We start from the raw sequence: 72,089 nt of genomic DNA, 5'->3' as shown, positions 1-72,089 counted from the left end.
TTCTTTCAGGTAAGAATTCTCTAAAATGGAAATTAACTCACTATATTTATACAGAGTTTTGCATAGAACTCTGAAAGCAAAAGAAAACAGAGTTTTGAAAGAAAACAATACTAATTCCAGAGGTTTGAGGACCTTTCCTTTACTCAGCTTCACCACTTGGGAAGCGACTTGAGTCCAAAGCTCAGAGAGAGAGAAAAACTTCCGGGCAAGACACCTTGCACAGAACCAAGCTTAAGGTTGTCAGGGAAGATACAGGGAAAACAGGCAGACTCTCTCTTCATTTCTCAATTTCATCCTCTGTTTCATGGACACATGATCCCCTGGCTTCAAGGAACTCAGTCTGGGGAGGAAAAATAATTTAAAATAATAATTAAAATAATCAAAATGTACTAAGTGCCGTCGCTGAGCACTATTGCCATGGAGAGGGGAAGCATTTCAGTAAATATTCATTGAGAAAATGAATGAATAAACTCTGTCAATGGAAGGTATATTCCTAGCATTTTTTTTTAAATGAGCAGGTCTTGCCTTGACTGGTGTGGCTCAGTGGGTGGGGCATCGTCCCAGAAACTGAAAGGTTGCCAGTTTGATGCCCAGTCAGGACACATGCCTGGGTTGGGGGCCAGGTCCCCAGCTGGGGTATGCAAGAGGCAACAGATCAATGTAGCTCTCATACAATGATGTTTATCTCCCTCTCTTTCTCCCTCCTTTCCTCTCTCTCTAATAGTAAATAAATAAAATGTTTTTAAAAAATAAAAATTAAAAAATGAGGTCTTCACCAAAAGAAGGGATGAAGGCCATTCCAGGCAGAGGAAATAACATAAAACTAGAAGAGATCTAGAATATACAGTCAGTCTAGAAATCACTAGCTCTCAAATTGGGCTGCATATTAGAATTGCCTAGGAATTTTTTTTGTTTTAAGTAAGGCTTGGGTCGGTTCCCCAGAAACTCTGACTGAACTGGTATAGGGCAAGGCCTGGTGCTTGAATTTTTTTAACTTGCCCAGGTGCTCCTAATATACAGCAAAGTTTAAGAACCACTACTGGACTATCCCACAAGCTTCCTTATTTCTTTTTTTTTCTTTCTTTGTTTTTAATTTTAATTTTTTATTGTTATTCAGTTACAGTTGTGTGCCTTTTCTCCCCATCCCTCCACCCCACCCCAGCCCAACCCCCTCCCTCCCCCACCTCCACCCTCCCCCTTGATTTTGTCCATGTGTCCTTTATAGTAGTTCCTGTAATCCCCTCTCCTCACTGTCCCCTCCCCACTCCCCCCTGCCCATTGTTAGATTGTTCTTAACTTCAATGTCTCTGGTTATATTTTGTTTCCTTTTTTCTTCTATTGATTATGTTCCAGTTAAAGGTGAGATCATATGGTATTTGTCCCTCACTGCCTGGCTTATTTCACTTAACATAATGCTCTCCAGTTCCATCCATGCTGTTGCAAAGGGTATAAGCTCCATCTTTCTCTCTGCTGCGTAGAATTCCATGGTGTAAATATACCATAGTTTTTGGATCCACTCATTTGCTGATGGACACTTAGGTTACTTCCAGTACTTGGCTATTGTAAATTGTGCTGCTATGAACATTGGGGTGCACAGGTTCTTTTGGATGGGTGTTTCAGGGTTCTTAGGGTATAATCCCAGCAGTGGAATTGCTGGGTCAAAAAGCAGTTCCATTTTTAGTTTTCTGAGGAAATTCCATACTGTTTTCCACAGTGGCCTCACCAGCCTGCATTCCCACCAACAGTGCACTAGGGTTCCCTTTTCTCTGCATCCTCTCCAACATTTGTTTGTGGATTTGTTTATGTTGGCCACTCTGACTGGTGTGAGATGGTACCTCATTGTGGTTTTAATTTGCATCTCTCTGATGGCTAGTGATGCTGAGCATCTTTTCATATGTCTCTGGGCCCTCTGTATGTCTTCCTTGGAGAAGTGTCTTGTTTCCCAAAAAATACTCACTAAATCCTCTAGTAACTCACAAAGATAGAGTATGACAAGTTTCAACAAATTCACTGGAGCGCCTTTTGTCCTGTGTTATCTATCCTCTCCTCAGCAAAAATTAGATGACCCCAAATTAGCCCCATAATGATGACAGGCAGCCATAGAAACGGAACAAAAGGGGCGATTGGGTGTTTTTAGACCAGTCCCATAACCTGCCATGTGCCGGAGGACCTTACAGGGGATTAAAAGCACAGGTCTCACCTTCTTTCTCTCACTTCCAGTCCATTCCCTCAGCTCCCGTATCTCTGAGGCTTTTATTGTAACAAGGAGTTATAAATTGTGTGGAGGGAGATCCTCCCCATTCGCCATGGAGCTTACAAAATGATTCCCCTGGAGACCATACCAAAGTTAATGTTACATCCAACTTCAGAATAGGAAGAACGAGGTTGCTTTGGGTTAGTTCAGAAATTAGCTGCAGCATCCACGTGAAGATCAGAATAGTGCTCTCAACACCACTTCTCCTGTGTGCCTTTGTGGACAGGTTAAAGAAGGAGGATGGTTTATGCCTGGCTCGAACTATTACAGCAGGAAACACTCACAGGAAAGAATTCTTCCTAATGGAGACTTAAGCAACTTTATTTCTGTTTCTAACACTTAGCATTCATTCATTCCTGTTTTAGAACATAGATTCTTTGTGTGTATGTCACTATGACATCCCAATAAAGGACAGGGGGAGGAGCATTATCTCATGTGACATTCAAAAACCCAACGTCTATCACCTGAAGGTCATTCTTCCCATGACTGGGAGTTAGCTGTGCAAGGCCAGGAGGCCCTGCACAGCAAGCGTGCAGCAAAGTCAGGGGCTGAGACCACCCTTCTGGCACACTCACTAAGTTTCTTTTTCCATTTGTTCATTCCATTACTGAGCACCTTCTCTGTAACCTGCATTTTGGAGGACACTGTAGAGCAATGCTTCCAAATCTGATGGTAAAATCTCCCAGCACTCTTTTGAAAACTATAGGTTCCCAGTCCTGGCTGGTGTGGCTCAGTGGACTGAACTTCGGCCTGAGAACCAAAGGGTTGTGGTTCAATTCCCAGTCAGGGCACATGCCTGGGTTGCAGGCCAGGTCCCCAGTAGGGGGGGTGTGAGAGGCAACCACACATAGATGTTTCTCTCCCTCTCTTTCTCCCTCCCGTCCCTTTTGTCTAAAAATAAATAAATGAAGTCTTAAAAAAGAGAAATACAGGCTCCTAGATCCCACTACAGTCTCTCTGAATCAGAATCTTCTGGGGAAGCTAATGGGAACCTGTACTTTTAACAAGTACCTTATCATATGAGCAGTTTGTTTGGAATGGTTGGTACCTCTGCCTTGTCCAACTCTTAGGCCTCATTGTCCTGTGAATTTAGTTCACGCCTGCCCCTTCCAGTTGGATTCCTAGATGAAACAATGTTATCACTATCGGCAATTTCCAGATCTCCACCTTCCTTGAAATGACAAGCCCACCCACAATTCCTTTAAAAGTCAGTTTGTAACAATGCATATTGAGCATTGAAGTCATCATCTTTCTTTGTTACACTATTTTCTTTACTCCATAACCAAATATCTCAGTGATGACAGTCCAACCATCTCATTAAATATGAGTAGCATTACAGTTTTTTTTAATGTAACCTTGTTTTTTTTTTAATAAGATACAACTTTGAACAGCAATCACATGGGTGAGGTCAGCGGGAGTCCCACGGAGTGAGATGGAATTCGGAAAGGGTTCAGAAGTTCTTAAACAACTGGAAACCTCCATTCTCTACATTAACTGGCCTTAGCTTCGGGGAAGCCTGAGTGGAACTCCTGTTTTCAGACCCACAGGCCACCTAATCTTGCTTGATGTGTCTACTACTCCCAGCCATAACAAATTCAGGATGCAAACCATTTGTGTCAATTGTCTTGGGTAGCAACAAATTATGACTTCCTTCAGCAAGTTGCTGTCTCTCAAAGGCTTCCTGCTGCGAGTGATAATCAAGTGCTAGCACCACGCAGGAGGGAAGGTGACCAAGGGAACGTGCTAGGAAAGCTTAGAATGCATCTCCTGAGTCTATTTGCCTCTCGTAAACTGTGGGCTTGGCAGCTGCAAGTGTTGTCATTTTTTTTCCCCCAAAGGCTGTTTTGTCTTTTCTGATGTTGAATCTCTGCCACAGAGTTTTGAACACCAGAGCATCAGAATGAGAAATCAGTTGGAAATTTGTTGGTGTCTCTTCCTCCGCTTGACATTTCCACACTGATAAGGTACGGCTAAGTATTGACTTTTTGGTTAAGTTCGGACTAGGTGTCTGGTCCATGAGCATGGATTGTGAACCATTATTTTTTTTCTCCTTTAGGGCACTGACTTCTCTCAAAAAAAAATAGAAAAGACAAAAGGCAAAAATCATTGCCTGAAGAGCTGTCATTAATTACCTGAAGGTCTTGCCTGAGCTGCAATAAAAATTGTCATTGAAATTTGAGATATGGAGGCATTTTTTTGAAGGTGGTGTTGGTGAACATTAGAACATATTAAAAATCTGATTTGTGCACTTATAAGTTATTCACATTAGTCCACTGAGGAAAACACCACCCTATCATCAATAGAAGTGTATAAACCAGATAACCGAATGACTTCAATTATTTATAAACTACATGTATATCACTGCCATACTAAAATCAATAGGTGAAGATCCCTGTGCTCAATTTAGCCAACACAGACCCAGCCTGGTGGATTGAGCGTCCTTTTACCATTCCACTTGGAATAGAGCAGTTAAGCGAATCTAAAACACATGATTTTTGCCTCACTAAATCTTCATGAGTGTCTGTATTGTCTCCCAAAGGAGACTGTAAATTCCTTGAAAGCAGGTTGATCCTTGATTGATTTCCCAACATGCAACATTCCTAGTCCTCTGAAAGTATTTCCTTGTTATTCCATCATCTTAAATTATTAAAAACTATTCAGAATGCTCTTCAAGTCAAATGCTCAGACAAATCAACAAATACTGTGTAGCCAGAGAGTTAAGGCATGGTGTCTGTTCCCAAGGAGTTTACACCTTATTTAGACAGAAGGTGATACAGAATTATTCACTGATATAATGTAGCAAAGGAAAAATCACTGTATTCAGAGGAAAATACCCTCGTTATGGGGTGCAACAGAGACTGCTACCTTAATGGGTAAATTAGCCCTGCACCCTGAAAGAATTTAGCTACCTGAAGGACAAAGGCATTCCAGGTTTTCTGTAAGATAGGACATTCTGATTGCTGTGTTTTGCCCATCTCAGCCCCCAAGATTAAAATATTTTATGTAGAGAAAATCTTGTTTTTTAAACAAAGAAAACTAGATGTTACAATCTTTGTTACTGCTTTGGTGAGGCTGCTGAAATCTGAAATATATATAAATATCTGCATGAACCATAAACATTGACTATATTTGTCTGTTTTTGACCTATAGAACCTGCAAGTACACATGAGCCAACCACACACACACACACGTGTGCATGAGCACACATTCAATGGAAAATTTCTCGTCTTTATTTGAGCAAAATTCCCTAACTGTGCTAATTTTTGGTAGTAGTAACTTTAACAGGCAAATAATAAATTCTCAATAAAACCACTTCTATCAACACTATGAATATATATTACAATAAAGTCTGCTCTCAGTATCTATATAATGAACCTGACTTGGCAAAAAGAATATTTGATGACTCAAGTTGTGAATGATGAAACAGAAAATTTTCTTCATACCCCGATGGGCAGTTGCATTAGTCCTTCACCCCCAGAACGCACACACAAATCTACCAGCAATTAAGAATAAAAGTAATCGGAGGTCTTGAGTCGTCTCTCCACTGAATATGTCAACCACATGACAAAAGCACAAACAAACAGGTATGAGAGCTTCAGCTAATGAACATAAATAAAATTTAAAAATAAAATAAAAAATAAAGCAGACCAATTTTACACATCTGTACCCTGGAGGGAAGAGAAAGACAAGAAAGTCTGGTAATGAGGAGAGCATCATAGCATGAAGGACAGCCCAGCAAATTTTGCCTGGTCTTCTCTATAACAAAGGGGAGCCCATTTTGAGCTTCACCAAGAGTACAATTCCAAACTAGGCAAACCAAGGGAAAAGACTCCAAAAATTTCTAATACAGGGATGGGCAAAAGCAGGTTTACAGTTGTGGGTATTCAAAAGGTAAAACCAAGCTGTGAATCTAGGCTGGCAGCTGCTAGTTCCTGACCTGGGGACACTTAGCAAGAGGTACAGGGTAAGAGTAAGTTTATTCTGGTATTATTATTTATTAATTATTGTATTATTTACTTGTATTACAACTATAAACCTACTTTTGTCTACTCCTGTACATGTGGCTCATCAGGGTAATTATACACCCTAAAAAAAATCAGGACTTCCAGTCAAGATGGCAGCACAGGTAAACACAGCTCACCTCCTTGCACAACCACATCAAAATTACAACTAAATTATAAAACAACCATTACTCAGAACAGTCAGAAATTGAATTGAATGGAAGTCTGACAACTACAGAATTAAAGAAACCACATCCATCCAGACAGTTGGAGGGGCAGAGACACAGAATGGACTGGTCAGACATCATTGTGTGGTATATAAAAATTCAGGAGGGATGATATCTCAGGAGCAATGAGTTCCAGCCCCACAACAGGCCCTCTACTCTAGGGTTTCAAAGCCAGGAAGATAAGTACCCACAAATTCTGACTGAAAAAAACAGCAGAAGAAATCAGTGGAAGAAATTTCTGGAGTCCCAAGCAGTTCCTCTTAAAGAACCCACACATGGATTTACTCAAACTCACTCCCTCTGAGCTCCAGCACCAAGGTAGAATCTTGAAAGGTACCAGTGGCATACAGGGAGAAACTGAAGTGTCTGGGATCAAGGTGAGAGCTGGGGCACAGCTTTCACCCAGACAGAGAGGTGGGCAGAGGCCACTGTCCCTTTTCCGAACACTCTCCCCACAGAGCCACAGAGCCAGCAGGCAAGTGCCACATATGAGAGTCCATCAGTCTGACTAACACTGTTCACTCCACCCTGGAGACCCACTGAGACTCTGTCCCACCAACTTACAGGCCCACCCAAGCTATTAACACAGAATTTTCCACATGAATGGCTGGTCTTGACTCATGCTTCACAACTTCCTAAATCCTCTCAAACAAGCAACAGTTGGCCTCAGTGAGTCCTCAGACCCCATACCTCTTGCTAAATGTCCCCAGGTTAGGAACTAGCAGCTGCCAGCCTAGATTCACAGCTTGGTTTTGCCTAGCCATCCATCTCCAAGCCCAGCACAAGTAGCAACAAGGGGCATAGCTAAACCTCCTCAGAGGGTAGATGTTGATGGTAAGTGGTCACAGCAAATTCTTGCAGCTGACTGGCCTGAGGAAATCACTCTCCACCTGCCAACAGAAATCAAGGCTCAACTACAGGAGAAGAATATACCCAGTGCACACGTTGGGCTCACCTCGATTACCCAGTTCGGGTGATAGGTGATGATGGGCCACTGGATCCTACAGTACACCTACTGCATTAGGCCATGATACCAAAACAGAGAGTCATAACAGCTCTACCTAATACATAGAAATAAACACAGGGAGGCTGCCAAAATGAGGAGATAAAGAAACATGGCCCAAATGAGAGAACAGATCAAAACTCCAGAAAAAAAACTAAACAAAAGGGAGATAAGCAATCTATCAGATGTAGAGTTCAAAACACTGGATATAAGGATGCTCAAGGAACTTAGTGAGAGCCTCAACAGCATGAAAAAGATCCAGTCAGAAATGAAGGATTCACTAATTGAAATAAAGAACAATTTACAGGGAAGCAACAGTAGAGTGGATGAAGCCAAGAATCAAATCAATGATTTGGAACATAGGAGAGAAAAGAACAAGCAATCAGAACAAGAGGAAGAAGAAAAGAGTCCAGAAAATTGAGGATAGTGCAAGCAGTCTCTGGGACAACTTTAAGTATTCCAAAAATTTGCACCATAAGGGTTACAGAATGGAAAGAGAAAGAGCAAGAAATTGGAAATCTATATGAAAAAATGATTGAAAATTTCCCTAATTTGGTGAAGGGAATAGACATGCAAGTCCAGGAAGCACAGAGAGTGCTAAACAAAATAGATGCAGAGGCGCACCCCAAGACACATCATAATTAAAATGCCAAAGTTTAAAGATAAAGAGAGAATCTTAAAAGCAGCAAGAGAAAAGAAGTTAGTTACCTACAGGGGAGTTCCCACAGGACTATCAGCTGATTTCTCAAAAGAAACTTTGCAGGCCTGAAGGGATTGGCAAGAAATATTCAAGGTCATGAAAAGCAGGGACCTATAGACAAGACTGTTCTATCCAGCAAAGCTATCATTTAGAATCAAAGGACAGATAAAGAGCTTCTCAGAGAAGAAAATACTAAGGGAGTTCATCACCACCAGACCATTATTATGTGAAATGTTAAAGGGACTTATTTAAGAAAAGGAAGATCTAAACCATGAACAATAAAATGGCAAAAATACATATCTATCAACAGTTGAATCTAAAAAACAAACTAAGCAAATAAGAACAGAGACAGAATCATGGGTATGGGGAGCATTTTGATGGTTGCCAGATGGGAGGGGAGTGTGGGGGAATGGGTGAAGAGGTGAGGGGATTAAGACGTACAAATAGGTAGTTAACAGAATAGCCATGGGGATGTAAAGTACAGTATAGGAAATGAAGTAGCCAAAGAACTTATACGCGTGACCCATGGACATGAACAAGGGTGTGGGGATTGCCTGAGGGTGTGGGGGTTGCTGAGTGAAGGGGGGCAAAGGGGAAATATTGGGACAATGGTAATAGCATAATCAATAAAATATAATTTTTTAAAAAAATCAGTGTATTTCATGTTAGTGTTCAATTTTAGAATAGAATTTCTCAAACTGGGGTTAGCTGACCCATTTGGGGTGATTTACATATTCTCGGTTGGGATATATTATTGAGAATTTGTTAACTTGGGGTATTCATTTCGCTGATAATGTAAAGTAAGCACATCCTGAATTATCTGGGTGACCACCTGAAAACCAAATGCCAGCCCCACAGTCCCTGTTTGTCTTTGTGTTTGTGATCACACTGGTGCCAAGTAGGTCCACTTTAACTGCCTCCAGCTAATTAGCAATGACCAGAGAGAGACTTCAGAGGTAAATGAAGCTTTTGCACCAAGTGTGGGCCAGATGACCTCACAGCATGCCGGAGGAACAAAGGTGCTTCAGTGCTTCGGAAAGAAGTGTGGTGAGAGAATTGTATCACCTGAGGGCACCCAGAGGGAGAGGCAGACCAAATCCAAGAGAACCTAAGCCACACTCACTAACGCCGTGTGCCACATTGAATTACTTATGTTAACTTAAAGCTGTTTGGCTTTGCAGAGGAGAGGATTGTAGGTAATTTGCACATTTGTTTGGATAATAACTACAAGCTGTAAGAGCTAAACATAAGTTTATACCTAGTGTTAGTTTGTACACATTTAAGGAGCATTTGAATGTAAAGGATTTAAATCAACAATGGGTAATACAGGAATATTTAAGGGGTGCATAAAATACAAACAGTTTTAAACACATGAAACGAGGCTCCTCATCACTCATAACACGAGATATGAAAATTAAAACCATAATGAGATAATCTTTGCTATCTTTTGGAAAGTTGCAAACCTCTTCACATGTATACTTCCTATCACCTGCTCTGCGTGTATTTCTCCAGAGCACTTGTCACTATCTAACACACTGTGTTTTGTTTACTTATTGTGTTCATTGTCTATCTTTTCTACCTCTTCACCCTCAGAATATAAGCTTCATGAAAACAAGAATTTTGACCAACTTATTCAAAGCAGCATCTTCAAGTACCTAGAATAATATGGGGCACATTATAAGCACTGGATTAGTTGCTGAATAAATCAATTAACTAATGAAGACCTATAACCCAGCAATTCGTCTCCTGAGCACACACCCTGGAGAAACTCTCCCCTTTGTGTACCAGAAGAATGAGCAAGGCAGCATTGTTTGCTATAGAAGGAAACTTGAAAAGACTTTAAATGTCCTCAGTAAAGGAAGGAAGTACATTGTGGTGTGATCATAAAAGGGAATTTAGCAATTAGCAAAAATTAAATCAATTTACATGGATAAAAATAAAAAACTTGGCTGAAAGAAAAAAAAAATGAATTGCAGACTGATGCATGCAGTAATATATAAATGCCCAGATAGAAAAGGAAATGCAAGGAATAGGAAGGTTAAAAGGGGAGCTTTGGTTATATCTATAACTGTTATTACTTAAAAATGTTTTACCTGAAGAAAATATGGCAAATACTAATACTTATGAAATTTGGGTAGTGGGCACATGGCTACATGTTATATTTTTCTCTATATTTCTTTGATGATTAAAAAATTTTTAATCTTTATCCTAGAATATATTTATTGATTTTAGAGAAAGAGGAAGAGAGAGAGAGAGGGACATAGATGTTAAAGAGGAACAATTGGGTTGCCTCCTGTAAACACCCCAACCAGGGACTGAAACCACACCCCAGGTATGTGCCTGAACAGAAATCAAACATGCAACCTTTTGGTGCACTGGAGGACGTTCCAACCAGCTGAGCCACCAGGCCAGGATTCAAATGTTTCATAATTTTTAAAGCATTTTAATACAAGTAAAAATAACTATTAATTTATTTTCCTGCATTACTAAGTAATTATAGCCTCCTTCTATGATAATGATGATAAGGATAATAGTTTTTTTCCTTTTCCTCTTTTCTTCTGTAAATCCTATCGTTATTAATAGTTACTCTTGTATTTCTCTTTCTATAATGCTTCTTTATAAAAATCATTTGATATAGCTTCCAACAAAAGATATGAGTAACAATTGAGCAGGGTTAAAAACATGTAAATAGGCTAACTATTAAAGTACATATTAATGCCATCAATGAGCTTCAGATTTGGCTCCAAGCTTCTCAGAAGCTGGAATGACAAGCGAGCACACCAAGCGATCACACAGGTCTCACTGTTGAAAAAGGTGCCTTGGGGAAGACAAAGCTTTTCTTGGGCTTGAAATGCTCATGTGTGACTTTATACAGTATTGGGCATACTAACCTGAACAATGTCCTCAAGAGCATTTTAACTATAAGAAAAAGTTTATTTAATATGCTTTTTCCTGCAACAACTTAAAAAAGTAGCTGAGGACATAATGTATTAGTACTGTTTATGGAAGGGTGTTCCTTCTTTAGAAGCTAAAGTCACATATGCCTTTAGTCATCTAACTAAATCTAAAGATAAAATACCCAAGTGGGTAAGCAGGGAGCAAGTCTCTTAGATAATTGTTCCTAAATATAATTTCTCTTAGACAAGCTACTGATAGATGGAAACCAAGCATCCATCAATTAACGATTATAGTCACAGACTGGACCTGTAGCTTAGTTACTGAGCAAAAGTGGGAAGCTTTATGAAGTACCACTTGGCTCCTTTTAGAAATAACTTGAAAAAGAAAATAATAAAATAAAAATTATTCACAGGCTCCAACTGAAAGGATTCTATTTTTTCTTTTAGATTCATCTATTCTTTAAGTCTAAAAGAAATGCTATTCAGAGTCCTAAGTCCAGATTTGGCAGACCAAGGGTTATGCATGCCAGGGATGCTGTGGTTTACTGATAGCATTTTTTTCTATCTTTTCTAATGCCTGTAGTGTAGAGATATATTGCAGGGATTTAGGTTTGGGTTAGTCCCAAGAAAAGACTGTAATTGAAGGCCTGCTTATCCATTCACTATTTCTGCTACCACCAGAAAAATAAGGGAAGACAACTAATATCCAACACCACTGAACTTAAAGTAAAAAAATCAACAAAAGTTATAAAGAGCTTGTAGTAATAATAATAATCACTTCCATTTGCATCTCCCTTTTATGCATGGTCTCATCTAATCCTCACAACTATGAGATGGTTAATAGTAAAAAAATATATATATTAACAGCTGTGGCTGGTGTGGCTCAGTGGATTGAGCACCGGCCTGTGAACCAAAGGGTTGCTGGTTCGATTCCCAGTCTAGGGCATATGCCTGGGTTGTGGGCCAGGTCCCCTAATAGTGGGTGCATAAGAGGCAACCACACATTGATGTTTCTCTCCCTCCTTTTCTCCCTCCCTTCTCCTCTGCCTAAAAATAAATAAATACAATCTTAAAAAATATATTAACAGTAATGACACTCACACTCAGGGCAACTTGGTGATTTGACCCAAGTCAGAGAGCTGGTCAACCGCACTGTCAGGATTGAATGAGTCCTGGCTGCCAACCCATCTGAGTCGCCGTAGTTCCAGTACAGCCATGCACTCTTTGGTAAGAGAACCACAGTGCAGGACTGCTTCCCCTTATTTTCCAAGGACAAGGCCTTGTGGTCTTCACGCCATCTGTCACATGATTGGGAGGATCATGCATGGACATCTCTCTGTAGATTTTCCCTACACCACCTCTCACTAACAGAATAATAAAGCTTTCCTCAGAATTACATCATCTCTTAAAGAAGGAGAGCAATTACAAAGGGGAAGTTTCTGTTGGGAAGATTTTTTAAGGTTAGTTGATGAATTGCAACTGCAATTAATAAAATCAGAAAAATGAGGTGCACATATAAAAGCTCCCAGGCAATCACATCCTGAATGATATGTGAAAGGGATGGTCTCCTTTCAGAAATGAGATTCACCGTTACAATGGGCTCGCAAGCAGATCCTTAAGGATTGCTTTCAAACAAAAGTTATGCTTTACTCTCAAGCTTGTTTCTCCTATACTTGGAGCTCAGTGTATGGGATAAAAGTAGTTTCTTCAAATATGGAATTTAGCTTTATGCTTATTTAATAATTAAGGGTAATCTAAAAATCAGAGAGCTTCTCCAGATCTGAGTCAATCATATTTTCAACCTCTCTAGTCTGAAGCTACTCTCAGCAGAAGGAAGGAGCCACAGGGAAGGCTGCCCTTGCTCAGCAAGGTGGGAAGACCCTGGGACACACTGCACAGTATAAGCAAGACATTCTTTTCCACGAGTGTCCAGATCGCTTACCTTCAAATACCAGGTCAACACAGAGAGGGGCTGGGGGAGCCTGGAGCCCAGAAACACATTAAGTAGCTTCCCTAATTTTAAACCAGTGTTGACTTCCATCTATCCAAATGCATAGGGCATACTATTTTTACACCCTTCAAAAAATTTACTTCGTTTTCTTTCATTCACTCAAACTGATTAACAAGTACCACACCTAACACTGACCAGATTTCAATAGTATCTAAATGTGTCCTGGGTGAATATATGCCTGTTATAAATCATCATAAGTATGACTCCTGAAGGTAATATTGGTCTAGAAAAAAAGAAGAAGAATGGCCCTGGCTGGTGTGGCTCACTGGATTGAGCGTGGGATTGCAAACCAAAGAGATGCCGGTTGGATTCCCAGTCAGGGCACATGCCTGGGTTACAGGTCAGATCCCCAGAAGGGGGAGCTCGAGAGGCAACCCCACATTGCTGTTTCTCTTCCTCTCTTTCTCCCTCCCTTCCCCTCTCTAAAAATAAATTTTAAAATTTAAAACAAAAAAGAATGCCCTGTAATTAGCAAAATACATGTTTACATGGGAATTAAAACAACTACCCAGCTGCAATCAGTTATACGGAGCCTTAAGTTATAAAAAAGCAAGGAGATTGAATTATGGAAATAACAGTCAAGTACCACATTAAATATATGTGAGGGCTCATCCAGAAGTGTCTGTGCTTGATGAGAATGACATGGCTGTGAGGTGTGAAAAGCTGCGGCACAATAGGAGGAAGACATCTCTGCTGGAAGAGCACGTCTCCGACCACAGCTCATAGCCCGAGGCTGATATTAGGAGAACTCATGAAAGAAACACCGTCTTTCTCAGTGATGATTTATATTCTCCATAGCAGGGGAACCAGTGCTAAAATCAATGGAACAACTTGCCTGAACCACCATAATAGACAGCTAATTTAGTGCTAACAATGAAGAGTAGCGACAACCAGAAAACTGTTATTTATCAAATTTAAAATTTAAGAGAGAAAGCATCACTTTATTCAATGTGTCATTTTATATTTGGCCTGTTAAAATATATAACAGGCCAAATAAAATAAAGTCCTGTATTGTAGCATTGGGTAGCATCAAATCAAGGAGTTGGGAGAGGAGTTGATGCCTTCATAGCAAAGAATCACAGTAAATGGAAGATGATCACGTGTTATTATCCCACAGCTCCAGTGACAAGGGAGGCAAACTAGATACCAGTTGGTTAGGACCTCTGGACTCCTCATGGCCCGTGTAAAGTAAGAATATGTGCCTAACTGTCTGTCTTGTAATAATAGTAGTTACAGTAGTAGCAGCAGCAGGTAATATTTGTCAGGTGCTCCCTATATGACAAGCACCATTTGAAAGATTTTACCTGTGTTAGTTCATCTAATCATCAGAATAACCCAGTGATGTAGGTTCAATTATTATCCCTGTTTTACAGATGAGGAAACTTAATTTGTGCAACAAATAAATGCTTTCTACTTCAATAATTTCTGCTCTTATCTGTATTATTTCCTTCCTTCTACATTTTGTGGATTAGGCTTGCTCTTCTTTTTCCTAGATCCCTGAGATGAGTGCTTATAAAATGGACTGTCAACTTTTCTACTTTCCTAACATAAGCATTAATATTACATTTTTTCCTGTAAGCACTATTTTAGTTTGAGTAGTTTTTATTATTATTTAGCTCAAAACGTTTTCTAGTACCCACTGCAATTTCTTTGTTGAGCCAAGATTTATTTTAAAATAACACTTATTATCCAAATATTTGAGTTTTCTAGTTATTTTCCATTACAATTCTATTTTAATTCTACTGCGGTGAGCCCTGACCAGCGTGGCTCAGTTGCTTGAGCATCATCCTGCAAAGCCAAAGGCCACTGGTTCAGTTCTGGTCAGGGCACACGATGGGGTTGCAGGTGCAGTCCCTGGGCGCGGCACATGCGAGAGACAGCCAATCAGTGTTTCACACATGGATGTTTCCCTCCCTCTGTTTCTCCCTCCCTTCCCCTGTCTCTAAAAATAAATTAACAAAGTCTTTTTTTTTTCATTCCACTGTGGTAAAAGAATATTCTGTCAGATTTCAGTCCTTCGAAATTGGTTGAGGCTTGTTTTTCATCCCAGCATATAGTCTCCTTTTGTACACACTCCATGGGCATTTGAAAGAAGAAGCATTCTACAGTGTTCTATGAATGTCAGTCAGGTCAAGTTTGTTAATGGCGTCGTTCAATTCTAATGTTTTTACTAGTTTCTTTTCTTTTTCTTTTTTTTTTTTTTTGTGGGGGAGAGATGTGAATGTACCAATCTGTTACTGGGAAAGAGAATTAAAATCTATTTGCCTATTTAATCTTGTCGACTTTTGCTTTATGCATTTTTAAATTATGTTATGTATGGTTGTTTTCTTCCTGTTAAATTGGCCTTTTCAGCATTAAGAAATGTGCATTTTTATTTGCAGTAATACTTTTTGCCTTACTGTCTACTTTGATAGTATAGCCACACTAGATAATTTGGTTAGTGTTTACATGGTCTGTCTTTTCCATTATTTTAACTTCAACCTTTCTGTGACCTTTTATTTAGTAAGTGGTTCCTATAAATAGGGCATATTTGGTTCTAGGACAATATTTGCCTTTTAGTTGGCATATTTAGTCCAATTATATTTAATATAATTATTGACATACTATAGGCTATCTTTTGATTTTTTTCTTCTTCTTCTTAAAGAAGCCCCTTTCACATTTCTTGTAATACTGGTTTGGTGGTGATGAACTCCTTTAGCTTCTCTTACTATCAATGATGATCTTTTGATATTTTTTTCCCTGTATTTGTCCCATCTGGGTTGGGGGTTTTGGGGGTTTTCTTGTTTGTTTGTTTGTTTGTTTTGGTTCTTTATTCTGCCTTTTCTGCCTTCTCTTGGTAATCAGGTATTTTTTTTATTATTCCATATTTAGCTCCATGATTGGCTTTATGTATTATTCTTTCGGTGGTGGCCCTAACGTTTGCAGTAGCTCTTCCCCGCTCTCTGTCGCAGTTCACGGCTGAGGCAGGGCAAAGCCCCGCATTGTTTCCCACCTCCGGTGTGTCAGGGCTGGAGTTGACGTCTTCCAGAACATCCTGTGGGGCTTTCATCAACATATAACAACTAAATGTATGTCTTCTTTTTTTTTTGTCTCTTAGTCTCATTTGTTCAGGAAACTCTATTAACTATAGATTTCGATAAGGTTTTTTTTAATCTTTTCCATCTTCTTCATGTAAGATAGACATTTTATTAACCAGGTCCTCTTGCTTATGTTGCGGGTATGGTGTGACATTTTCTGACACAAATACAATGTTTCCATCATGATTCACCACAAACAGAAAATCACCAAATGCCTGAAGTAAAAGTGTGGTAAGGAGTCTTTATCAAAAACTCCCTGTACTATAGAGGATACATTAGCTTTCTGAACATCATTTTCATAATTCATAATTTGTCATTTATAAATTATTGAGTTACCATACTTTATGATTTCCTTAAAAATGCACCAACCATAAAATATTATAGTTCCACTCCTTTTCTCCCTCCTGCCTTTTGTGCTACTCTTTCCATATGTTATAAAACCCAAGAGACATTTTATTATTGTTAAATAGTATTTTTATATTTATTCTAGTAATCTTCACTTCTTCCTATAATTGTGTGCTTCATCATGTATCATTTTCCTGCTATGTTTTTATTATATAGATACAAATTTCTGAGCTTGTTTTTCTTTTTGGAAAGTCTGTCTCACTACTACTCTCCAGTATAAAAAAAAAACAGGCAAATTTCATTGTGATTGTGGGTTTGGGTCAGACCAGCAAGGCTAGGCTGAAAGTAAGTACTTTATTGAATGGGTAATGAAAAGCCACTAAATTAAGTCATACAATGAGCTTTGTAGCAATGTACTAGACCATGTAGAGGGAAGAGAAACTTGAAGTAGAGAGACCAGTTAGAAGACCATTGAAAAATATAGTAAGAACTCAAATTTGGGGGGATCACAACAGGAATAGAACGAAAGAAACAACTTTTTTAAATGTCAATAAGTAAGAATAGATCTAATTGAAGAATGATGAGGATATAGATAAAAAAGAGAAAAGGGCCAGTGAAAATGGCTTCCAAACTTGAAGCCCAATTTAACTGTGCTACTATTCACATAGGTGGGAAGTTGAAAGGAAAATCTGTGGCTGAAAAAAGAAGTGAAATATTATACATATATCATGTCTCAGGAGCTTGGATATTTAAGTGGAAATGCCCAGAGGACAACAGGAAGTTTCAGAGAGATTGCAGATAAAAATGTCACTCACTAGAGGTACTAACGGGAGCAGGCTTGGGAAGGGAAAATGTAATAATTAAGTCTGTGATTTTAAGTAGAGAGTAAAGGAAGAAGATAACAGAAAGATGGGCAACCTAAGTATAAAGAGAGGAAAAAGCATATTCTATGTCTTCATGGCCACCCAATTGAGGTGGTCATATCCAGGTTAAAATATATATATAATGCAACATTCATAACTTGAGCTAAGTGAGAGATTGTCCATATATTTCAAGTAATTTTGTCTAATAGAAATCTAGTTACACACAAATCTTAGAGTGAGAGTTGTTTTTTTATTGTCGTTCAAGTACAATTGTCCCCATTTCCCCCCATTACTATCCCCTGCCCCACCCACCCCCACCTCATACATTCAACCCTCTCCACCCCATTGTCTTTGTCCATGGGTCCTTTATACATGTTCCTTGACGACCCTTTCCCTTCTTTTCCCCATTATCCCCCTCCAACCTCCCCTCTGGTTACTATCAGTCTGTTCTTTATTTTCATGTCTCTGGTTCTATTTTGCTCACTTGTTTGTTCTGTTGATTAGGTTCCACTTATAGGCAAGATCACATGGTATTTGTCTTTCACTGCCTGACTTACTTCACTTAGCGTAATACTCTCCAGTTCCATCCATGCTGTCCCAAAGGGTAGGAGCTCCTTCTTCCTCTCTGTTGCATAGTATTCCATTGTGTAAATGTACCACAGTTCTTTGATCCACTCATTTGCTGATGGGCACTTAGGTTGCTTCCAGCACTTGGCTATTGAAATTGTGCTGCTATGAACATTGGGGTTCATAGGTTCTTTTGAATTGGTGCTTCAGGATTTTTAGGGTACAATCCCAGCAGTGAAATTGCCAGGTCAAAAAGCAGTTCCATTTTCAGTTTTCTGAGGAAATTCCTTACTGTTTTCCATAACAGAAATTCCTTTACTGTTACTGTTCCCACCAACAGCGCACTAGGGTTTCTTTTTCTCCACAATCTCACCAGCACTTGTTTGTTGATTTGTTTATGATGGCCATTCTGACTGGTGTGAAGTATGTCTTATCATGGTTTTAATGTGCATCTCTCTGACGGCTAGTGAGCATACTTTTTATATTTTAAAGTCTACATAATAAAAATGCATTACATTTTCAATTAGAAAACCTACATTTTTTACTACTTCCATTCCCACTCTGAACCACCCTTCCAAAAAATGTTTTTAAAAAAACAATATTAGAACAGTCTGGTGTATGTCATTGTCTGAAACCAGGGTACCAGCAGGGAATTCAGCAATGAGAATAATAGTTCTGCTTAACACAATCCAGAAACAGAATAATCAGGAAAGTGGATAAAACATTATAGGGCTAGGGAGAACCTGAGTGTTATTGAGCGATAAAATAATATTTTGGTTAATTATGTTAACTTTTCTTATCTCTGAAGAACAGCTTCATGTATAATGTTAACATCATAGCACACGAAAGAATCTCTAGAGATCATCTGCTTTTAAGCAATTGAACATCTAAGTCAACTAGGACCAAAAGTTGTCCAAGCTCTTGAACTTCTCCACAACCTCCCTTGACAACCTATTCCCCTGTTCCAAGGTTATGACAGTGATGAATTATATATCACATATATGTTTTTTATTCTCACCCAAGGATATGTTTATTGATTTTAAAGAAAGAGGAAAGGAGAGAAAGAGAGACTAACATCGATGTGAGGAACATCAATTGGTTGCCTCCCATATGCACCCCTACCAGGGATCAAACCTGCAACCTAGGGATGTGCCCTGACTGAGTATCAAACCCACAACCTTTTGATGTATGGGACAATGTTGTAACCAACTGAGCCACCTAGCCAGGATGATTTTATATCATATATTTGATTGCAAAATAGATTGTCTAGGAGTAGGGAGAGGAGAAACACTTTAAGTCCAAAGTCCCACTTATGTCCCAGTGGTTGTCTTGATGAGAAGGTAAAACCATTTCCAAATAGCATCATGCACACCTAACTTCTGAGAAAGCTTGATTTAGAAGCAGAGTAGAATTTATCATTACAAGATTCCACCCGGAGGTGTCCAAATTCTCATAAAGAAGCAAAATGTAAAAATGAACAGTCCTTTGGGGTATCCAGTTATTGCTAATTTTCCACTTATTTGAGAGAAGGCCATTTGCTTTTTTACAACTAAACTGAAGTTACTCTCTCCTACGAATAGACCTAACTCCAAAGGGAAATTAATGTATCAAGTGAAATGCACAAGCTGCTTATCCTTCGCTTTCTCTTGTAAAATAAAATTATAAACCGTAAGGATATACTTGATGATCAAATCCCATTCCCATGAAGTAAAACCAAACTACTAATCTTACTATGTGAGTAGACATATCAGCCATCACTTGAAAACTTAAGAATAAAATTTGTAAAAATAAAACAAAACAAAACAAAATACCCTCCATCCAAAGTAGCACTGCCTAATGGGTATGTTTTCTCTTCCTTGGGAACTCAGAGTGTATCTCTGCTGCTGACAAAGCACAACAAATAATTGCATTAAATAATGAAGCCACATTTCAATGTCATTCATAATTTAAGGCTGGAAATTCTGCCTTTGTTTGTAAATTGCAGTTACCTAGCTATATCATAATAGTTGAATAAGAGCAAAACCATTTGACTGTTACCCTCTGATTATTAATTAAGAATTAAGATTACTTATGATATGTCAGTTTATGTTCTCCAATAGTTCTGATGAAATCACCATTGCTTTTATACAAGATATTAAATACATGACCAGTTCTTGGACTACTTTCTAAGTTTAGTTTATAACTGACACGTGGTTCTCTGGAGATTTGCCCTCTAAAATCTGATAACGAATCCTGTCCATGTAAGCATTTGCTTTTTTATGGGCATTAAGTAAATGTTCATCAATGCTAACAATTAATCTTATTTTTATCCTTTCTTAATAGTGCTATTGATTGCAGACTGGGAATGTCACAGATTCCATAATGGCTTACAGAGTAACACATCAACTTAAGAAGTTATGATTTCAATTACTTAGGTAACCATCTGGGAAACAGCAGAAAGATCTTCAGCTATTAGAAATGGTGGTTTAGTTCCCAATTGTATTTCCATAGCAAACATCTAGGTCCTTCATATTTTTTACATTAGCAAGTCGGAGGATACAGAGGTCCTCTTCAAAGTGTCTCCACATATCATTTTCATTTCTCATGGTGTTCAAACGGCCAGTTCTAAGGCTTTCTTCCCAAACTGTTGAGAGACTGGCTTATTTTCAATCCAAGTATGCACAATGATAGGAGTTACATGGAACTCCTTATCTAACATTCCTAATAATATACCACAAACAATTTAGCTAAGATTTGTTGACTTGTTCCCCTGACAAGTCGCCACAGCTCAAAGCCCAAGCCACCAAAACAGTACCAGGCATTCGATTCAGAGCAGGACTCAACACTCCCAGGTGTAATGTATGACTGGACTACTCCGTGTTTATTACAGTCTGACTAACCTCGTTTGTGGCTGCCAATCTGGAAGAGGCAGGCGGGAGCCTGTGAAGGATCTTAAGTGAACACTCAGCCCCACTCCCCATAAGTCTGCTCTTAGTTAGATAGCCTGCAGATGGACATATCACAAAATGTGTTCATGATATGAAAATGTGCCAAGAGGAACAAGCAAGTCCTAACTTCGGCTTAGAATCAAAGGTAGGAATGTGGATATGAGCCAGGGCAGTGCAGTGGTGAGCAGACTGAGTGGAGAGACATTTAATGATTCATCTGACTAGTGGGCTTTCAGAAGGGTTCTAAAGGCACCAGCCCTTGGCACACTTGAACGGTTTATTTTCTTCCTCCCACCTCTGCAGGCACTGAGAAAAAAAAGCATGGAGCACCAAGTGTGCTACTACTGTAAGCCAAGGGGATACTTGTGATGTTATTGGAGCACTACCTTATTCTGTTCCCCCGAGATCAGAGAAATTGTTACCTGGGACCACACGAACTCATCCCTTTAAATCATATCAAGGATAAGATACTGCATTCTTTCAGAGTCAAGTAAATTTCCTTTTCACAAATTTTCATGTCAGGACCTTCTAAAGTTCTATCCCAGCCTTCAATTCTAAAGCTGGGAAAAGGTATTTTGTATGAAAGTGCTTTTTAATAAATTATCTTCCAACACAAATGTGCATTTTTTTTCTGAGCACTTTACCACCAGTGGAAACACCAGGGAATAACTTGATGTCCAGTAGCCCCTCCCGAGTCATCCCAGGTAAACACACGCTCCCAGGTGAAAGCCACTGGGTTGGTTATGCCAATGCTACAGGAAATTCCCCTGTTCCTCCTTCTTTTTCTTCTTTCTCTCCTCTTTCATGCCCATCTTTCTGAAAACCTTTTCATTCCAAATAGAAAACTGTAACTAGTTTCCTTCAAAGTCTGTACTGTAAAGAGGCAGGCATCAATAGAGAAAGAAAACTTTTAGTTTAATTTGTTTAGTGGCCATATTTCTAAACTTCAGTTAACATCTACTATCCTTTCTCTTTTTTTCTTAGAATGTGACATAATACAATACAATAAGTACAATATAATACAATACAATGTTGTAATATAATACTCTATTTTTTTCATTTTTACTGCATTTTTTCCATTACCACTTAGCCTCCTTAGGTCCCCTCCCCCCTGTAATCAATATTTCCATTACTATTATAATATAATGTCACTCTAATATAATTATGACACTAATATTGCAATTAGTAGGTAGAGAACAAAAACATACTCACCAGTATCGGTCATCATGATTGGGCTAACCCTCAATCCTCCAAAGCCGAGACTCTAACTACCGCAGTAGCATCCCCTAGTCTGCATATGCTTCATATGTCATCTCCAATGAGTCACCTTGCCCCGTCCCATTATCCCAGCAGAACAAAGTTCCTCTGTGTCCCTATGGCACTTTATTTGTGCTAATAATATATCATTTTATATATTATGTTAGAGTTCATTATTAATTTGCCATGCCCCTCCTTAAATCACAAGCTGAGGGCAAAACCCATGATGTATTTATCATTATCTCATTACCTCTTCACACAAAGCTTAGCACATAGAAGCTACCAAAAATGTGTGTTGGATGAATGAATGTCACAAATGAAGACAACTTCTTGTAGAGGGAACCTCTACACCAAATTTGATGATCATGGCAACTGGTTGTCTTTTGCAAGAAGGTCAGGTATAATGGAGATCTGATTTAGCTGAAAAGAAAGTTGAGACACTATGAAGTCCAAAAAAACAAAAATGGAAAAACAAACTCCAATTTTTTTCTGAAATATCAGCTCTACAACTTAATGGAACTCATGTGTGTACACACGTGCAATATGTTTAAAAGTACCCATGATGAATGTGATAACTCTGAGAGTCCTGGCCTTCCAAGGTTTGAGCTTAGAGAAGTGGACAGAGATACTAACTTAAGCCAAGTAATGAACTAGAAGAATCCATAATAGTCTATCTGTCCTCTTGGTTTCGTGTGTAAATGGGCCCATTGAGAATAGGGAGGATCCACTGGTAGTTTTCTCCAGATAAGTCAGTCTCCCTGGTGAGAATTACCTGCTCCTACTTTGGCCTCTTTCTCCAGCCTCTAGCCTACGCATCCAAATGACCATTCACAAGACTAATAGTGACTTCACGGCAGGGAAGAAACAAGGTGTCACCAGTCTTGGGATCTGAAAGGCATTGGAATAACCTCATTTAGGTGAGTGTAAAAGGAGGGCCTGGACAAAGGGGTATTCTAAGAAGTCACCTTAATCTAAGAAATAGGGTTGATTATGACAACCAAGTCTAGACTTTAAAATATGTATTACCCAAACAACTCATAACCTTTTTATCTGTAAATTCAGACTGATTAGTGCTTTTGTTATTTGAGGATTGAATTCACCTGAAATTTGTATGCCTTAGTTCAAGTTGCTGTAACAAAATACCATAGACTAAGTGGCTTAAAAATAAGTACTTATTTCTTGTCGTTCTAGAAGCTGGGAAGTTCAAGATCAAGGTGCCAGTAGCTTCATTGTCTGTTGAGACTCCTCTTCCTGGTTTGCAGATGGATGTCTTCTTGCTGAATCCTCACATGGTGGGGAGAGAGCATCTCTCTGCTGTCTCTTCCCTTTTTTTTTTTTTTTTCTTATAAAGGCAATAATCTCACCATTGGGATTTACCCTCATGACCTAATTACCTATGAAAGCCCTACTTCCAAATAACATCATATTGAGTATTAGGGCTTCAAATTTGAATTCTGGGAAGACACATTCAGTCCATTGCAATGTGTAACTAAATTAAAGACTATTCCATACTTAGTTGTTAAGAGAGAAGGGCTTCAGAAAGGTTTCTATTGCTCAGAATTGGTCCTTCGGGATCTGAAAACCAGTTTCTTAGAAGAGAAAACCAAAGTCCCACTTTTGAAGCCAAAGGTGTAGAACATACCCCTCCCCCTGGTCCCTACCCAAGAGACCCCATCACAGTGATTCCAATGAGCTAATGCTCCCACTTTGGCCTCCAAAATTTGAATCCCAATAACCATTCATAAAACCAACAGAATCATAGGCGATTTGCCCACTCTGAACACAATGTCTTACCAAACGCAAGTCTCATCTCTCCAGGACAAGGCAGGAAACGTGTAGATTTCAACGTTTTCAATCTTTTGCTCCATCATGTTCAATGAATTCTCAAAGGGAACTAATCCAATGAGTAGTTTCAAGCCAAGAGCCTGACATAATGCTGTCAAGAATAATACCCATATCCCTGGCAGAGTAAAAACGTTAAGCTACTAAGACAGTGCTTAAGAAATAATTTTCTAAGAAACTGTAAAAGGGGAGATACAAGGTATATGGAAGTTTGAGCACATTTCCCTTTAACCCTTTCTCAGGAATAAGTTTATTGAAACAAATAACTTTTGAGGGCTTTACCTACAGTGAAAGATAACTAAACTCTACTCCTGAGAATTACCCTTAGTGGCAAAATTACTGTAGGGATTTGAGGAGCCAGACAAGTTTATTTTGCATCTTTTAAAGCCAGAAAACTGAACATGAACACTAAAGTGTGAAAGAAAATTCTTAAGCTGATTTCAAATCACAGGCATATGTTTGGCTTGAAAAAACATATTGAGGAACAAACACTTCAAAGGAAAATCCTTTAGAAATGGAATCACTGGCACCAGACCCACTGCCTATTAAACTGTTTGACCAAAAAGACTGCTTCAAGAATCCTCAGCTCTTTACCCTATAACCAAAGCAAGACTATTTGGAAGCAGTCCTGAAACCATAACTTCACTTGTGACACAATCCCTTTTCCATAACTCTGGCCAAACAGTCTAATTCTCTAAGGAACTAAGAGTCGAGCAATCTCTTGCTCTTGCTGTATCCCCCAAGTAAAAAGGACTTTCCAAAGGTGATTAACTGTGATACACACATACTGCAAAGCTACTCCACAGACACAACACTATTTGTGATAGTCATCATGTTATTGCTTCTGAGTTGCTCTTTCCTTGTAGGCTCATTTCCATCTCACCTTTCAAATTAGTGTGTGCTTGTACATTGTGTGTGTATACATACACCCACATAGAGTAGACCAAGAGAGCTTCGACTAAAGACTTAAATCAATGACAATTTTTAAACTGCTTGATGGAAAATTCGAGAGGACTTCTGTCTTTGATTTATTTTGTTCTACAAATCAAGTACATATTAAATTCTCTGTGTTTATTGTATACAATTAGATGGAAGAAGACAAATAGTAGAGGATGAAAATAAATCATCTGAAAATATTTTTAAGAATTTTCACACATATCAAATCACAAATAAGCCATCCAGACAAACACTCTTTGGTGGAATATAAATTACACATGTGAACATAAATTATACATAGACCATCATATACTTACATGCATATTTCTGGGTGTCTATGTCCCCCATATATATGAGGGGGCAATTACCTTCTCTCTAGGTGCCAGCAGCATTCAAATCATTTAGTAATAGATAAAGAATGTTTCAGGAGTTTTCCAGAACCAATCCTTTTCCTAGTATTCATGGATTAATTTTCACTTATCATTCAGTTATAAATTAGGAAACCTATACTCATACCAAGAAAAGTTCTCAGTGGTGCTATATGCACAAAAGCATGTAACATTTTCTGTTTTAATCTCCACCAGGTTGCGAGAGGCGGTTTTCCCCTTCTGAAGCCACATGAGTATTCACGCATCCAGGCTGCTCTGCGCCCTGCTCTGCTCTCTGGCAGGCCTCAGGCCTGAAGAATTTCAAGGCATCAAAAACTTTAGCAGAGAATCTCTAGGAGCCAAATAGTTTCATTCCTAGTGCTCAGAAGCTGCAAACGCCTTGGGTGCCAAAAGCAGCAGAGAAAGGGGGATGGCAGCAGCCATTGCATTATAAGCTGAAAGAGAAAAATCACTTCAAAAAAGGGCAACTATTTATATGAAGCTCAGTGAGAGTCCCCCACTGAGGGTGGTGACCACCATCACCTTCCAAACACTGTCTCGTGATATTTGCTTATTGCTCAAAAACGCAATCACTGTCCTGGGATTCATCATCCTTTTTCCTGCTTAGATAACTCCTAAGGGGACATCATGTCAGGAGCTCTTTCTGAATCCAGTTAGATAACATGGGGAGTTAGAGCTACATTTGCCAAGAGGAATGAGAAGCAAAGCCAACGGGGGATTATATAAAATGTTCCCAAGCCAGGCTTGCTCTGATGTGCCATTCTCATGATTGGACTACACTGCAGTGGGAAGTGATACACACTTACCCATTCTCGTTACACTCCCAGTGGTTACCTCCAAGTCACCTTCAGTTCCACGTCTCAGCAATTAGTTATAAAAATATAAATCTCTCTGACCTTTGGTTCTCAGGACTTTTGAAACTAAAAGGAAACTTAGTCTTGAAAGAACAAAGATATAGACCAATTGGCAAAAGAAGTGGGTCGTCTGGCAGACATCTTCAGATTAACACGCGCATCTTTGTTTGTGCTGGTTTGGAAAACCTCACAGAAGGTCTCACATGCCCCCCTTCCCTGCCCTACCCCTCTCCATCACTCCACCCCTCCCCTACGCTGGAATAAAACTCATCCTTCTTTATGTTTCCATTACATTTTGTTCAAATACTTATCAAATATCCTGCTATTGCTATATCATAATTCCATATATGTCTGGTGTCCCTCACTGGGTACAAGTTAGCTGACATCAGAAAATAGGTTTTGTTCTACCTTTTTCTCTCAAATATCCTGAAAACACTTGGGTCCTTACTGCCTGTATAGGATATTTATCACATAGTCTTTGAAGTTGAAAAATGTCCATTTGTAAAGCATATGTAGCAAAAAAGTGTGAGAGAGTGGCAAATGAACTTGGGGTATGACAGATTAGGAATTGTTGTTTTTTTTTTTAAATAAAGTCATAGTATCCAATTCAGAAGCTAAGATACGCCTCCTATTACCCATGTGAATGAGAACCTACTACAAGAGAATTGCATGGTAACCTTCTGAAGTAAAAGTATACAACTATAGAGGAGGAGTTTGAAGCAGTGGTTAAGAATGAGGTCTCTGAACTTAAAAAGTTTCCTAATGGCCAATTTGGGGCATATCTGAGCAACAAAAATAAATAATTATAGTAACAGATCATAAGCCATAGAATAAAATAATAATTCATGTCATTTCTTCCGGTATAAATAATGACAGCTCTTCCTAGCAGTGGAATTCCTGTAATAATTATAGAAGAAATGGTGAAAATAGAAAATCACTATGCAGCAAATATAACCATTATAACTGTTTTCAGGTAAAAATCATTAATAGATGCTAAAATTCAGGCAAAAAGTATGAAGAGAAACAGGAAATTGATACTGTCTCAAAACATCATCTGACAGACAATGAATGAGGCTTTTTTAACAAATAAAACTCTACACCCAGTGCGTGGTCCTGCAACACTGTTTTGAATGACTGTATATAATTACTCTTGTTCGGTACATTTTTTGAACTATGTTTTCAAATGTTAAAGGCAAAAATATTATATTTGCAGTACAGAAACCTGGCAGACACCACCTTAACCAAATAACAAAAGTTAACATCGCCAGTAATGAAGAAAATAAAAATTATGTGCCTCTGATATGATGCCAAAGGAGAATGCATCACATCTGTAGTATTTTGGCAAAGAAAAAAAATGAAAAACCTGAGTTGAATTATGCAGAAACATCAGACAAACCAAAACTTAAGGAAATGAACTAATTGGTCAATATTGATCAAATATTATATTATATTGATCAAATATTGACCAAATATTTGGTCATGATCATGAAAGACCAAAACTAAAAAAAAGAAAGAAAGAGAGAGAGAGAGAGAGAGAGAGAAAGAGGAACTTCCTAGCTTGGAAGAGACTGAGGAGACACCACAGGTAAATGCTTCTATGACTGTTAGATTCCTCAGAGAAGTGGCATCATGTAGTATTTATCCATGTCTGGCTTTCTTCACTTAGCATAATGTCATCCAGATACGTCTATGTAGGCAGACGGCAGGATTTCCTTCTCGCGTGTAGCTGAATAATACTCGTGTGGGTGCACGCACACACATTCACATCTCTGCGCATCACTGGACACGTAAGTTGCTTCCACGTGTTGGCCATTGTCAATAACGTGGCAATGGCCATGACAGTGCAGGTGTCACTTCAAGATTCAGATTGCAGCTCATTAAGATAAATATCCAGAAGTGGAATTGCTGGGTCATATGGTAATTCTATTTTTAATTTTTTTGAGGAGTCTCCATATGATTTTCCATAGTGGTTACACCAATTTACATTCCCACCAACAGTGTACAAGTATTCTCTTCACATCCTCACCAACCTTTACCTCTTGTCTTTTCGGTGATAGCCATTCTAACCAGTGTGGGTGATGTTTCACTGTGGTTTTGACTTGCATTTCCCTAATGATTAAATGACGTGTGCTTTTTCATGTACCTGTTGGCCATTTGTGTATCTTCTTTGGAAAAATGTCTCTTCAGTTCCTATGCCAAATTTTTAAATGGTTATTTAGAGTTATATGAGTTCCTTTAATTTTTTAGATATTAACCCCTGTCAGATAGATGGTTTGCAAATATTTCCTCCCATTCAGAGGGTCACCTTTTCACATTGTTCATTGTTTCCTTTGCTGTGTGGAACCTTTTTTGTTTGACCTGGTCCCACTTTATTTTTGCTTTTGTTGCTTGTGCTTTTGGTATCATAGCCAAGCAATTAGTGCCAAGACCAATGTCAAGAAACTTTCCCCCCATGCTTTCTTCTGGGAGTTTTACCATTTTAGGTGTTACATTTAAGTCTTTAATCCATTTTGAGTTAATTTTTGTGTATTGTATAAAATAAGGACCCAATTTTATTATTTTGCATGTGGATATATGGTTTTCCTAATACCATTTATTAAAGAACTACCCTTTCCCCATTGTGTATTCTTAGCCCTCTTGTCTAAATCTGTTGGCCATATCTGCATGGTTTGCATCTGGGCCCTCTATTCTTATCAATTTCATACTTTTCCAAAAATTCAGTCTCCCCCCTCAAAAGATATTTAAAGATACACTAAAATAAAAAAACATTACAAGGGGTTCCCAAAATACTTTAATATATGAATTGTTGAAATAAGTAGATAACTTCTCAGAATGCACTTTGGAAAACCAGCTATATTTTAAATAAATAGATTCTAAATTAAGTTTTTTTTTTAAATCATATAGCCAGCAAAGTTTATGAACCAGATGAATAGCAGTTTCAGCTTTACTGGACTTGCAACATACAATTGTTGCTCTTTATGTGATTGGAAGACACATACATAAAACCTACTCCTAGACATCTTCAAAGCAAATATTTCTTTTTATGTTTAAATATATTTTTTCTTTTCTTTTCTTTTTTCTTTTTAATTTTTATCATTATTCAATTACAGTTATCTGCATTTTCTCCCCATCCCTCCACCCCACCCCAGCCAAACGCACCTCCCTCCCCCACCTTCACCCTCCCCCTTGATTTTGTCCATGTGTCCTTTATTTAAATTGGTGCTTTGTTTTAGTTTTATTTCATTTTGTTTGTTTGTTTGTTTGGAGGGCTTGTTTTTGTTTTTGCTTTGTTTTGCCTCTAAAAGTGTGTGGTACCTTTTGGGCGCACCGACAGTACTCTGGGACTTCACGAAACCTGAGCTGGAAACTACAGCCCTGAACTAAGACTCCAGCAATACAGGATTATGCAAAGTCTAGTATTATTTCAAGTTAGAATTTTCTTCCATATCCAATTTCACCTGAAGTCAAGCATTAGTCAGCCTGGCCTCTCGCAGAGCAGAAAAGAGATTTGATTAATATGATTTCTTTGTAGAAAAATCTAAGAAGATTAAGACACAGTGATATAGGGAAAGCTTGCCCTTTCTCACGTGATATTCCTCAGCACTATACAGAGGTCTGAAGATCTTTCTAGTCATTACATTTTTCACACGAGCTGCAACAGAAAGGAAAAAAATCTATCATCAAGGAAAACTTTCATTTTTTTCACATTTTAGTTTCCATCTCACGAACAGGTCAACAAATCTGGAGGTCGGTATCGATTTCACTCTATAACTAGGCAGGAAAGGGCATTTTTCAAGCAAACATTTGCGGATTGTTTCCCCATCCACCCCCCCCCTCTTTGGAGGCTGCACTTGTAATGGTCTATAGGGAGGGGCAGCGGGGAACCTTCTAGATGACTTCTGTACTCCGTGAAGCACAATGCAAAATAAATCTAGTTGGGGTGCTTTCTGTTAACTATTTTCCATCTGTACATTCTGAAAATCTAATACTAACCAGGAGGCACGCTTTTCGATATGAGGAAATGAGTTCAATGCTAGTAAAATACATATATATGTATATATATATCAAATATCATCTGCCTCTTTCACTGTTACTTTATATATGTTTGTATGAAAAAAATATATATGTTGAGAAAAAAGAACAAAATCAAAATACCTTTCCCTGGGCCCTCTAAACTTTCAGCATATGGGTATTATACTCCCACTGCTTTGCTCAAATGTACACCATTTGAGAATGTGATAAATGAGAGAGTAAATTACTTTCAATAGACCGTTTTCAAGGTTGTTTTCTCCTTAGACTATCACATGTCCATTTGATGAATATGAATCAGAAGATTCAGTTACAGTACAAAAGGCTACGGGCTCAGAATTCACTGTGCAGCCTTATCTATACAGCCCGGCCGCCCAGTTAAGACACCTCAGTGCTCACAACTTAAAGAACCCCTCGTTTACCAGCCAGGGGCCTCTTGATCCCATGCTTCTCTTCAGAAATCTGACAATAGACACGAAGCTTCCTAAATAGATACAAAAACTACCCTAGTTCTGGAGGGAGTAGGGGGATGAAGCTAATAAGCCTGATTTTTTTTTAATTTTTATTTATTTATTTATTTTTATTCAATTACAATTGTCTGCATTTTCTCCCCTTCCCTCCACCCCACCCCAGCCAGTCCCACCTCCCTCCCCCACCTCTACCCTCCCCCTTGATTTTGTCCTTGTGTCCTTTATAGTAGCTCCTATAGACTCCTCTCCCCACTATCCCCTCCCCACTCCCCTGTGGCTATTGTTACAATGTTCTTAATTTCAATGTCTCTGGTTATATTTTGTTTGCTTTTTTCTTTTGTTGATTATGTTCCAGTTAAAGGTGAGATCATATGGTATTTGTCCCTCACCACCTTAATAAGCCTGATATTTAACATCCATATGCTCGAATACAATTTATTCTTTCAGGGGTGTCCGACCTTTTGGCCGTCTCTGGGCCACACTGGAAGAAGAAAAGTTGTCTTGGGCCACACACATTAAACACACTACAACACGCAATCATCATCAAAAAAATCTCATAATGTTTTAAGTGAGTTTATGATTTGGTGTTGGGCCACATTCACAGCCATCCCAAGCCGCCTGACACCCCTGCACACCATAGCACAAACACTTGAGTCCTGACTTTGAAAACAAGCAGATTTTTACTTGTTTTCATGATCTTTACAACCAAGTAGGACATAAAACCAGTATGGTAGTTAAGTAGTCAGTTACATTAAGAACTCCTAGTTTTGATACATGAATCCCAGCACATGTAAAACAGAAAGAAATAACTATAACATAACTCATCACAGAGAAAACAATAATAGTTATTCAAATAGAAGGAAATCACAAAAACTCAGGAGCTGTTCTTAAGTACAACCTTAAGTTTTTATTCATAACATCATAAAGAAAAGATATGCAAAACCAAGTGTTAGCATTCTTAATAGGCAAATAATAATGAGTCAAGGGTGCCATTACAACCCATTCCTAGCAGGCTAAGTCATATGAAAGTGTTACTTTTGAAGGCCAAAAGTGGTCAAATATCAACAATTCTATATGTTCCCATATAATACTTAAAACTGTACAAGGCACAAATCAGATCGAGAACCTACCCACTTCTCCCCATTTCCATCCCCAGCCCAGTTGAAGCCACTACATTTCATCTGGAAAACTTCAATAGCCTCCTAACTGGTCCCCCTTGCTTCCGCTCCCTTTTGCAGCCAGAGTGATCTTTCTTTTTTTAACTTTTAAGTTTAACATATATACATTCAAGTGCACAAATCTTGAATGTACAGCTTGAAAAATTTTCACAAACTGAACATACCAATGTAACCAGTGCCCAGGTCAAGAAGTGGAATATTCACATCAAGTACTCATACCATGTGTTCACCTTTGCATTTGGCTTTTTTCACTCAACATCACATTTAAGTTGGCATGTTGTTTCATGCTGTTGTGTGTAATAACAAATTGTTCATCCTCTTTGCTACAAACATTTCACTGCATGAATGTCACAACTAATTTATCTATTCCACTGTTGATGAGCCAGAGCGATTTTTTTTAATGTAAATAAGATCACGTAATTTCCCCAATTAAAACTCTTCATTTGCTCCCCTGGCATTTAAAAGATCCAAAGTCTTCACCATAGTGCTGGCCCACCTCTCCAAGCCTCCTTACCACACTCGCAGCACCCTCTCCCGGTCCCGTGCTCCACCCACACTGGCCTTTTATTTCATGCCGCTCTGGTTGTTTCACTGTGACTTTTCACTGCATTTCACCTTGACTTCTGACTTCAGCTCTGAGAGGAGAATATTAAGAATAAAATGCCTACATCATTAATAGCAGAGAGAAATACAATTCGGTCATTTTTAAAGCAGCATTCCACCCAAAGAGGGGTCAGAAGGAGGAGATTTGATATACAGGTTACAGTCAAACCTCAATTCATGAAATTAATTTAATCAATTTAATAGAAACATTCTTCTAGCTGCTTATGCAAAATAGAGTGGCTTTTAATGGTTAACAATTTTTTACTCTTCAATTTGTTGCTCTGACATCACACGCAGTCAGTATGAGAATTAAGGGCTCCAGTGGTCCACAGCAGAGAAATGTTGAGACCAAAGTCCTGCTGTTGCCGCCTCCAAATTCCTAACTAGGCTTCTGAGGCGCTCGGCAACACGCCTCGTGGGGCTGTTCCCTGCAGGCAAGTGGCAGCAGCTTCCCACAAACTATATACAGAGCTCCAACAACAAAACCACTTCATCTGGAGAAATGGAGGTTTTATATGGAAAGCATTTACAATGTTTTCTACGAAGGTACAAAATGTTTCTACAGAGAAAAATGAAGCAAAATTTTTATTCATCTTTTCAAAACTAAACCATAACTTTCAATCAACTAGAGAAAGTAAGCCAGCACATTTATGTAATTTGCAAGTCTTGGACATTTCTAATTAGCGCAAAAAAAAAAAAAGTGGTATGTTACCCCAAAAAAGATATTTTTAAAGGTTGGTAGGGAAATTAAATGTGTTCAGTTGGGTTTAACTTCTTCAGGAAAATAAGCTTCTTATTCTGGTAAGAAATGGGTCATAGCAATAAAAGTGTGCTGTAAATTCAACTTGACAAATGAGGAAGTGAATTCCTGAGGGTAAGGCCTATTAAAGGAATATTTTAATTTAATCATGCAATGAATATTTTTGAGAAGCTTCTATGTATGCAAGAAACTGCCTTACACATTTTAATGAGGTAAAACATAGTATTAGTTAATATGGTAGTACTTTATTCTATTACTAACTTCTCAGCCATATTATAAAAAAATCAAATTTAAGGAAAAAAGTTAACCCCCTATATGAAGATACCAGCTTCTGATATTTGCTTATAAACTTCAAAACTCAATAATGTGTTACACCCACAACTTAAAGACATGGGCACAGGATTGGTCATTTCAGTGAACAGAGAAGCAGCCTGCTTTCTCGGCATAAAATGTGATACGATGCCACCTTATGGTTAAAAACTAAACATGATGGTAATTATTTTCCGACATACCTGCTTAGATCCCTAAAGGGGAAAATGGTAAGTACTAATAAATCTGTAGAATTCACAAATCTAAATACACAGAATTAGCTTAATCCCGGGAAGAAAACATAACAATGCAAGTGTGCAACACACAGGGAGGGTACGTTTCGTCAAAGGGTCTGCCCATCTGCCTGCCCATTCCCGGTATTTATGTAGCAAATGCAAGCTGGTCTTCCTCATTCAAAGAGCTGTTCTTTACTTCCAAGTTAAAACGACAACAACGTGAAAATTTTTAGAATTAACAACATTTAGTTTACCAGGTGTTAGGCTGAATGATATGAAAGTGCCATTTTCATGGCACAATAATGGTCAAATATTGAAAATTTCATACGGTCCCTTCTACAGTAACCTTAAACATCAATGAAAATTTAACCAACTCAAATAATAAATAAGTATAACTTAGCATTAGTCCAATCTTAAGCGTCAATATCTCCTCACCGATTGATCGAAGAAGCCTGGCTGGGTCCTCCCAGCCACTGGCCATCAGCAGCACTTCTCTGTGGCACTCGATCTCCTGGGCCCCGTGCACCTGCGTGTCCTCCACCGACCTACAGTTCACTCAGTCTGCACTCACTCCAGGTTCCAACTTCACAGTCGAGTGTCACTGCCCACCAAACTTTTGTCGTCCTCATTCATGCTGCTTCTATCTACTAGTGAGCAAATCCAAGAACTTTGGAAAATGCAGGTCTCTTGCAATGTTTAGTCTACAAAATGCCATTTCCAAAATTCTCTGTCATCTCAGTATTGCTAGAAAGACTCAATGGTTCCTGAGGGAAAAAAAACTACCTTCTAGCCTGAGAGCTACCTAAAAAGACTCTCCCCTATTCAAAAGTTGTTTCTCTTGTCCACGATCAAATAATCATCTTCCTTCCCCTTTCTCCAGCAACGATAGCTGCGGTTACAACTCTCCAGTGACTTCATAACAGGAGTTTTCAGTGCTCAACTGTTGAATCCTAATCAGATATGTAAGTTATTCCATCTTAGCACTACATTTTTGGAAAATGTTATGGGAAAGTGATAGAAACAAACCCACCAATAGACAAGGTTCTTTTTAAGGAGCATTCATGCATATAAAATTACTGCAAAATTTAAGAAATAAAGTGTAAAATGTTAATATTAGGTGAAATTGGATAAAGATTATGTGGGAACTACCTATATTATCTTTGCAACTTTTCTGTACATTTTAAATTATTTGAAAACAGAAGTTTATTTTTTTTTTAAAAATCAGTTCGGGAAAGCAGAACCAAAGTCACAGGTCATGTGTCTCTGTTCTAAGAGGTTTGCCAGCCTGAGGTTCCCTCTCCTCCTTTGCACACGTGTTTATGTACTCCACACACGGAAGTTCCCTTAACGGCCTAAGAGATTTGGGGCTGTTGGCTTACTCCCGGGGAGAAAGGTCGGTTTAGCAGTCCTGGTTTGAAGGTCCCTGTTCAAACGCCGGTGTAGATAGGGGGATGCGATTGCTCTGTGAGCTCAGCCATTCCACTTCCCTCTCTGTGCTTTGCTTTTGTCTCATGCCTAAAGCGACAGACAGATAATTCTTTCCTCCCATCGCTACCAGAAAAGGACAAAAAGTTAAAACATTAATCTGCACATGTTTTGTAAAGAGGAAGAACGTGTTTCTAAGTGCCAGTTTCATATACAATACAGGAATTAACATCTACTCTTAGTCAGCCCTAGACAGTAAACTCCTCAGGGCAGATCATGTCCTGTGCGTCAGGACAGAGCTCTCGAGTGCGTCCTTTAACAAATAATGATGGCAATCCTTAACTCCAAGTTTTTAATACTGAAATTCAAGATTCATTCACAGTTTTTGAAGCTACCCGTGAGTACATTAATACTAACAATGCACACATTTTTGTCTCCCACATATTTGTTTTACTTCTAACAGTAAGAATCTGCCTTCATAACACTGTTTACATCCCAAGAAACAATTTGTGCAGGAATCACATAACAACACACACTCATCTACTCAAGGACCCACTTAGGCTCTCCCATTGGGCTGCCATTTGACCCCTGCCTCTCTGCCTGTTTAACCTTTCGCCTCCTCCAGAGCTGTTAGCAGAAGCCACAGTATGAGGAATGGGGGTTCTTAGAAGCCACTGAGATCAAAGGGTCCACCCTGCAAGAACAGCATTTCTCTCTTCCTGGGCAGCCTCTGCTACTGCTGTCTGGGGAGGAGTGGGGCTGGGAGGAGGGTAAAGGAGGAGAGAGAGAATATTTTTTGATTCCAAGCTGACAATTTCAGAGCAGGAATTTAGAAGTTTTACACTTAGAAGACATGCATAACTTAATGGTTAGGGATGACACATGTAGCCTTCTTTGTTATGGAGAAAGACAGAATCTAAAGTCTTCCCCCAAGTGCAACACCACCCAGACAGTGTATGAGCAAATCTGTTTAACAAATGTTAACTGCCTGCCCTCCTCTTTCTTTTGACGGCAGATTTGCTTTCATTAGGAAACTGGTAGACCTTTTCTTTCCTACGGCCCAGACTAAATATCCCTGAGCCCAGAGAAGTGAGAAGTCCCCGTTGTGTCCCCTTGTCGAGCCCCTCCAAATGCTTCTCAACTACAAGAGCCAAATCACTCGTGCTTCCCAGAAAAACACCCAAGGACATACATCAGCTCCTCCTCGGGGACTCGAGGAGCAGGGAGGGCCTCCTACCTTGTGTGCAAGAAAAAGTCTCCACCCAGCTCTTCGTCATCTTGCCCAAGGCTGGCTGTGCAACCTCATCAAAAACATAGTGGGAACCATCGGCGTAGGGAAGAAACTAAATACAACTAGATTTCAGGGGTCTGACAAGGAACAAACATATGTGAATTTAGAGCTGTGCTCTCTAATATGGTAACCATCGGCCACACGCAGCTATCTACATTTAAATCACTCTAAACTAAAAATAACTGAAAATTCCATTCGCCAATCACACTAGTCACTAGGGGTTACTGTGTTGCACAGCCCAAATACGCAGTATCTCCATCATTGCAGAAAGTTGTATTGGACAGCACTGATATAGATGGTACATGGAAGTACATTTGGACTCCTCAAACTGCTACCTCATCTTTAATGCCGTTCAATAAACATTCATTGAGCATTTATTTCATGTAAGACATCGGACATGGTATAGTGGACATGGTATACAAAGATGAATATAATGGTAAGTGGGGAATGGGAGTTTATATTTGAAATTTAGAGGCATATGTGTAAATAACTACCTGTATTATAGACGGAAATACGTACTATAACAGAGGAACCAGGAAACTGCTATACTTAGACAAGTAAAGAAGAATAAAGCCATGTTACACTTTATTTTTCTTTCTTTTTTTTTTTAATTCTTACCTGAGGACACGTTCATTGATTTTATTTTTTTCACATTCCCTTTTTTAATTAAATTTTATTGATTATGCTATTACAGTTGTCCCATTTTTTTCCCTTTAGCCCCTCTCCACCCAGCACCCCCCCACTCCCTCAGGCATTCCCTACACCATTGTTCATGTCCATGGATCATGCATATAGTTCTTTGGCTGCTCCATTTTGATCTCAGAGAGATAGAAAGTGGGCGTGGGAGGGCGAAAAACAACAATGTGAGAGAGAAACAAACCATTTGCCTCCTTTATACACCCCCAACCAAAGGTCGAGCTTACAACCTAGGTATGTATGTGCCCTGACTAGGAATCGGACTGGTGACACTTAGGTGTACAGGATGTCTGTCCAACCAACTGAGCCACCTGACCAGGACCCACTTGACACTTTTTTTTTTTCGGTCCGGGACTCCAAGATGGCAAAGACCGTCCTGAGTGAGAAGCTGCACACCCCGCACTGTCAGCCCCGCATGAACAGCACTGGAATGTGTGCCGCCAGGACTTTTTGGAAACGTGTCCAAAATAAAATTTTCTTTGGTGAGGAGAAGACATAAGAAACATAAGAAGTACCAGATGCTAATGGAAAGAACACAGGACTTGGCGTCAGAAAACCTTTTTGAGACAATTTTTAAGAGCTAGCCCTATTCTGTGTGACCTTGAGTAAACCATTAACATCTCCAAGCTTCAGGATCCTCATTTGCAAAGTGAAGAAAATAATCCCCACCCGTGTGCCCCATAAGCTAATACTGCAAGAATAAACATGATAATAAAAGCACCTCAGAAATAATAGAATGCTGCATTATTATTATTATCACTGAAAGTAACATGCAACTTTGGAAGACATATAAATTCATTTCTGACAAGTAAATGTTGGCCTGCGAGTGGAAGGTCCAAATTCTGCACAAGGAATAATATCAAATTTTCAATCTATAAATCTGTGTTTAGATTTAAAAATGAAAATACACACTCCCTGTCATCACCCCTATTTCTTCTACTGGCACCATGGCCAGGCCAAGTTCACTGCATCTCGATCCCAGAGGATCATTTGCCTCATGCCATCATGAAGGAGGCCATAGCACCGAGGGTGAACTTACCTTGAATGACAAATAATTAAAATTTTCCTGGCTAGGACAAGTCAACCAATGAATGGGAAAGTAGGATAGGTTGGTTTGTTACAGAGAATAGAATGGATCAGTAGGACCGTTGCTATAATGTATAAATGGAATGAAAGAAGGCCTTGGAACAATCACTAGATATGTATTACGTTGATTTCATGAGAAATTTTAATAAGAATTTCACACTTTGTAACCACAAGCTTTTGAACATGTCCATGAAAATGCTAAACACTTCTGTAAACACAAAATGACACCACTTCCCTGCAACTCCAGACAATAGCATGGGATGATTCCTTTTTCAGCGAAGAGTGTGACTGGATTGGGGTTTTTTCCAGATGTGTAGGGGATGGTTGCAATTACCTGGTGCCATGCCTTAATTGTTGAGCGCCCCCCCCAAATCTATTGGTTTGGCAGTTCCAGCAAAAGAGTGAAACCATGGAGGGGGCCGTCCAGCCATCTAAGCTATGGTTTCACCGTTCTCACCATGCAGCTGGCACAGACTCGCATACGATGGAACCGAAATGCTTGTCCTGGGATGCAAGGCACTGAACAGCACACATTTTCCACAAGGAGGTCTAAGGTTAAAACAATAAACTTCAAATGATGTATGCCACGTGTGACATTTTGGTTCCAGACGTAACAACCCAAACCATGGTCTTTTGCTTGACAATTCCAAAATAATATTGCTCTCCTAGGATTCTGATTTTGATTTTGCCTCAATTGCTCACAGATTACACTTTGGCAAACCTGGAGACAACACAGTACTGTTTAAAATGCACATGCTGGGAAGCCTACGTGATGATCTGCACTAAATCATCCCTGAATTCTTCATTCCTGCGGTCACTTAGCCATCGCCACAAATGTGGCATGGGCTTTTTCTCCTGGAGGAAAATTTGAAATAATCACTATAACTAAGTAGTAGGGTGAATTCTCCCCCTCCCAGAATAAAACAATAGACATTTGTTCTAATATAATTGGCCTTTTATCCCAGAGCTCAGCAATTTATAGCTCAAGTGTCTGAAACTAAAATCACAACACTTTAGTAGCAAATTATAGATTTATCAGCCATGGAAAAGTCCAGAAGTGGGCTCCTAAAAGTCCAAACTTTGGTATGCATTTCATAACCAGTTGAAAGGTCCAATATTCTTTGCATTTTTCCACTATTTTGAAATTCTGTATTAAAATTACTTTTAAAACTTTGAAACACATATTTTATCTTGCAAAGCTCCAACTTTAATGTCCTTACATTCAGAAGTGTAAAACAATCATGGGAATAACTATTATTTAGTTTTCTGTTCTATCACCAAGTCTTTGTGAAGACATAAGTTGTTAATAACCCTCCCTCACTACATTATAATAAGGCCAGTTTGAGACCCAAGATCACACATGTGATTAGTAATAAAGCCACACAATGGTGAGTATTTGGGAACTTGAAGGCTACCTTATTTGAGAATACAGTAATGGCTTTTTCTATACTTTAGTTGAACCACGTAAGTGTAGGTAAATATAAATAAAAGTACTATATACACAATAATAAAATATTAAAAGAACAAAGAGAAAGTCAAGTATACTGTTTCTAAATTACAGAGTTAATGTATTCTAGATGTCTCAGTTCGTTTTTTAAAAAAATCTCTTTAGAAAAAGTACTTAGAGGCAAAATACTATGTCATTAGGGCACAAGCAGACGTGGAGGAAAGCAAATCAAATATAATCTAGGTATACCCAGAAAAAAAAAGCTAAAGGAAGCACAGCGCTCTGGGAGAAACACCAAAGGGAATCAAATAACCATAAAATTTCTGAGCTGGAAGGGCCTGAGAGCTGACCTATTTTGCCCTAACACTTTAAAAAGAAGGAAAATGAGGCCCAGATGAGGAATTAGCCTACACTGAGGACAAGGTTGGAACCACATTTAAGTCCCCTCCCCCCATTCAACCAATGCTCATTCCACAAGACACTAGTCTTTAGTTCCACTTCTTTCTTTAAAACATTTTACTTTGAGGTAATTGCAGATTCACACACAATTGTAAGAAAAAATTCAGAGTCATCCCAGTACCCCTCAACCAGTTTCCCCTAACTGGAAACAAAACTATAGTACTATGTCACAAGGAGGAAATTAACACTGATGCTCTCCACTCTGTGATGAGAGTTTTACCGGTTTTACGCGTACGTATGCGTGGCTGTGTGTGTATGGAGTTCTATGGAATTTCATGACCCATGTAGGCTTGAGTATCTACCACCCGCGTCCAGACACAGAACAGTACCAGCACCGGGACATTTAGTTGTCCATGAGGGGCACTGGGCAAATCACAAAATTCTCCATACCTCAGACTTCTCCTCTGTAAAAGCAGGACGATATAAACAACTCCACTGTCTTTATAAGACGACTGTACTAAATTATTATATAGATAATTAGCATAATACAGTTACACTCTCAAAAGAATAAAAAGGATATATCAAAGAAGTTTGGGTTTTAAAGATAATTTAAAGTTACTAATGGATAGGAAATTCTCAAGGATCAAGGCCCTAAAGGAGGCTAGAGAGTCAATAAACCACAGACCAGTCATAAAACAAAGATGTTTATACTTTCAAATGCTTTTCCAAAGTCATGCTAGTCAAAAAGATCATGGAGAAAAAAAAATTAGGGCATCTGAATTAATAGGCATTAACACTTGAAACATGAAGCTTCAATAAATGTAAAAGTTTAAATTTGAGGGCTTTCTTTTTGTGTTCCCCTTGTAGTTATTCATGATACGGGCAATATCATTTACAAGCAAAGATAAACATTCTTCATTCATGCCAGCAAACATCCTTTGTAGCAAAAACTCACTAATGAACATATTCTCACCAGTGAATCCCTACCACATACCAAGAAGAAAAAAAAAAACTAGCCCTGACTGGTGTGGCTCAGTGGATTGAGCACTGGCCTGTGAACCAAAGGATTGCTGGTTCGATTCCCAGTCAGGGCACATGCCCGGGCTGCAGGCCAGGTCCCCAGTGTGGGGTATGTGAGAGGCAACCACAAATGGATGTTTCTCTCTCTCTCTTTTCCCTCCCTTCCCCTCTCTCTAAAAATAAATAAATAAAATCTTTTAAAAAAACAAACTAATTCTTTTCTTGAAATTTTTTCAATTTGTATTTTATTTTACATGTATATATTAAGCAAAAGGATAACTGAAAATCTCTGAACCCCTTAAATCATATTTTATTTCACTTTTCTTCACCTAGTCATTTTATGGGAAGAAAGAGCCCATTCTTTCTGGTATTTCTTTATAAAAGATAGCAATACATGATTAATTCTTACCTCATTATATTGAAGAATTGGCATAGAAATAGATTATTAGTTTATTTCATCATAATTAATGTGCTTATGATGACTAAAGAAAATACGGTTTCTGCATGACCTGTGCCTGGAAAGATTCTTTGCTCATAGGAAAGCCACATCCTTTTCTGATACATTCAGTTATTTCTAGCTTAAAAACCTGGAAATTAGTATAGATTCCAATGATTTCAATTATAATCAATGTAGCCAACAAATACCTGTTTAAAATCATTGTGTACAGGTAGATTAAAAATGAATTCAGAAATGAACCCATCGTGCTATCATTTGTGTGGTCCAGAATCTTTTTTTGACAGTTGATAATCAATATTATATTGTTTCACGTGTATGTTAGATATTTATGTAATTTCTGAAGTGATGTCCCTGATAAGTCTCGTACCCACCTGGCACCTGTATGGTCTAGAATCTTAAATACATCAAGCACAAAGCTACAAGTACTGTTGCAGTTACTGACGAGTTAATTTTGTTCTGATCCCTGATAAGAGACTGACTCTCTGATCTATACCAACCATCTGTCCTAGTCAGACCCTCAGTTATAAGAGAAACTTGGCAAGAGTGTGTGGTGTGAGAGTAAATCCCTCACCACTGCAATATTGGGAGGGGGATTCTTCAAGGGAGGGGCCCTATGGGAAAGTAATGAGGACTAAAAGTGGGAAAGGACTTCCACTTCTGGCCACAACAGAGAAACTTTCCTCTTGAACAACTATAAAAATTGACGAGACATATGAAATAACTGTTTCCAGATGTTGGACAACAGGCAAAACCTGATCCCTGAGAGAAGGGGTAAAAGTAAGCCTGGAAGTACTTTACAGATCTCTGCGTAGGGTGCTGAGGAAACATCAGACTTCAGGGCCACTGAGGCAGCTGGAACTCAAGGGGCGTGGTACTGGAGAGGGAGAGGCACTGTAATTTGTTTGTACAAAACATAATTTCATGTTGAGAAAGTGCTATCAAGGAGTAAATAGGAGTCCAGGAATCTGTAGAGGGGACCCCTTGGGTCTTCGGCTAGATCCTAGGCAATAGAGGCTCAAAACAAGACTCCACAAAGCCAGGGAAAGAGCTACAGAAGAACTATGGGCTGAACAACTATCAGCATTCCCATGGGATTTGGAAATGCCCAAGTTTCAACCTGCCGAAGTAGAGAGTCCTCACTACACAGCCTGAGCATTCAGCAGACCCTGGAAAGGCCATGCCTTAGGAGGAAGACTAATCTAGCCCTGGTAAAACCTGGGGCTAACAAAGCTGAAAAACAAGCCTTAAAAGAGCAAACTAATAGCTATTTTGCCAAGCCTACCATGTAAATGCCTTAGTACAGGGGTGTCAAACTCATTTTCTCTGGGGGCCACATCAGTCTTGCGGTTGCCTTCAAAGAGCCAAATGTAATTTTAGGACTGTATAAATGCAACTACTCCTTAATAGTTAAGCGAGAGCTCGGCACTGCCTCCAGGTAGAAACAAGGTTCAGGTCCAGAAAAAAACCAGGTGGCGGCTGGATTCGGCCTGCGGGCCTTGTGTTTGCCACCTGAGACTTAGTAATTCACAATGTTAACTATGCTGCTTTGTCATTAAAACATGGCCAGTGTGTGTTTATGCTTCATAAATTAGACAATCTTACTTCAGATCTACAGGCAAAATCCTAAGTGATCAAGAAGTAAACTATAAGAAAATTATTATATGTGGAGTCTCTTTATTTCTTATTTGGTATTTTTTAAAACTGAGGGAGAGGCACGGTTTGCAAAGTCAGCAAGGAGATGCTAAGTCATCAGTGGTATCATTGAGTAAACTTGAAACTAACTTATCTCAGTATTTTCACCAATCTCTCAGACACTCATCAATGGCACACCTGAACTCCTTTCTCCTAAAAACCATGACTAACACAAGTGTCTGCTGGTGTCAGGCAATGTGCTGAGCTCTTTGCATTCATCATCTTATCTCTGCAACCCGGTGACATGGGATTAATATTACAGGCACATCTCTTTTTATTGTGATTCACTTTACTGCACTTCAAAGGTGTTAAAAGCAAGACCCTCCACCAGCAAAAACTGCACAAATTGCCTTATTGCGATACTTGCTTTATTACAGTGGCCTGGAACTGAACCCGCAATATCTCTGAGGTGTGCCTGTATTCCTGTTTGCACATGAGAAAGGAGGCTTGGAGAAGTTTAGTATAAAGTGCTAAATGTCACACAGTTGGTAAAGGACAGAGGAAGGTCTCTAGCCCACATCTATAAGATTCCAAAGCCAGATACTTAATCATACACTCAACTGATTCCCTATGTTGAGAATAAACATATGGATCCTACTCTCAGACACTCAATTCCCACACAAAAATTCCACAAAAACATAGCAATCAGGTAAGTAAATAAAACCCAGACTTTCCTTTACGCTTCTTGCCTGATTCCTTTCTATCCCAGGCAGCTGGAACAAACTAAATTATATGAATTTTTGTTTTGATCTGTGCATGGATGAAGGGGGAAGGAGGTGGTAGCATTTTTAAATTATAGGGTCTGAATTACTTTGTCTCTGTTGTGGTATTTTTATCAAAAATGGCAATTTCCAAAGAAGTCCAAATTCCTTGATATAGTCTGCTCTAAACTCCCGTCTACAATGTTACTGTAAACATAACTTTCCCTATTGGTTTGGCTGATCATTTAAAGATGCTATAGACATTCTTAAATGGGTAGACTTTCATAAAAAAACTGATGGTTATAAAAACTCACAGTATAACCCTAGATAAGTCAGTGAATTTTCCTGGGTAACAATCTCCTTGTTTAAAAAATTGAGGACCTTGAACTACACTGGTATTCACCAAATTATGTATCTTAGAACACTAGTCCCAAGAGATATTATCCTCAAGAAAGAAGTTCCAGCCCTGGCCAGTGTGGCTCAATTGGTTGGAGTGTCATCCCACAACTGAAGGGTTGTGGGTTCGATCCCCAGTCCAGGCACATACAGAAGGCAACCAATTGATATTTCTCTCTCTCTAAAAAGCAATGAAAAAGTCTCTTCAGGTGAGGATTTTTTTTAAAGGAAGAAAAAGGAGAAGGAGAAGAAGAAGAAGAAGTTGTTCCAGGTAAAATGAGCAGGAGAAAAGCTACAAGCAACGGTCCCATGTACAGACTCATGACGTCGTCGCTCTGTATAATAGATTACCAAATTAAAGCTCAGAAAAGTCCTGCAGTAAAGAACTCTGTTTAACTTTCATTTCAAACTTCCAAAACTTATTTCTCCATAAACTCATTTCCCTGGCAAAATGTTTACAAACATCCCATGGGAGAAGTATGCAGTCATTAACTCAAAAAAACTATTTATTGAGCATCTGCGATATGCCAGGCAGTACACTGGGTACTGCAGATAGAAGAAGGATAAACATCATACCTGTTCTCCACAGCCTAGAGTTTTAGTTGGGAAGGCAGACACTAAATAAGCAACAAATAAACAAATGTATGAATCCAAGTTGATAAAAGTGCTATAAAGAAAATAAGTTTTTAAATATAAAATAATGACAAGAAGAGCATATTTAGATAGGATAGTAAGAAAAAATCTATCTAGTATCATAAAATATCAAGATATTATAGTATCTTAAATGATTCTAATACAATTTATAAGATATTGATATAATTACTATCGTTTAAGATGATATTCAAAGAATGAGAAGGGGACCGCCTGTAAAGAGCAGAGGAACTCATTCCGAGCAAAATGCCAGCCAGCATCTGTGAAAACCCCAGGATGTGAAACTTCCTAACAAGTTGAGAGAACTGAAAGGCCAATGAGGTGGGAAAGGAGTGACTTCAGAAGGAACTGGAGAGATTGGCAGGGGCCAGATCATGCAGGGCTCTGGGCCTCAGAAAAAGAGCTTGGGCTTCACAGTAAGTATAATGGAAAGGAATTTAAACTGGGAAATCACCTTGATAGAATTTTTTTAAAAGGTCATTCTGGCTGTCCTGTGAAGAACACTTTGGAGAGCCAAGAGAACACTTAGGAAAAACAGTAAGAAGCTGTACTAGTTTTTAATTGCTGCTGTAGCAAGTCACCACAACCTTAGTGGCTAAAAGAATGCATATGTATTATCATTCACCTCGGTAGGTCTGCTGTCCCTCAGGGGTCTCACTGAGCTAACATCAACAGGACTGTGGTCCTTTCTGGCAGCTCTAGGGGAGAATCCATTTCTTGTTTATTCTGCTTGTTGGAAGAATTCATTTACCTGTGGTTGTAGAGCTGAGGTTTTTGTTTTCTTGCTGGCTATAAATCTGAGCAGTGTGGCTCAGTTGGTTAGGCGTTGTCCCACAAAGCAAAAGGTTGCTGGTTTGATTCCTGGTCAGGGCACACCCCTGAGTTATGGGTTTGGCTCCCGGTCAGGGCGTGTTCAAGAAGCAACCGATTAATGTTTCTCTCTCATATTAAAGTTTCTCTCCTTCTCTTCCCCTCTCTCTAAAAATAAATAAAATCTTGCTGGCTATAAACTCAGGTTGTTCTTAGCTTCCAAAGACCAATTCATCTCTCTGACTGTCACACAATAGTCTTTGCTCTTAAGGACCCATGTGATTAGATTGGGCCCACCCAGATAATCCAGGGTAATCTCACCATCTGAAGGTCCATACCCTTAATCACATTGGCAAAGTCCGTTTTCACAGTCTGGGCACTAAAGTGTGTACATCTTTGGGGGGAATAGGAGGAGAAGCATTACTCTGCCTACTATAAAAAGCTGTGGTAGCAATTCCAAGTGAACAATGAGGCAAATTAGACCAGCGTAGTGTCGATAGAAAAAGGTAAACAGATTTAAGGCACATTGTGGAGGCAGAGTTGCCAGTCATAGGCTCGGTGATGTTTGATTGCACGGGTGGAGGGTGGGTACAAGAGGAGTGAATCAAGGGTGACTCCAAAATTTCTGGTCTTTCAGGCTTATCAGCTGAGTACCAGGGATGCCTCTTATAAAATAAAAAAGTCTGGGAATGAAACCAGTGTTAGAGGAAAATTCAAGAGTTCACAACCTTTTCTAACATAATCACAGAAATGACATTCCCCAACATTGCCATATCCTATTGGGTAGAAGCAAGTTACTTGAGGGCAGAGAATGACACAAGGCCACGAATACCTGGAGTCTAGAATCAGCAGGGGGCAGAAACTACAGAGACTACAGACCACAGCTGGGGACTGAAAAACCAAAGGAGAAAAACAGTAAAGGTGAAGGTAGAAAGAAAAAGTGAGAAACACAACCTTCATCTTCCCAACTTTCTTAGGACAGCAGACCTAAATAGTAACCCTCGGCCAGGAGATTGCTCCCAGGAGGGGTGATTAGAAAACTAGTTGTGAGGTAGAAAAGGACAACCCAAGAAGGATTGCAAGTCTGTTTTGCATTAACTTCCTAAAATTATAATGGGGGGGAAAGATTAGGTGATTTTTAAATATTTGGAAGTCAAAATTAATTTACTAATTAAGAAGACTTTTAGCAGAGCTGGAACAAAAAGTACAAGAAGAAAAAAACAATATTTTGGAAAACACATTAGTCAGCTCTCAGCAATAACAATGAAAAATATAGTAAGCAACTGTTAATGGAAATCTTGTTCGTGGAAAAATAGAATGCTTCCAAATTCTGCCACCATGGTACAGGGAGGGGCAACAGTAGCTTTACAGTTGTTTATATGGAAAATAATAGAATAATTAATAAATAATAATACAAGAATAAACTCTGTGTTTCACATACTCACAACTGTAAACCTACTTTTCCCCACCCTGTATATAACCCTGCATATTGATTTTTTAAAGCAGGTATAAGGGCAAGGACCTCTTTCCTGGCCTTCTCAAGAAGCACCTGTGACTATAATCATGGTCTTCCTTTTTTCCTTCTTCTTTTCATTTCTTTTTTACTTTAGGATTATTTGAAAGCTGCTTCATTGAACTAAAAGCCTAATAATTTTAAATTTTAAATATAAATAAAAGTAAACAAATTGAACAATAATATATCAGCATTGGTTCATTAGTTATAACAAATGTACCATGCTAATTAAGATGTTAATAATCATGCAAACTGGGTGTGGGATATATGGAACCTTCTGTGTAATTTTGTAATTACAGAAAAATCTTTGTAATTTTTCTGTAAATCTTAAATTGTTCTAAAAATAATGTTTATATTAAAAAGCACAAATCACAAAATAAACATGTTAATGAAAATGAAAAAAAGATAGACAACCCAGACTCTCTAATTTCCTTTCCTGACATTTATTGGCAAAGATTCTTTACTGCTTTGGAGAAGGTGCCCAGGCTGGGTTTGATTCCAGAGGGAATCGTGCTCTAGGACCTCGCCCGCAGCAGGACCCGTAGTGGAAAGAGTACAGACTGAGCTCCAACCATCCGGAACACACCCTGTGTTAACAGATCAGTTTAACTCCTCATTTCCTCAGGCCGGAGTCGGGAATGACACCACAGGGAAACCTTCCTAGCAAACATCCAAGGGATGGTAAAGGTGACATGCACAGACAGAGCTGTTGCTGCCTGTATTATGTACAACATTGGAAAAATGAGAAACCACAAGTGTTCCCACAGTAGGAGTGTGATTGATTATCATATGGACAATCTACTCCCCCAAATATTATATAGCCATTAAGTGATGATTATGAAGATTATGTTACATGAGGGAGAAAGTTTATTCTATTATGCTAATATAAGATGGGTGTTTTTAAATCAAAACATAAAAATGTACATAATACATAAATGTAACTTTTGTCTGACCGCCCAAAGGATCCAGATTATTAATCTTAAAAATAACTCTCCCTCCTTTAGGATGATGTCTCTCATTCAAATATTTATCACGCGCCAGGCAGTGTTCCTTACTCCATGCAGCATATCTTGAAAGCAGACTCTTGACACAGAGTTCTGTAAACGCTTTGAATGACAGAAAGCACAACCTGGCCCACAGCAGATCTGAGGGTCAGCTGGCAGGCAAACTGGCTTAGTGAGGCAAGCAGGCCCTCCTCCCCCACAGAAGCATGGGCTTCTTTTCCAAGTCATGCTGCAGGTTTAAGAGGACAAACTTTATTCAGTCATTCATTCAGTAAATATTTACTGAACTAGGTGCCAGTCTCTCTGCACAATGCTGGCGATCAATGGCAAGCAAAATGGACATCCCATCTCTTGCCCTTATGGAATTCACAGTCCAGTGTGAGATCTAAATAACCCCACCTATATCTAGTAGAAAATTATGTTCCAACTATGAAAGGAAATAATATGAAAGAACACTATTAGAGGGTTCAGTTTCTATGGAGAACCACTTTTGCTCAAGGATATAGCACATATCAAGCACAATCTTTGTGAGCTGTTTTTTAACATGAAAATGTTGGAGACAGTGTGAGCCTTAAGTATCCACACATCTCATTCACAAAGACTTCAGGTTTTGTTGTAGGTCTTCCAAGTACAGCCACCACTTCCTCACTTCTCAGGTTCTCTATAACTCCAATACATGCTCCAAATCCTCAGCAGAAATATTCTCATCTCACTTTTTCTAGAGCTGGCCTCACATTTAATCTTTGAAAAGATTTCACTGCCCACCACAGACCTTAATCTTTTCTCTTTTGTTGGTACACACACACATATACACAAAGAAAAAGGAAGAGGCATAACAGCTACAGAAATGCTAGGTGTGTAGAACATGTATAGCTAGTCTACCTGGCATCTACACCAGCTTTCTCTGGCATGAACATAATATTCATTTGTGGACCTACTCCTTCCCCACTCTTGGCCTGGTGTGCTGGATGAGAAACCCTTCCGCAGCTCCGTGGGTAAAGTACAAAACTCAGCCCCAAGTCAACCTGGCCATTATTCAGGTCCGAGTATGTGACATAAGCCAGTCCAATAGAAACGCATCTTAGGCCTTGTGCTAAGAATAAGTGGGAGAAAGATTCTTGCTCTATTTCACTGGTTTTTGAAACTGGAAGGATTAGCTTCCAGGAACTTCTGACAGCCATCTTGTAATTACAAAGAGAGGCCCTGTCTGTTTAGATTGAATGTACAAAAAGCTACACTGAGAGATACGGTAACCAGAAATAGACCCTGATAACAGTTTGAGCCCCAAACTCCAGGCCAGCATTCTCTTACAGAATCCACATCTGGTCCGTGGCAAGTCCTCTCAGTATTCTTTGCCCAGCGTACACTGGGAAAGAGGGTCAACCAACAGTCACCTCTTCTACACTCCTGTGGTCAGAGCACCTAGCAGGCTGGTCTCTGCCTTTTAGATTTACCATGTAATCATCAGATACTGGTCCACTATGTTCCCTTAACCACAGGGGACACATATCAAGTTCTTCATGACATCTGTAAAATCTCCTTTCTCTTGATCTGAGATGAAGAAGAGCACCTTCCCAAATTACTTCCTTGGAAATGGGGCTCAGCACAATTATCTCCAAAGAAATCCTTATAAATCCTGAAGCCACCTCTACTTTCTCAATCTTTATATGACCTTTATATGGACAAGAGAGTTAAGAATCATGTAACCAGTTCTCAGTTTACTTCTTTGGAAAGTCTGCATAGGAATTCCCTTAGAATGCAGCATTAATTGTATCTTTGGATCTTGGCAGAAATGTCAACTTTAATATTTTGTTACCCATATGAACATAACTTGAAAAGGAAAAAGGTTGAACACTACCTCAATTTTTTCACCTTTCCTACAGTGTCCAAAATGAGCAGTCTGACCCTGAGATAATCAAAGACAAGAACCAAGCTCATATTTGCAGTATTCAGGAAACTTTGAAGGGTTTAAAGGGAAGCAGTGGAGAATATTAAGGAGTATAAAAATTAAGGATAAAGAAATTATGCTCTCCTAAAAATAAGTACCTAACTGTAACCCTCACATATAAGAATGTCTACACCCCAGGAGTATGTATCAGGTTAGTTCATCTTAAACTCCTAACAAGTTTGACTTGGCTTTAACAGAACAGATGACACTAAATCCTGGCAGAAAGTTATTAAATAATTTAATGGGTTACCAATGGAGACCATGATCCTTCTTTGAAGTTATTTTTAAAAATAGAAAAGCCTCTCTTTAACAGTTTAGCAGAAGTCTTGCTCTAAAGTAGGGTGCGACCTCTTTAATACCCTGGGAATCTTTTGCATGTATGGCCATTGTTGATTTTCCCAGTGTAGTTTCTCTGGGTCTCATATCGGTGCCCTTTGCTCTAATCTCCTTTCTTTTTTTTTTTTATATTAGGTCTCTTCTGTTTCTCAACATCCTGTACAAGGCAGTTTCTGATTAGCTGCTGACACAGTCCCAGTTTAGAACGATCAGTGAAGACGAATTCTCCATTCAGTGGGGATGGCTGGGGGGGGGGGGGGGAGCGATGGGGAGAAATGGAGACAACTGTACTTGAACAGCAATAAAAAATGTGAAAAAATAATAAAAATAAAGCATAAACAAGTGTAAAAAACATTCTCCATAAGCTGAATTAATCGCTTATGCTTAGATTAATAATTTGAAAGGCCTTGAGATGTTTTTTCAATTTGGTTTTAACATCCTATAGAATTCTGTGGTTAGAGAAGAAACCGTCAAAGGTTTTGAAATTCTGCCGGTTTTTGGATGATTGTTATTGGCTGCACGTTATGATTGAAGTTATTTACTTGCTATGCATTTAATACGTTAGAGGTTTCTGAACAGGCTGCCTCAGGCTTTCCAGTGCTATCTAGAATAATGATGTAAAAACTGAACAACAGTGTGGGGAACAAAAGATAAGGTTAGAGGACAATGACTTCAATAACCCAAATAATGTTTTAATAAACCCTTCTATATATCTGTCACACATATTCGCCCCCTGCCATTTAACCCTAGTATCTATTATCCTTGCATACGGAATTTCCAAGTGTGGTCAAGGAGTTCTGGCATCTGTGCGTAGGTGTGTGTAGGTGTGTGTATGTGTGTAACATGTACATATATATACAGAACATACATATCTCCCCCAAACCTCAATGACAAAGAAATATTTGGGGGAAGAAAACTATTATATGTGTACGAGTGGATACCAATGCATCAAACTCCCAGCTCACTATTCCTTTCATCACCCTGAGTTCCAGCCACAAAGGTAGGCCCAGCACCAGAGTGCTCTTCTCCACCGCAGAAATCTGAGTTTCCACATGTGGAAAGCGAAGACTATCATGGTTCACAATGTAAACACCTGCGTGTGTAGGAAAATGCAGTATCGATCATTGTCTTCAACAGACCCAAAACAGCCCCATAGGAGAGCACATTTAAGAAAACGATGATAAGGTATTGACTGAGAATATTAAATAATCCAGTCTGATATTTCTGCAGGATCTAATTCAAAGGGCCAAGGCATCATTCCAGTAAATCAAGTTGAAAAGAAAAGAGGCTTATTTTTACAACCCATCTTCCCTCATAAGGTTGGTTTCCATAGCCACAGGCATCTCAGCCAGCCGGTTTGGTTAATGATGACCCTGGGGAGGCAACAACGTGGGTTTCCACTTCCCCGTCCCTATTTGCAAAGCATAGCCAAAGTGGATCCAGGAGCTTTCTGAGAAGCAGACTCTTTCCCCAGAGAGGCTAATGCTAGACTCTCTGATCAGCAACATCCTCCACAAAGGGGCAGGCAGCAATTCCTGGTTTGCCTACAATCCGATACCCTCTTAGGAAGCAGTAATGGTGCGTGGAATTCCATTCAATCTGAGGAGAAGGGAAAACAAATCTCTCTCTCTATCAGACAACTCAGATATTGTTTCATTAGTACTCAGAAGTCCCAGGCTTTCTTTCTGAACCGCAGCTGTCTCATCTATAAACAGAGAGGTTTACTCCGTCCTTTCTGTTCCAACACGCTAAGACTGTGCTCCCTGACCTAATAATTTCTGTTCCACTGTTAACACTCTTCATATCCCTTCCACCCCATTTCTCTTTTCCATCACTGGCCACAGAACCAAGCTCTAGTACCCAGATGGAGACCCTATGCGTTTATTGAGCCAAAGCTGTATGATTTCTCTACCTGTGTAATTCACTCTTTTAGCGCTAGCCTGAGTTGGGAACCAAACACACGAACACTGAATTTGTCAAAAATGCCTGTCATTCCAAAAGCACAGTAGTCCTTGCTGATCCTGCTTACCTTCCAAAGCTACTCTTCAGTTCCTCTTCTCTTCTACCAAATTTAATTATATTGTTTACACACCACCTCTCTTACTATCACCAAATTGTCTCCAACTCCTTTTTAAACACCTGAGATTAGTTTTAAATGCCAACACTCCACTGAAATATTTCTCTTGAAAGTCACAAATGACTAAACCTAAAGCTAAAACTGATTAACTTTTATTAGTCCTCACTATTCTTGGTCCTTTTTCAACAGTTGACACAGTTAATGAGCTCCTGTTTTTGAAATTATTTTCTCTCTTGGGGTCTGTGACACTATCCTATTCACGTATTCTGTCACAGAACACCTGCTCCTTCTCCATCTCCTTCTCTGGCTTCACTTGCACCTCCTAGTATGCAAATGTGTGTTTTCCCAAGGCTCTGACATCTCTTTTCCAATCTCTTACTCTATAGCAAATCCCTATAAAACTCTCATATAAAAAAATTCCATGTCTTTAATTATCACCTCTATATTAATACTCCCAAATAGACACCAATGACTTTCAAGTCCACAGCTCTGAGTTCTCATGGCTCCATGGATTTGTTTCCTGAGAGCTTCACCCTTAACCATTCTTTTCTAAGTTTCAGATCAACACACCCAAAGCTGAAGGCTTTATCTTCACAGTCCTCGATCCAGTTATTGTCCACAACTTCTCTGTCTGGTCAGTAGAAACACTCTCCTAGAGACCTGGAAACATTCACTTTACAATTCATATAGTCAATATGAATTGATTGCATCTCTTATGCCAGGCAAAATACTAAGTACTACGAAGAAAATGACAAGGCACAGACCTCATCCTCAAAGAATCTCCCCTTCTACTACATATTTTGTTCCATAACCTATTTTAATTGGAATTATAATATTTTCCCCAAAACCACTTCCCCCTTTGAATTGCACCCTTTCTGTTCATATATACCTCTCTTGGCCTTCTACTCAAGTTCTAAAGTAATCCTTTATTTCTTCTTCTTCCATTAACCCTATTTGTTTCTAGGTTGTATCAGATTTCCTTCATAACATTCCTCATACTCAATAGTAAACATTAACTGTGTGTCTATCAAATGCTAAGCACTGTGCTTAGCAAGGAGAACACAATGGTAGAGAGGACACAAAATCTATACTTCAACAACTTCAGTTAGTGTAAAAAAAAGGTAAGCCAATAATTACGGGTAAACCAATATTTATAGAACAGCGGGATAAATATTATAATGGGCCTAACAAAGAGGCTCCTAATGTGACTTGGACTCCAAGAAGCCTTCCCAGAGAAAGTGACACTTGAGCTGAGCTGTGAAGTATCACATAGTGTTAGCCTATCAGACTGGGGCATTCTAGACTGGACGACAGCCCGTGGTTCAGTAGAGCTGAAGCACGAGCACAGAGGGTGATGAGCAAGAGATGAGACTGGAAAAGTAGAAATGGGTCACATCAACCATAAACGTCACAGTGTGTTATGAGTTGAATTGTGTCCTTCAAACAGAGGTGTTGAAGTGCTAACCCCTGGTACCTGTGTGTATGACCTTATTTGGAAGTAGGGTCTTTGCAGATGTAATAAAATTAAGATCAGGTCATTAAGATGAGCCCAAAGCCAAGATGACTGGTGTTCTTATAAGAAGAGGAAAATAGCGAGTGAAGACATAGGTACACAGGGGGAATACCAAGTGACAATGGAATCAGAGACAAAGTACCACAGGTGCAAGCCAAGGAATTCCCTGGGTTACAAGAACCTAGAGAGGGCCAGGAATGATCCTCCCCTAGAGGCTTTGTAGGGAACATGGTCCTACCAACAACTGTATTTCAAGGTTTTGGCCCCCAAAACTGTGAGAGAATAATTAGTGCATACTTGATTTTTTTAAAAAACAAAGTATTAAAATTTACATTTTACACCACTAGTATTTCTGTGCTTAGTCCATCTCATTCTTATTCATCCGTCAGCCCTAGCTCAGCTCTCATTTCCATGAAGCCTTTTGTCTTCAGTAAAATATTTGATTCCATTTCACCAAATTTACTAAGCCCTACTATAGCTGATGTATTATGCTAGTTGGTATAGATAAAACAAAGATTTTTTAAAATCTAAAACTATGCTTCCCTTTACAGAAAGTTTGCAAACCAGCAACAGAAAACACACCATGGTGTCATTCCTTCAATCAACAAATACTTATTGGGTACTTCTATGTGCCCAGTAGAATTCTAGGCATGGATAAAACGGCGACTAAAACAAACAAAAACGCCTGCCATAACGACACTTACATTACGTGGGGGGAGAAAGGCAGAGGGGAGGCCAGGAGGAGGTAGTGACAGACTATAAAACAAATAGTTAAAACCATACAGTACACCCAAATGTGATACATGCAAAAAATAAAGCAGGAAAGGGGAATAAATGTTGGAATGGGTTCTCCAATGATCCCTACTTATTTGCATCCAAAATGTGATGGGTTGAACTCAATGGTGAACGACTAAAAGGTTTTTACCCCTATGATCAGGAACGAAACAAGAATGCGGATTCACACTACTTCTACTCAGCATTGTACTGGAGATTCTAGCCATGGCAGTAAGAGAGCAAAATTAAATAAAAGGCATCAGATTAGAAAGTAAAAAATAAAACTATTAATATTTCTATTTGCAAATGACATGATCTTGTATAGAAAATCCTAAGGTAGCCACTAAAATCTGTTAGAACCAATAAACAGGTTCACTAAGGTTGTATAACACGAGATCAACACATAGAATTCACTTGTATGTCTATACAGAAGTAATGAGCAAACCAAAAGTGAAATTAAGGAAACAATTCCATATATAGTATTAGCAAAAAATAAAATAAAATGCTGAATAAATTTTTAAAAAGGAATTCAAAACTTCTACTCTGAAAACTACAAAATATTATTGAAAAAATTAAAGACCCAAATTGATGGAATGACATCAGTGGTCCTAGATTGGAATATCTGATGTTGTTAAGATGCCTTTAGTACCCACAGTGATCTACAGATGCAACAAAATCTCTGCCTAAATTCTGGCTGGCTTGTGCGCAGAAATTTACAAGCTTGTACTAAAATTCATATGGAAACTAAAAGAACCCAGAATAGCCGAAACAAAATTGAAAATGAAGAACAACACTGAAGGACTTCTCAATTTCAAAGTTTACTCCAAAACTACAGTAATCAAGACAGTTATGGTAATGGCATAAGAATAGACACACAGATCAATGGAATAGAATTGAGAGTCTAGAAATAAATCCTCACATTTACAGTCAATTGATTTTTGGCAAAGGTGCCAAGACAATTTAATGCAGAAAGAAAAATCAACAAATGGAGAGGCAACTGGAGATCAACATGCAAAGAATAAAGTTGGAACCCCACCTCACATCATATACAAAAATTAACTCAATATGTACCAAATACCTAAATGTAAGAGCTAAAACTGTAAGACTCTCAGAAGAAAACACAGAAGTAAATTTTCATGACTTTGGATTAGGCAATGATTTCTCAGAAAAAAAATTAAATAAATTGGGCTTTATCAAAAAGGATTTTAATACTTCAAAGGGCATCATTAGGCAAATGAAAAGAAAACTCGTAGGGTGAAACTTTGCAAATCACAGATCTGATAAGGCACTTGTAGCTAGAATCTATGAAGAACCCTTACAACTCAATAATAAAAAGGCAAATAACCCAAGTTAAAAAAAAATGGGCAAAAGATTTAAATAGACATATCCCCAAAGAAGATATAAAAATGTTCAAATAAAACATGAAAAGATACCCAGCATCATAAGCCATCATGAAAATGCAAATCAAAACCACAATGAGGTATCACCCGACACCTATTAGGATGGCTATATTCAAAAAGACAGATGATAACGAGTGTTGGCAAAGGTATGAAAAAGTTGGAACCGTCATACATGGATGGTAGAATGTAAAATGGCGCAACCAGTTTGGAAAATAATACAGGATGGGGCAAAAGTAGGTTTAGTTGTCAGTATGCAAAACACAGAATTAATTTTTTGTTATTTATTATTGTATTATTTTCACACAAACAACTGTAAGTCTACTTTTGCCCCACCCAGTATATACTGTTTAGAAAAGATCCAGTCCTAAAAATGTTAAACTTAGAGTTGTCACATGACCTAGCAATTCTACTCCTCGCTGTATACCCAAGAGAAATTAAAACATATGCTCACAGGAAAACTGGTCCATGAATGTTTGGATCGGCATTATTCATAATAACTAAATATTGGAAATAACCCAAATATCCATCAACTGATGAACAGGAAATAAAATATGGTATATCCATACAATGGAATATTATTCAGCAATGTAAAGGAATAAGTTCTGATGCATGCTACAACGTGGATGAATCTTGAAAGCATTATGCTAAGTGAAAGAAGTCAATTATGAGAGAATTACTATATGCTTCCATTTATATGAAATGTCCAGAATAGGAAAATTCACAAAGATTAAAAGTAGTGTTACTAGGACTGAAGAGGTTAGGAGAAATGGGGAGTGGCTACCAATGAGTATGGAGTTTCTTTTCGAGGTGATGAAAATGTTTTAAAGTTGATTGTTATGCAACTGTGAATATATTAAGAAAAACTGAATTGTACACTTGAACTGGGTGATTTGAATGGCATATGAATTATATCTCAATGAAGCTGTTGTATTTGTAAAATCGACTGGCTGAGCCTTGGTCGTGTGCCTATACCCTGGCCGTGAAGGAGGCTGGGAAAGTGACTATCTGGCTTTTTCAGTCTTCCTCTTACTGAAACTCATAAGATAAGAATTCTCCAAATCCAGGACGATAATTCAGATGCTAGGTAGCCCAGGAAATTGATAAATATTTTCTAAGGCAGTTAAGAGTGTGCCAAATGCAAAAACAATGAATACTCCTAGGTGAAAATAAGGTTTTTTAAAGTAAAAGCATTAATACTGCCCCTTCCCTGAGATCATTCATCACATGTATTTTGCTAACTTGTATGTATTAGTCTTATCTCCTCCAAGAAATGATAAGCTCCTTGAGATGCGATTATAAGCGCCTTTAGATCTACTTTTGCAGGCCTCAATCAAATCTAGCAAGTGTCAAATGGTCAGTCACTAATTGTTATGTCATACCTTCCCCACAACTGTCAGTTTTATTACTACCAATTTAAGATTATCTTTCATCCAACTTTTTTATTTCATATTAATTGAAAACCGTTGGCCCTCACTTGCAGATGACGGCCTGACTCGCTGCTCACATGCCCTGCCACCGCCCCACAGGGATGCTTTGATTACACAAAGTTCTTCACCAGATGATGCCAGTGTCCAGGGCGCTGGTTCCTCATCTTACTCAGGCTTGTGCCAAAGATGTAAAATTTGGTGCAGATGCCTGAGTCTCAATGCTTCAAGCTCTAGATCTTTTTGGCTGGCCCTGTAGCCATTACTATGGGGCCAAGGGGAAGAACAGTGGTTATTGAACAGAGTTTGGGAAGGCCCGAAGTAACAAAAGATGGTGTGATCATTGGAAAGTCCATTGACTTAAAAAATAAAACCATTGGTGCTAAACTTGTTCTAGATGTTTCCAATAATAGAAATGAAGAGGCCAGGATAGCACCACCACTGCTGCTGTACCGGCACATGCTACGGTCATGGACGGAAGGTTTTGAGAAGATCAGCAGAGGTGCTAATCCAGCAGAAATCCAGAGAGGTGTGAAGTTAGCTGTTGCTGCTGTAATTTCTGAATTTAAGAAGCAATCTAAACCTGTGACAACCCCTGAAAACATAGGTCAGTTTGCTACAATTTCTGCAAATGGAGACAATGAAATTGGTAATATTACTTCCAAAGTGATTTTTTTAAAAGCTTGAAAGAAAAAGTGTCATCACAGTAAAAGGATGGAAAAACACTAAATGATGAATTAGAAATTATTGAAGGCATGAAGTTTGATCAAGGTTCTATGTCTCCATATTTTATTACTACAGCGAAAGGTCAGAAAGGTGAATTCCAAGATGCCTATGTTCTCCTGAGTGAGAAGAAAATGTCTAGTGTTCAGCCCATTGGACCTGCTCTTGAAATCACCGACGCTCACTGTAAGCCCGTGGTCATAATTGCTGAAGATGTGGATGGAGAAGCTCCAAGTGCACTTGTTCTGAGTGGGCAAACAGTCAGTCTTCAGGGTGTAGCAGTCACAGCTCTGGGTTTCGGGGACGATAGAAAGAATCAGCTTAAAGTCATGGCTACTGCTCCTGGTGGTGCTGCGTTTGGAGGAGGTTTGACTCCAACTCTTAAAGATGCTCACCCTCATGACTTCGGAGAAGCTGGAGATGACATTGTGACCAAAGACGATGCCATGTTCCGACTGGAAAAGGTGACAAGACTGAAATTGAAAAACATATTAAAGAAATCATCTAGCAGTTAGATGTCACAACCAGTCAACGTGAAAAGGAAAAACTAAATGAACATCCAGCTAAGCTCTCAGAAGGAGCAGCAGCTGTGCATCAGGTTAGAGGGACAAGTGACACTGAAGTGAATGAAAAGAAAGACAAAGTAACAGATGCCCTTGGCTACGCAAGCTGCTGCTGAGGAAGGCATTGTTCTGGGAGGGGGTTGTGCCCTGCTCCCGTGCTTTCCAGCCTTGGACTGATTAACTCCAGCCAAAAAGATTAAGAAAATTGGTATAAAAATTATTTTAAAAGCACTCAAAATTTCTGCTATGACCATTGCTAAGAATGCAGGTGTTGAGGAATCATTGATAGTTGAGAAAATTATGCAAAATTCCTCAGAAGTTGGTTATGACATGGAGGTTATGCTTGGAGTTTTTGTGAGCATGGTGGAAAAGGAATCATTGATCCAACGAAGATTATAAGAACTGCTTTATTGGATGTGGCTGGAGGGGCCTTTCTGTTACAACAGCAGAAGTTGTAGTCACAGAAATTCCTAAAGAAGAGAAAGACCCTGGAGGGGGGGGGTGTGGAATGGGAGGTGGTGTGGGAGGTGGCATGTTCTAATCCCGGAATGGTGCTTTCCCATTATTAATGAGAACTATGAGAGGAAGCTCAAGGTAGCGCTCCTCACCTGCAAGTTCAGAGAAGTCAGCTGAAGGCAAGGACTGAAGAAAAGGCTGGCTGATATTTAAGAAAATCACTGTAACTATCAGTCACTGGTTTCAGTTGACAACATGCAATGGTTCGCTGCTGTCATTGTCCCTGCCTACAGATAACTAATTTTGTATTTTTGAATAGAAATACATTTGTACATTCCTGATAATTAAGTACAATAGCCATGAACCAATGTACTGCTTTCAACTTAAATCACTGAGACATTTTTTACTACCATTCTGTGAAAATCAGGATTTTAGTGTTTGCCATCACCCGAGAAGATGAGAAGTTAAGAAGCAGCCTCCCTGTGGAGTATAAGAATAATTGTGTATCAAGTAGAGAAGTATCCAATTATGTGACCTTTGTGTAATAAAAATTTGTTTAAAGTTTAAAAAATCCTTGGGGCTTTTAAATATTGAGGGGGCTCATATGCAAGTGCATCCCTTTCAAAATGTAGCTAAAAATGGCTTTTTATTAACAAAGCTTCTTTGTGACTTTTGCTTACAGAAATGTTTTCAACTAATGGGTTAGCTACTTCGGCTCTTTATAAAGAATCTTGACTTCTTAACTTGATAAAGCTCTAGGCCCAAAGATTCATATATAGATTAAAAATGAAAATCATGTTAATTCCTCCCATGTTTGAGCAAGGGGTCAGGGGACCAGAACACTGTGATTTGTAATTTTGAGAAAATCCAAGCAACTGTGTTTTTATATGACCTTAATTTATTTTTAAAATAATATAGTTCTAGTGCTGATGGTAATACTTGACACTACACTGTGGCAACGCAACAGGACATAAAGATTCCTGAAACGTGTCCTTGTTTCATTCTCAATTAAGTTACAGAAAAATGGAAAAATCTATACTCAATGTTAAAGTATACAGACTTCACAGAAGTTGTTTAAGCCAGTTTAATTTTCTCACATCCTTAGTTTAAAATATCTATGTTTCTATCTACTTACATCCTACAGCAAAACAACAACAAAAAAATTCTGTGTTTGAAATTTGAAAACTGTAAGGCAACAAAATTATATTTTTATGGACTTGCCCTTTTAAAACAGTTTGTATTTAAGCCACTTAATTTATTTTCATAAAAATAATTGAATAGCTAATTATCCTTGATATTCAACCACCTGCAGAGCTTGAAGGGTCATTTTTTTTAACATCATCTCCCTAAAAAGGCTTATGGGGGAAGGACAAAAAAGCAGATGTTTTCAAATCCTCTTTCCAGTTTAACTGAAGGACCCCTTACACATCCTGATGCGATTTTGACTCACGCATCTTGACTACCATTTGTAAGTTATGAAATTCCAAATGCTGGCATTTTAGTCTGTATTTAAGGAAAAGCACTAAATAATTGATGTTTACCCTTCTTTCAAGTTTTATGTGCTTAGAGTCTAATAGTCTCTCTTCAAAAGCAACAGAGAAACAGCATGGTTTGGTAAATGAGGTGTGTATTCCAATGGCAAGTATTTATTGGCTAATCTTGTGTTTTTGTTTTACTGTAACTATTACTGTGCTATCATTCACATCATTCACAGTGTTTTCCTACTACACATCCAATGCCTGGGGCAATGGAAAATATAAATGTGATTTTCATATGTTCATTGACTATTTCCGAATGAATGGGATATTTTGGCTCCTTGATCTCAGTCCTGTTTTTGTTTTTTGTTCAGTTTTTGTTTGTTTGTTTGTTTTTCAGTTAAGATAAAGCAAATAATCTTGGAAAGCCGAATTCTACTAGGTTATAATTTTTTTCTTAATGAAATCTATACACTGAGTGCCTAACCTTCTAAATCAGCCACTGTGGGTATCTTCTGCTAGTGTTCTAAAAGCTCAGATATCGGGGGACAAAAAAGTCCAGAAAGAATGGCGTGACCCGAGCTCACTGCCCCATACCTGACAATCCTGCAGCATGTGACACCTCCAGTCCACCGATCCTATCTTGCTCACCATCCCTGCCCGTTGGCACTCGCTTCTCTCCCTACCCAGCCTAAATTCCAGAGTCCATCACTAAATCACTCCCCTGTGAGGCCCTCAGCTCCCTTTTCCCATCCTTCCTTCTCTTAGTCACTTGGCAAAATCTCAACCCTCATTAAATCTTACTCTGCCTGCTCCACATGGCTGCCTGATCTCACTTTAAATTCATGACCAGTAACCCCAGGTGGGCCCTCCGTGCTGCCTGGTAATCACACTATATTTCCCTAACCAAATCATTGTCCCGCCCTTCTAGGCAACTGCATCATAATCTCTTCCAGTACCCTCCTCCTTATCCTCACTCTCAGCTGATGACCTTGCTTCCTATTTTAATTAAGGATCTGTAGTGCTATTTCTCTGCTCAAACCCTCCAGTGGTTCTCCTTCTCCCCCAGAGCAAACACCAAAGTCCTTACAATGACCTACAAAGCCCTACCCGATCTGACCCCATTAACTGTCTGACCTCAGCCCCTGTGTTCTCCCCTCCATTACTGCTCCCACCTTGCTCCTGGTTGTTCAGTCAACACATCCAACACTCTCCTACCTGGGGGCCATGGCACTTGCTGTCTCCTCTGCCTAGAACTCCTCCCCCAGGTAGGTATGCATGGCTCACTCCTTAACTTCATTTGTCTATGTTCTCAGTGAGGTCTTCTCTGACCACTGTATTTTAATTCGAATCCCCTTCTTCATCCTGGAACTCCCTCTATCCCTTTCCTGCTTTATTGTTCTCCATTGCATTTATCACCATCTGCATATTACATGTTTTATTTATTCTTTTGTTCACTGTCTATATGTACCCACTAGAAGGTAAGCTTGAGCCTATGGGGCAAGATAGTGAGCTAGCTGTTTGTCCATTATTGAAATCTCAGCACCTAGAACAGTACCTGATACATAGTGGTTCTTTAATAAATATTTGCTGAAGGAATGAATGAGTGAGTGGATAAACGAATGGAGAATCTTTATTAAAGGAAGTATATCTAGCCCTGGCTGGTGTAGCTCAGTGGATTCAGCGCGGGCCTGCAAACCAAAGGGTCACCAGTTCGATTCGCAGTCAGGGTACATGCCTGGGTTGTGGGCCAGGTCCCCAGTAGGGGGCACTCAAGAGGCGACCACACATCGATGTTTCTCTCCCTGTCTTTCTCCTTCCCTTCCCCTCTCTAAAAATAAATAAATAAAATTTTTTGAAACAATTTCTAAAAGGAAGTGTGTCTAAGCCTTACTTATGGGCTTGCTAGTCTATGTCAGGTTGTTGCCTCTGTAATCATTAACAAAGGACACTTAAATACACACTTATGTTTGATTGGCAGGAAGGGGAAGTTGGAGAATCACAAACATAATCTTAGCCTGCCAGGGAAGAGCAGCTGTGACCAAGGCTGTGTCTAGCAGGAGCATCTGTGAGCAGTTTCCTTTGCCAGAAAAAGGGAGCTGCTGTCTCTCAGAAATAATGGCTTGTAACTCAAAGCTGCTTTTTCTCTTTCTAGAAAATCATAAGACTCACAAAAATTATATTAGGCCCATGAAATTTGCATAAGTCCCACTGACATTAACCAATACAACTTACCTCACTACAAAAGCTCTTTTTAAGTAACCAAAGGCTGCTTTCATGTTAGTCAAAGTTAATGGCATGTCAAAATGCAAAAAAACATATTAATAAGATATATTATCAATACATAAATATAACCAAATTTTATTGTACCATAAATCATTTAAAGTGTTTTCTTATATTTGTTTTTAAATAGAGCATTAAATTATGTGTATCAATATCATTAATACATTACAATCTGGGGTGTTGGGTTAGAGCTTTAATTGAGTAATGGGTTGGGAATTTTTTTAAAGGAAAAAAAAGCAAGATCAACTTTCTGCTTGCAGACTTTAGCACACACTGTGAATGTCACATATGTTACCTGCTTTATAAATCATTCTTTAAGTTCCCTCTTCCACCTCAGCACTCAGAACAACAACCCAGCAAAGCATTGAAAAACTCCTCAAATTTAAACCATTAAAATGAAATCTGTCTCTGAATGTTTGAGAAATTTTACTGTAAAAATATTAGTTTAAGATTCAGTGAATAAAATTAATCTCTCATGACCCTGAAGGAGGGAAATGGGGGTGGGAGAAGCTGGAAAACACCATTGAATTTAGCGCTGCTGTCCTGGAAGGCACTTGGGGGATTATTATTAATTCACAGGAGCTAAATTCCAATACAAGCTTCTCTTTGTTATTCAACTGGTGTCTTTTTTTTCCCATCACAAAAATTAACCAAGAAAATAGCCTCTAGAATTTTTTCATTTGGATTTATTAGCTGCATAAGCTACCTAAAATCTATGTAAATGTTTTAAGATGAATTAGTTGACTGGAATGCCAACTACAATGACAAAGCCAGCTTTTTTTTAAGTTTTTGTGTCGCAGTTGACACCCATGGATGTGTGAAAAACAGCCATTTGGTGATCCTTCTATACTCACCATTGTCTATTGACTCCAACGTGGGCAGAGCTACGTAGGGAAGGCAGAGAGAGCTGAGTTGAGAGGGGTGGCACTTGTGTATGGAGCCACGCGGTTCAGCTACCATCTGCTGTTACTCCTTGTTCTGTGAGTGCACCTCTTACCTCCCCAAAGGCTGCACCTAGAGCAGTGTTAGGAGCTCCCCGTTTCCTCTACTGAATACACACACACACACACACACACACACACTCCTTAAGGTAAGGACCATGTCCGATTCACCTTCCTAAATGTCACAAAACTTAGTTTCATGAAAGTCATGGATGTATATATTCCTTCTTAAACAACAAGCCCATGAAACAATAAAAACTCCGTCTGATTAATCTTTTATTTCCTAGCACAGTGCCTTAAACCTAGTTGGAACTGTATAAATAAATAAATGCCAACTCTATGTTGAATGAGTGATTTAATAATGAATGAATGAATAGCAAATACTCCACACCTCCTTGATAAGTGACCTCAGGGAATACCTTCTCTATAGCAGAGCAACTCTGCGGTCCAGCCCACCTGTCCCAGCTGCCTACTCTCCAGAGACAGAGAAATCAGAAGTATCCCCATGGCAGTAATGTGGACCTAGCTGGGACCATTCCCAGCAGAATCTACAATAACATGTAACATTCATATCCCAGAGCTAGTTCCTCAAGATGGTAAGGTGGAAAATCAAATTCCTTAGCATGTTAACTACTTTTTAGCAAAAACTAGTTTAAACCAGCTAAAACTAGTTTGGCCACTAGATGGCATTTGTATCAGCCATGACTTCAGTTTGGGAAGGGGCTCTGTTTCCATAGTCCTTTGGTAAGAATGTAGCTTGCAACTCCAAAGCATTAATTTTAAAAATAAATAAAAATAAAAGATCCCAGAAAATTTCTAGATGCTAACTAAATTTATAGTATGTTTATAGTACTGTAAGTCACTAATACTATGTAATACTAAACTACACTAGACTAGACTAGACTATGCTATACTATACTTTGTTACAATATTTTCCAAAAAGTATGGTACTAGGAACTTGTAAAATATACATATGGAATCCAGAGCCTTATCCTAGACCTAATAAATCCAAGTGTTTGCATGGGGCCCAGGGGTCTGCATTTTAGTGTGCTCTTAGGGAATTTCTTGCAGAATCTTTTCTACAGAAAATACTACCAGTTTAAGACCACATTCCTATGAGAAGTCATCCATATTTTCAACCAAGGATTCAAAAGATAGATCCTCCCTCCTCATCCAACCCCTGATAAAGCTCCTTCCCATTAGTGATGCCCCAACCCTATCTGTATGTTCCAAGTTCCTGTTGGTGGTTTGTCACCTGAGAGAGAGAGCCTCTAACAAAGCTCAAATAATAATAAGGGAAATTGAGGAAGAGGAATGGGATCTCAAGAGGTATGGATAAGGGGTAAAGGCACTGGTGGGACAGGGACCCCTGCACTTACTGCAAGACCACAAGAACACTCCTCACACAGACTTCCTGCCTTGCCAGTCCCCGTAATCTCTCCGGTCAGTGTCAACTCACCCCACCCCAGCTACCCATTACTCTGCTACCTCCTACTGACTTTCACTACGATGTCTCTCTTCTCCCTGCCTCACTACAAATCAGGCCCCAAACTTGAAGCCTTCCCACCCTTGTCCCTAAAGCCAATATCTAGTGCCTCTGTGATTTCCTTATTATCGCCAATAAAGAGAAATAAACAGTATCTAAAAGGAATCTCCGCAGGATGACAGCTTGCGGGCGGGGGTGGGGGGTGCAGTTGGGGGAACCTAGAAGGTTAGGGGTGGAGAGGTTGAGCAAAAAGGAAAATGGACTCATGGACAGTGTGGTGATTGCTGGTGGAAGGGGATATAAGGGAACTAAATGGTAATGGAAAAAATACAACAAAGATTAAATAAAATTTTTTAAAAAAGAATCTCCAATCTATATTATCTTGTTTTCTGCAGTAAGGATTACAAGGTAAAATACAGGACACTCAGTTAAAGTTCAACTAGTAATTGTTTTAGTGTAAATATGTCCCAAATATTGCATAAGACATGATTATACCAAAAAATCGTCATTTCCTGAGAAATTTCACTGGACATCCCATTAATTTATTTGCAAAACCTGACAGCCATAGCAGTAGGGGAGAAGGAAAGCACACAGAGGGATCACAAGTGATAATGGCGTGTCGCTGGGTGCCTGAGGGACTGCAGTGAGAGTCGTGGACATACCGGGAAACCCAGATTCACACTCCTCTGGGCACCTCCCCTCAGGAGCAGAGACTGCTAAAGATGGGATGGAGACTTCCAAAACTACAGATGAGCCCAGTCAGGCAGGAGTATAAAATGCAGTAGAATAATGTAGAAAAACAGTATAGAGAATACCAGACTGTACAACATATAGCAAGAGTAATTATTGTTTCCTTAACTGCAGGTATAAAATGCTTGTACTGGTATTGAGTCACTGTGTAAAATACATTTCTTACAGAAGTACAGTCAAAAAGTTTGATAAAGACTGCCCTGGAGCGTCTCGCAAAGGCAGTTGCCCTCAGTGAATGACCATAAGGGATACACATAAGTCTATTTTTTCGAGCAGTTCCTACTCACTAGCACATATCTTTGATATGAGTGATCAGGAAGAATATTCTATGGTGGCAGAGGTTGGCTCTGTTCTCTTCTTTCTTGATGAAGTATCAAACCTCAGCTTCCAGATACCTGGCAGCTCAGTGCGATCTCGTGACATGTTCTTACCAGTGGAATGTGGGGAGACAGTGATGTCACCTCCAGTGAGGTGGTTACGAGGATGCATAACTTCCCTACACTCTCTTCCCATCTTGTCTGAAGGCCAGGCGCAAACTATACTTCAAGGCTTTAAAAGATTCCTTGAAAAATTCCTTGAAAAAGGCCTGGATCCCCGCAAAGAGCGAAGCTCATCTTCCCCCTGACAACCTTCACTGGCTGTGGCATGAGTGAGAAGCCACCCTTTACTGTGCTGAGCCACATCTTGGGGTGTTTGCTTCAATAGACTGGCCTGACTCCCACAATTACATTTTTAATTACACAGAAGGCAGATAACTTATAACTGAAAAGATACTCAAGCCAGTATAAATTGCTAATACAAATAGACTCTAAAAAAAGTGTACCAGCCTTGAATCAGTTGCTTCAGGAATGTTTTCCATTTTCTTAGTATGATAATGGCATTTGCAGTTACCAAAGGTTTTGTAATCGTTAATGTATATCACCAATATTATCGGTGGATCCTTGAGTTTCTTTCTCCATGCCTTAACTTTTATCTGAATCATAATAGGAAAGTAATAGTTGTTTATATGGGTTGTCATTCACGAGCAAAATATTTGGAACCATTAATGTCAGAAATGTGAGAAATAAATCAAGTACATCTGATACCCTTTAAAATAAGCTTATATAAGAATATAATCCTAAGTGCATTTAGACACAGTTATCTTTCTTGATAGCGGGGTTAACTCACTAAACAAATAATTTATAAAAGTAACTCAAATGAAGTTAGTTGACTTATGTGACGGCCTATCTTAAGTCTCCATCACCTCCAGGAGAAGAGCTGAACATCACAGCGTATTGTGCCCTTCCTGTCCTTGGTCATCTCCTCTGACTCGGTCTCCCCCTCCCTGTCCCCTCACATTGAAGCAAGGCTGAATTACTTACAGTTTGTACAATTCACCTAAAAAGCATATTTAAAATGCAAATTTCCAAACACCAGTATTAAGAGTCATTTTTAGTTTATTTGGGGTGAGACCCTCAGCTCTGAATTTTAATAACTATCTCAAGTAACTGATGTGGGTGAATTATAAATCACCTGTTGAGAAGTACTACTTAAAACAAATGACAAAAATACTTAATACTTTAAGGTATTTTTATAAAATTTTAACATGAAAAAATGCTACAAAATGCATAATTTCCATTGCTTTTAAATATTTAGACCAGTTACTCATTTTATTCATACATGAAGTTATAAAAATAATTGGGTCATACACTTCTAAAATATCTACTGAATTTATTTCTAAAATAAACCACTAAAGCCATTTTCCACTTATATTAAGAAAACTATTAACAACTGTTCTAACTTCAAGTCATGTTTTTTTTAATTATGGATCTATATATTAAAAATAAAAGTTAATCAATTTCTATATTGACTGTGCTGATTTGAAAAAAATAGCAGTAATATAAATAGGTAATATTACTATCCAAATCATCAGAAATAAACAACCACAGGTTAAATTTAATGGGGGGAAAAAACAGCCTCCAATTGCCAGTAGAGGCTATTATCTCCAGGTTGAGTCAAAAGAAAAATTTATTTTTCAAAATTAAATTTTAGTACCAGAGAGACTTCCATATGTGTGATCTAATCATGCTTCAACATAACTTCTTGATCATTAGTCTAGTTCCAAGAGCTAGACTATTTTTGGTGAAATTTGGGAACATGGGCCTAAATTTTCATTCTATTTCATCTCAACCTACTGTGAGACTTTCTGAAAATCACTCTTTTCTTTCTTACACTCCTCACCTATAAAACAGGACCAACATTTGTCAATAACAGTAACACTGAAAAAAATACCATAGTCATATCTGTGCAAAAATTTGAGATTCCAGGAAATAAATCACTGGATACAAATGCAAAATATAATTATCCTGAAAGTTTTCCCTGTTGCAGTATTGGTGAAGTACATTTTCAAATGTAAATATTAAATAAGATCATTCTCATGATTAACATTAATGAATATTTATTATTGGCAATGTACTAGTAGTCAGCAATCGTACATCAAATATAAATAGACTCACATCACAAAAAAATACGTAACCTAAATTAGAGTTTCAAGAATTAGAGACCGACTAAGTTCTCCTCTGGAAAAAGGAATTCAAACATATTAAGAGCTGGCTGGGTACATGAGAACTGGACAAAGATTTCAACGGCTGAGCTGAACTACTTTCTCAGACGTCAGCCCTACAAACCTCACTTTCAGATTTCTTTAAGGAGACTCAGCCATAATCCCCAGGAGACCCGAAGGAGCTCCTCCTCTGAAGTCGATCAACCACACCAGCTCTTCTCCGCACTCTCTAAGCCCAGTAGCCCCAAGGAAATCTCCATTTTAATAAAACTCCAAGCCTCCCCACAGAGTATCCTCTCTTTGGAATTCTAGACTTGGCTCCTTAGATTAGAAATCCTTTTTAACCAATTTGTACAGCTTTAGTCAGACAGGAAACAACACGTTGCAGAGTAATTAAGCCAAGAACTCTTGTGTTGGCTTCAAAACCTCATTCTACTTTTGACATGCCCTGGGACCTATGAAGGTGACCTCACTTCTCTGGAACTCTTTTTTTCTCATCTAGAAAATGGAAAGATGAATACTAACCTGCTTTGATCAGAGGCTTGCTATGTCGGGGGAAAATGCATTTTGTAAAGGTCTTTGGAAAATACAAAGAGCTATAGAAAGATTAGATAATAAAAGGTTTTGTCTAAGCAAGACTGGAATAGCTACTTCTCTTCATTTTCACCCTCTGTTGAGTTAACCTTTTTCTTCAGGCTACAAAAGAAGGAACCCTGTATTTCCTTACAAAGGAAGATTTTCTAAATAAATTTTTAAATGCCGTTTATATTCATGTTTCAAGTTCTCCTGGAAGTGGCTTTTTTCCTCCAGCATTATATATCCAAGATAATGAGGAATTCAGAAGAACCACCTGCTGATGAAAATATCCACAGGCTGAACTGACGCCCAACAAAGATGAGTCCGATCCAATGAACAAATTGCCTCTTTCTTTAGAAGCAGGCGGGTCCTTCATCTCTGCACACAGGCTGAAGGCCCTATAGCCCTTTATCAAATTCTCGTGGGATAGAAATACCTCTCCCAAGGAATCTGAATTTTGAATAAGTTGAATTCCTCACCAGCTTGGAAGCTTTTCCTTCTCCAGTTTATTTTCTAAAAATAATTCATTCCTTCTATTTTACAGTTTACAAAGTGCTTCCACACAGTTAAGTGCGTTACAATTAAAGAACATGGAGAGGTGTGCTACTTGGATGAATTCACACACATGTATGAAATTATCTGTCTACCCAAGTAACAAATGGGCGCCCTCAGGGTCAGGTGACGGGAGAGACACACGCTATCCTGCCCCCAAATTCCACAGTCATACTCCATCCTGTGATTTTTGATGGAAAAGAAAAGAGAAATAATCAAGCCAAGATATCTTTAATGTCTTATTTCACCCATCATGAAATGAACTAAAAACATAAAATATAAAAATAAGATATAATTTTGAGTTCTAAAAAAAGTTAAGCCCTTAATCACTTTTCTTTTTAGCACCGAAGGTACTAAATGAATGCTTGACAGTAATTGTCATTTTTCATATGGGAGTGCTTTTTAAAAGAACACTATATTTAGGGTCCTACATTACATTTAGACAAAAGCTTAATATTCTTAAGATTGTAACATACATTATTTAATTCAACCTTGCAACACTCTGTGAGGTGGGCACCCATTTTCCAGGTGAGTAAACTGAAACTCGGGGGAACCTAAGGACATGCCCTTGCCTGCTTAGTATTAAGTGGAAAAGTAAAAATCAAGCCTAGGATGGGACGTTCTGTACTACACAGTGCTGCTTGCCTTGGTTGTTTTAGGAAGAAGAGAAAATAAAGGAGGGTCTTAAATGCCAGGCAATGCCAAATCACTCAGGGTTGGTGGTTTTTGATGGGGGCAGGGATGATTTGTGTTTTAAGTCAGAAATTAGTTACAAGAAGAGATTGTTCTCACTCTGACAGAGAAATGCTTAAAGAGTCTAATCTATTATCCTAAGCAGGTATTGAAAAGTGAATTTGGAGCCGAGAGACAATAAATTGGTAACTGGCAGAGATAGCTTGGAAGCCCTCCTCCCCCGCCCCTGAACCAGCGAATGACAGCAGAAGGTGCCGCTGACTGGAAGCACGACTTGTAAGGGTGCTGCAGCCCCGTCTCGGGCTCTCGAGTTCCCGTAACTGTGATCTTCAATTGGTTCCTGAAAAATATTCTCCTATAGCACCCTTAACGATAATTCTAATGGAAAATTCCAGCTCTTCAAAAGCTTTCTACAGCTTCCTTTCTGGGGAGAAGACAATTCGAAAAAAAGGAAAGGGAAAGATGGCATCTGGTGAGGTGGAGACTTCTGTTCCAGCATTCGGCCATGAACTACTAAAGCTGACCATGGCAGTAAGATCAATTTGAAGGCAACTGGAACTTCAATTAGAAACAACTTCTCTATCCATCAGTGACTGATCCCCTTGCCCACTTGACAAATACTTCTGGCTTAAGGTAGGGGCATCAAAAACCTTTTCCCATTGATCTCGTCAAGCTAGCCACACCCATTCAGGGAATGAAAGAGACCAAAGGAAGAGGGGAATTAAGGTGGATAGTACTTATTAAGCAAATATTGAAAAAAAGTATGTTCTTGCTCATAGGTTTGTAAATAAGAGAATATCTGGTGTAAGCTTCTCCACCCAGAATGTATATAAGTGGATTTCTGGAAACTCTTTCATGTTTAGTGCTAAAGTCCTAAGAGTCTCTAATGGGGAAGGAAAGAACAAAGGGAGAAGAACAAAACAAAATGATTGAAAACTCCGAGGTCTTCCATCTCGGCAACACACTGCCTTTTCACAAGCCACCAAACCATGAACCTTCTTTTTCTTTTTGATGGTTGTGTTACAGTGATTCATCTTTTCATTGCAAGAGCACCTCTCAAATATTCCACACCACTTATTAATTGAGAAGCTTAAAACCCATCATAGCCTTCAACAAAGTAACTTCAACTGATATTGTTGACCATTTACTCCACTAGTGGTTTCCGTAATAAAATGCTCCTAGTTTTCCTTCTAATTCTCCTTTAAGCAGTGGGATTTCTTGGGGTTCTACTACAGGCTTCACCTTTCCTCGCCC

At 38.9% G+C, this 72,089-nt stretch overlaps 1 pseudogene; it reads left to right on the top strand.

The window, feature by feature from the left end:
• Positions 1-57,899: 57,899 nt before the first annotated feature.
• Positions 57,900-59,622, top strand: LOC112319890 (60 kDa heat shock protein, mitochondrial pseudogene; annotated as a pseudogene).
• Positions 59,623-72,089: the final 12,467 nt, after the last annotated feature.

The sequence above is a fragment of the Desmodus rotundus genome, chromosome 6 (assembly GCF_022682495.2).
Source record: "Desmodus rotundus isolate HL8 chromosome 6, HLdesRot8A.1, whole genome shotgun sequence".
NCBI lineage: Eukaryota > Metazoa > Chordata > Mammalia > Chiroptera > Phyllostomidae > Desmodus > Desmodus rotundus.
The sequence above is the reverse complement of the archived record's forward strand: the minus strand, read 5'-3'. Positions and strand labels throughout refer to the sequence as shown.